The sequence below is a fragment of the Alosa alosa genome, chromosome 1 (genome assembly GCF_017589495.1).
Source record: "Alosa alosa isolate M-15738 ecotype Scorff River chromosome 1, AALO_Geno_1.1, whole genome shotgun sequence".
NCBI lineage: Eukaryota > Metazoa > Chordata > Actinopteri > Clupeiformes > Clupeidae > Alosa > Alosa alosa.
In genome coordinates, this window is record NC_063189.1 from 5,471,424 (window position 1) to 5,531,423 (window position 60,000).

At 41.1% G+C, this 60,000-nt stretch overlaps 1 protein-coding gene across 2 annotated transcripts; it reads right to left on the reverse strand.

The window, feature by feature from the left end:
• Positions 1–35,924: 35,924 nt before the first annotated feature.
• On the reverse strand, positions 35,925–43,454 carry LOC125299365. Of its 2 annotated transcripts, none has more exons than XM_048250622.1 (2): positions 43,263–43,454; positions 35,925–37,918 (listed from the first exon to the last, which is right to left on the reverse strand). In XM_048250622.1, the coding sequence occupies exon 2, from the start codon at positions 37,909–37,911 to the stop codon at positions 36,193–36,195; it is 1,719 nt and encodes a 572-aa protein (XP_048106579.1). In that variant the 5' UTR covers positions 37,912–37,918; positions 43,263–43,454; the 3' UTR covers positions 35,925–36,192. The 2 variants fall into 2 exon arrangements, with proteins under 2 accessions (XP_048106579.1, XP_048106571.1); XM_048250614.1 differs by lacking the exon at positions 43,263–43,454 and adding an exon at positions 41,896–41,962.
• Between the last annotated feature and the right edge of the window lie 16,546 nt (positions 43,455–60,000).

Below are 60,000 nucleotides of genomic sequence, written 5' to 3' on the forward strand. Positions count from 1 at the left end.
TCACACAAGAATCTGTAGGCTATTTGTGGCTGGTTACCAGCAAACAATGTTTAATGCATTAACTCAAGACGTCAAACATTTTCTAAACAATACAAACAGAAAGGATGCAGCAGGCAGCAAATGTAGAAGAGTCATTTCCAGTGGAAGAACAAAATGCTGAATGAAGCCCAAAGATATGAAGGCATATCTGGCAAGTTGTTATTTTTGAAGACGAAATGGTTGGGCTATAGGCCTAGTTTGCAAGAAGGAGACATAAAGCGTGAGCATGCCACACTATCCACAGCTGTGGTAGCGGGGGGTAGGAGGATTACTGTTAGCGCAGGATTTATATAAAATTCTTCAACAGAAGGCCTGCCTCGAATGCAGGCATGCCCAAAAAAAGGCCTGTGGTTTACGCAGCCTACAGTAAGTAGGTCTTAGTGAGTTAGGAGTCCTCTAGACTTCTTTTCAGCTGTCTCAGAGGTGGAAAGTTATGCTCGCTGGGGGCAGGGCCGATTAACAATTCATAGACCCTTGGGAACAAATGTCTGATGGCCCCCCCCTGCCAACGTGAATAGGCCTATCGTGAAGATTTGTATTGCCATTTAGGGCACGAGCGCATCTGTGAGGCCAAGTCTCACCAAGTAGCTCGTTTGTTTACAACTAACATTATATTTAATTAAACTGCTTATAGGCTATGCCGAAATAGTTTCAACATTTTGAATATCAGTGTCAGGTGAATTAGGAAATGCCTTATGGCTGAAAGCTGCTTGGGATCCCCCCGTCAAGCAATAACCATACAAAAGTTAAAAAACAGATGACATGATGCGCCGTAAATGACATAATGCACAAATAATATAGCCTAGATATTCCAATATATTCAAATACATGTGTTTATTTAAGAGGGGATATTCGAACGTCATTTTTGAGCAATTTTGACAGCCCTAGTCCACTGTAGGCTACGCCAATCGTCTATTAACACTTTCCACCTAACCCCAGTGAGTGGGGGTCGCTATAATGCGTGTGAAATAGCACCATTGAGTAGCCTATGCGAAATAGCCTTAAAATCGTTCCGGTGTTGTGTGCCTTCTGGTTTCTCCACCTACTGGTTTCCTTTGCTGCATGCGCTGCAGCAGTTGTAAGACATTCACAAACAAGTTGTTTTAGGTGGTTTGAAGTCGCCATTCATACGCCATGAGCCGGGCTACATTACAGCCACTGACAAAAGACATGTAAAAAAATATGTTTTGAAAACTAGCATTAAACTGGATTCGATCCCGCAAAGGCAACACACGCGTGACTCTCTTCATCCTGATTCCCTACTCTTTGAGCCAACTAATATGTTACGCGAATCAATTAACTATTGTAGGCTACCATTAATTAATAATGTAGGCAACACCCAGGGAACATGTTGTCCAGGCTATCTGAAACAAGGGGTTGCCTCATCTACAACAACAACTGTTACCTTGGGCTGCTACAGTCGTCAGTGCACTGTGCACAGTAGGCCTATGCTACTCTTTGTGGTTGATCAACTAAAAATAAAAGATGTATTTGGTGATGACGTTATTGTAGGCCTAGTAGACCTAAATTCTGAGAAATTAAATAGTACGAGAAACGATCTACATAGCGCACCAGACCGCAATGTCTTCAAGGGTTGAATGAAGGGAGTTTGCAAAAATTAGTGTAAATTAGTGTATTTTTCAAGTCAATAAACATTCTTAATTTTCGAATGTCTTTGTCAGGGAACATCTGACTTTTAAAAACCATAGGCCTGGTAGTCGCTCAGACAAGGAGTTATAAGATAAAGGCAATACCATTTGTGTCACCTAATGCAGTTCAGTGAATTAGCAAGATACCATCAGAAGGCAACAATCATAAAGCACAGTGCGCGCGCGCTCTCTCTCCCCTGCGCATAAAGCTGTCTGCGTGTTGTAGGCTAGATTTGCGTGAGTTCTTTCTATCTGCTTTACTTTTGTGAGTTGCGACCACCTAGGCTATGTTATAGACGTTCTATGAGGTACCAGTGTTTAGCTGTGTCACAAAACAATAAGCTTTGTCAGACTACTTTTAAAATGATATTCAGGGCTATATACATTTTAAACATTCGGGGCTGAAGACCCGACAAAGCCTTGCGTTAATTCTTCAGGTGGGAAGTGTCAGGAAATTTCATTTGAGAGACGCTCTCATTGGTGGTTAGTATATGAAGTAGGGAATTGACAGCAACATATCCAATCACATTATGAGAGATGCTGAATTTAACATCAACTGTGATGTTTGATTTTAAATGAATGTAAATTTAGCCCGGGACTGTAAGCTGGCACACGTGGGTGCTCGATGTTTTCAGTGGGTGCCCAAGAGACGGAGCTCCCACGGTATCGGCTATGACAAGCGTATCTCGCGGTTGCATCCATTACAAACAAACATGCAATGTGAACGTTTGGGATTGGGGAGAGCACTAAATGCTCTTCTGAATAAGCACGAAGTCAAGCCTTTAAATGAAAAACACTCTTTAATAATCAAAGAAATAAACGCTAATGAAGTAAACTTGTGACCATCTAAAATAGCTTATCGCCTGTAACTCTGTGATAACAGGAAGGCATTTGGCTGAGCAACGGAGGTTAATATGCTCTATATTTTGTCCAAATGATGTCTGTCTATCATTGTTGCACTCGGAGAAAACCAGAATGTTTAATTTGTCCTGTGTTTCTTCCACGGCTGCAAACGGGATTCACTCGCCATTAACCAAATATTTCTTTATTAGGGCAGGGCAGGCATATTTCTGGCTATTAAATTATTTCTAAACCAGTCTGCTAAAGTCTGTAGTGAAGTCTGTGTAGGGTTTTCCAGCTCCATTTCTTTTACGGTGACACCCTGCTCACTTGAGACCTCTGCCGGTTGTTGCAGCTGCCGTTGCAGCGCCACTGGAAAAATACAAATTAAAGTCGCTGATGGATTCCCAAGGACCATGAGGGAAAGCTGGCCAAGTCAAAGCACTGCCCACTGTATACTCATACACACACACACCTAGATTGATGGATAGATAGATAGATACTTTATTGATCCCCAAGGGGAAATTCAGGAAATACATACACACACACACACACCTATACTCATACACACAAACACACACACACAAACACACACACACACACACTCATACACACACACACACACACCTATTGTCAGGGATGTGCAGGCGGACCCAAGTGCAAGACTTCACCAGGCAGAATTACTGACAAAACACAATTTATTTTTAACACAAACTTAACATTTAAAGACTTACATACATACGGGACTTTGACTAGACAAAACAGAGAGACAATCCGACCAGGAACAGAGAAACAGGAGCAGTGATTCTTAAACTAGGGGTCGCGACCCCAAATGGGGTCGCCAAAAACTTCCGTGGGGTCGCCAATTATTTTCTGTATCCAAGTCCAACGGCCGGTGAGAATAAAAAAAAAACAAACGGCGCGTCGGCTTTATCAGAAAGAATTTCTGAAATATGGATTCACTTGCCAAGTTAAAGATGACCTCGACCACCCACAATGTGTGAATTGCGGCGATGTTCTGGCGAATGAGAGCTTAAAACCTGTCAAAATGAAACGACATCTCAAAATACAGATGTCGGCTCCGTGGAGGAAAATCTCCGTGTCGCCGTATGCAGCATTCCTCCTAGAATTAACTTGCTATGTTCATGGAAGCATGCCCACCCTTCCCATTGAAATTGTTAAAGATAGTAAACCAGAAAAGAGAAATAAAAAAATATTGTTATTGTTATCGCCATAAATATAATTAATGTAACTTTGTAGGCCTAATGCTGCATGTGTATGTGTGTGTGCGTGCTTGTGTGTGCACGCGCTACTGATCTGATATGGCGGCAGCCTACACTTGTTTAATCGTGATTGTTTGGTTTTCTCGGTTCTTGTTCATATGGAGTAAATAAAACAAATGACTTTGCTTTCTAGTTTTTGCTTGATTTAGTTGTTAACGTTTGAGGGGGGTATTTGAGTAAGGACTTAGAATGGGTTTGGGGAAAGTGGGGTCGCCAGACCTCGCCATACTTTTTAGTGGGGTCGCCAGACAAAAAGTTTAAGAACCACTGACCAGGAGGGTAGAAATACACATACCAATTAACAGAAAGACAGAGGACTGGACGAAACCAACGAGACAATAACAGGAAACAGGTGAGGAAGCAGAAATGGAGGGAAAACCAGAGCCATATAAAGGTAGAGTTGCAACAACTCCATTGACGCTAATGTTCCATTTTTTTCCAGCAATGGCGGCTCATGGAAGCCTCAAAGAGTTCCCGGAAGTTAACAATTAATAATAGCAGCAGTGCGGTTACAGCAGTATAGACTGTTTGTAGCCAACTTTCAGACTCAGATTTACATTATTGGCTCATCCGAATAATAATAATAGTAATAACAGTAATAGTAGTGAAGTAATAGTATTAACGACCTAATTATAATAATAAACTATTTATGTATTGACTATGACAGCTTTTCTGCTGCTCAGTTTTTATCAGTTTCTCATCAAATAAATTAAAGGAGGCTAAAAGCCCAATAAATGTGCCACACATAATAGCCTAATATAAGATAAACCTTGCCTATCCCATTTCAATTAGGCAGCACTAGGCTACACTACGAACAAGCTGTCATTAAGTGTAATTTTGCGTTTGTACAACGTTTCTGATGTGACGTTTCTTGGGCATTTAGCTTTACCATCATGTCAACATAGGTATGCGCAATGCTCTAGGCTATGGATTAAAGTGGTTTAATTTTATCACAAAGCTAGCTGGTTCGTTATGGCGAAGCATATTTACAGCCAACTTTGTAGGCCTACTTGCAGCAGTGAAACTGAGTTTGTTGTTAACATTGTTGGTAAACGTTTCTTCAGTTCAGTCAGCAGGACTGTTTTTTTTTTATTATTTTGCATTCATTTTCATTGGCAAAAGCTAGCCTATGCATGGGAGAACCTAGATTTGAGGGAGCTGCAGCTGTTCGCATCAGCACGGTCATATTAACACAGCAGGGCACACTAGCCCAGTGATGAAGGATCGTGTAAAATCCCCATCCCCAGAGAGTTTTAAACCAAGCTTGCGCTGATGATGCATGATCACTGATCAAATTGCTATTTTCTGACACGATGCACAACCATTCCCAGGTGCTCACCTGTCTGAATCTCAAGCTCTTTAGCCTAGCATCTTAATGCTGTTCACAGCATGGTGAATGACAAACGATGACAATATGCTGTTCATGTTTATGAGTTCATAGCCTGGTTATTTATCGAAGGACTTACATGTCACATTTTATTATGATCACTCGCATTACCATGGGGTTACTGAATAGGTAATGCTACGGTTAACTTAGCATGCCCACCATTACACTGGAGATGTTAAAAAACGTTCAAACTTTTTTTATTCTCCCGCGACGATAGGCTAAGCTTGGCTACAGGTAATTCGCTCATTAGTTAAGATCAGTGACTACCAGAGGAAACGCGGGGTAGAAAACTCACACAAGTTAATGTTAGACTAGCTGTGTTACAGTTTCTCGTTGCAAAATCAAAATTTCACAGGAGCTCCATGCTTTGTTTGTAGGCTACGCAGTCTCAAAAACACTGTAGCTTTTCGAAATCACTGTAACGCCATTTATTTTATATAGCGATAATTTAGATACACTTATGGGGTGGGTGAAATTGCGTTTTCTAAAGAATCTCCCGTCTTGATTTTGTACAGAAATTAATATTAAGTGACACATACGTAAAAGGGCGGTAAAAAAGGTCACCTTTTATAGCAGGCTAAGATATAAGGTATGGAATTTAATTTAATATTGTTGTAATGGTAGGATAACTACATAGTTTACACAACAATTAAACTGTGTTATAAATATTGTATATCAATGCATTTATTGACTGTCAATTACTCAAAATCGTGGCTCTGTCTATCATTGAACAGTAGCCTATTTAATGCTTTCTAATCCATTGTCAATCACTTCCGGGAACTATTTGAAGTTTACATGAACCACGTGACCTTAATTTTGAACCACGTGACCTTAATTTTGAACACCCATTGTCGCAACTCTACCTTTATATGGCTCTGGGGAAAACTAACAAGACAGGAAGCACAGACCAAATAAGGAGATGGGGCGGAGACAAAGACAGGTGACAGGCAGGTAACAGCACATGGGGAACAGGCAAAAACAAACACAGGCAATACACAAAAGGGCCACCAGGGTGGCACAAAATCAACAGTCCAGGCCAGATCCTGACACCTATACTCATACACACACACACACACACACACACACACACACACATCGGGGACACCCTGTCCTGGTTGTGTTTGTTGCAGTGGTATCCCTCTGCGTTGGCTGTAATCATGTTATCTATGAGGTGAGTGTGTGTGTAAGTGAGTGTGTGTGTGTGTGTGTGTAAACATATACATATGCACACACACACACACACTCACAGAGGCCTGTTCAATGGCCTCTGGCATTCCTGAGTGAAGAAGCTGGACCCAGAGGCGTGTTCAGGACCCTGGAGAGTTCTCAGGCCGCCAGGCAGAGCTGTGTGCAGTAGCCCTCAGAGCTCCAGCTGACCCTCACACACACACACACAGAGCACACACACACACACACACACACACACACACACACACACACACACACAGCGAGCATGGACACCAGAGACCCTAAGACTGCGGCGAAGAGGGGACCAATCAGGAACAGCGGTCTCCTCTGAGGAGGGGCCAGCCAGTGGCCACCCCACCAGCAGGAAGACCAGTTATCTCTGACCCATGGTTACTGTTACTAAGGACCGGTTGCTTACAGTTGAATACTGTTGACATGTATTAAATGAACTGTGAGTTCTGAATATCAAGCATTTATTTTTATTATGTTTATTAAGCATTTACAAGCATGTGTTATGGTTTGTATATTATAGTATGTATTTATTTTCATTAGGCTATTGATTGAATTGACACTGTTTATTATTGTTAATCTCTTTAATGCAGTCTTACCATCTAAATTGTTTACTGTTAAATTTACTGTAACTTTGTGTAGTTGTTATTTGTATTTGGCTTTGGACAAAAGTGTCTGCTAAATACCATAACCATATTGTGAGGACTGAAGTCTTCAAACAAAAACTAAGATAGTACTCCGTTCTCATCTCTTTCTTACTAATTTCTTCCAAAAGTCAATCATTTCCTCAGGTGTGCTTATTTCAATTGGCAGTGACAAACTCTCAGAGAAGCTACAAAACACATATACACACACACACCCACACACACTTCTCCGTTGTGATCAAAGGTGATGAAAGTGTGTGTATGTGTGTGTACGTGTCTGTGTGAGTGTGTATGTGTGTGAGTGTGTGTACGTGTGTGTGTGTGTTGCTCTTTCCTGTCTTGGTGCAGTGGGCCTTTCTCAGGGGACTTCCCTCTGAGCCCCTCAGAGACACACATGAAAAGAAGAGTGAAAGAATGGACAGATGAGGAGATGAGGAGAAGAGGAGGAGGAGAGGAGTGGGGGAGAGGAAAGGAGTGGGGGGAGAGGAGAGGAGGAGGAGAAGAGGAGAGGAGGAGGAGAGGAGAAGAGGGAGAGAGGAGAGGAGTGGGGGAGAGGAGAGGAGGAGAAGAGGAGGAGAGGAGTGGGGAGAGGAGAAGGGGGGGAGAAGAGAGGAAAGGAGGGGGAGAGGAGGAGACGAGAGGAGGAGAGGAGTGGGGGAGAGGAGGAGGAGAGGGGGAGAGGAGAGGAGGAGTGGGGGTCAGGGTTCTTCTCTTCTTTCACACTCCCTGCTTTGCATTCTTTTCTTCTGTCCTGTCCTTTCTTCAAAGCGAGGCTCTTGACCCGAAGAGCCTTTGAAGAGCCAGGAAGGGAGTGAATTGTTTAGGTTTGGCTGTCATGGGGAGTCACGTCTGTCACACACACACACACACACACACACTGGAACACAACCACAGACACATAATGGAATAAGCATCTGCATGACCTTCAGGCTCTGGCATAAACACACACACACACACACACACACACACACACACACACACACACACACACACACACAAATATATTTTAGACTTGATAGTCATGGTGTTTCATGTGTCATTCTGTCTTTCCACATTCTCACTGGCATGCTGCCATCTCTAAAGCTGCTAACAGACACACACAAGAACATGATTTTAAACATCAAACCTAAATATATAGCACACACACACACACACACAAGAAAATTATTTAAAGATCAAACCTAGCACACACACACATCAAGAAAATGATTTAAAACATCAAACTTAAACGTATAGCACACACACAACAACATGATTTTAAACATCAAACCTAGCACACACACGTCAAGAACATGATTTTAAACATCAAACCTAAACGTATAGCACACACACAACAAGAACATGATTTTAAACATCAAACCTAAACGTATAGCACACACGCATCAAGAATATGATTTTAAACATCAAACCTAAACGTATAGCACACACACAAGAACATGATTTTAAACATCAAAACTAAATATATAGCACTTGTCATTGCTCTCAGTTCATCACATTTAATACCTCATACTAACAGTGAATTCAGTTCTAATGACACCCATGCATATCGAGACTAGGATTTTCACCCAATAATACTGATCAGTTCTAATGACACCCATGCATATCTAGAATTTTCACCCAACATCACTGACTGGACTCTGCATTAATGTGACACTCTGGTGTTGAGCTTTCTGTGTTTGTCTCCACTTGTCTCAACAGTGAGTGTGTGTTTGTCATTCCTCTTGTCTCAGTGAGTTCAGTGAGTGTGTGTTCATCTAAGTCCGCCCCACTTGTCTCAGTGAGTTCAGTGAGTGTGTGTTCATCTAAGTCCGCCCCACTTGTCTCAGTGAGTTCAGTGAGTGTGAGGTGAATGTGTGTGTTTAGGGGCCTTCATTTGCAGTATTCATATATGCAGTATCTATATTTCATTCCAGTCATATGCCTTAAAAATGCCAATGACGAGGGTTGGGACAACAGACAGACAGACAGATAGACAGATAGATAGATAGATAGATAGATAGATAGATAGATAGATACTTTATTGATCCCCAAGGGGATCCCCAACAGGTTCTATATCAACACACAGCCCTGCCTCACCTCCTCCCTGCATCACCTCCTTCCAGCATCACCTCCTCCCTGCATCACCTCCTCCCTTCATCTGTTCATCGTCATTCCAAATATAGATGTCTGTCATTCCGAATATAGATGTCTTATATCAACCTGTCTGTCTCTCTACTTCTCTGTCTTCTCCATGATCTCCCTATCGTCCCTTTGACTCTCCTCGTAGCACAATGTCCTCCCCCAGCCGTGGCCGGCGGAAGGCAATCCTGTGCCCTGGGCCAAATAGGAATATGTTGCCCCCATGTTCACAGGCTGCGTGCCACACTTGGACTGTGTGCTATGTTCCCAGAACCCCCTGACTGCAGCGTGCAGAACGGGCTGGGCTCAATTGTGTGCGGTGGAGCAAAACGTTGCTACTTTCCAGTGCTACTGGACCGCATGGAAAAAGAATACAATGTTGCGGGACAATTGTGACTGGGCCTCACGGAAAAAAAACAGTAGCCTACAATTAAGCAATTAGGCCTTCTAGTAACATAAACATATTGCAACATATGTTATGAGGGTGTGTCTCATCAAAATGATTTTGGAAATGTTATGTTAAGGGTGTCTTTTATATTCTGCGCCTTTATTGTGTTTTTTATAACCTATTAAGGGTGTCTTTATCCTATGTTAGTTGTTATAACCTATTAAGGGTGTCTTTATCCTATGTTAGTTGTTATAACCTATTAAGGGTGTCTTTATCCTATGCTAGTTGTTATAACCTATTAAGGGTGTCTTTATCCTATGCTAGTTGTTATAACCTATTAAGGGTGTCTTTATCCTATGTTAGTTGTTATAACCTATTAAGGGTGTCTTTATCCTATGCTAGTTGTTATAACCTATTAATCAACTACGCCGCTCCATCCGACATCATTTGTCTTGTTATGTGTCTTGTTTGTTGGAGCGCTTTGGGTTGCACTATGTGCATGTTAAATGCGCTTTAAAAATAAAACTGACTTGACTTGACTTGACTTGACTGATGCATCGCTCCATGTCAGAGGCTCTGCTGGTTTAATGTCTCTGGCTCCAGCGGCGTTCCTGGTGTCATTTCCCCTTTGTGTGTCTGAATGGAATGAGGGGAAAACAATCAGCATCTGTGGAGGCCATGATGGCTCTGGCAGACATGGTGGCTCTGGATCTCCTCTAGGCCCTTGGCACAGTTCTATCCCAGACACACATGAACATAGCACAAACACAGACACACACGCAGGGAATGGGCCAATTTATGGAGCACTGGATTGGATAGGATGTACATATATATTTGTGTGTGCTCATCTGCGTATGCATTCACAAGTGTTAGTGTGTGTATGTGTGTGTGTGCATCTGTGTGTGTGAGCAGGCATGTGTGTGTGTGTGTGCCTGTGTGTGAGCAGGTGTGTGTGTGTGTGGTCGTGGCTGTTATTTGATTTGCATGGTTTGCCAGGCCTCCTCTCCTCTCTGCTTCACAGTGGAGCTGTGCTGAGTGGACTGCTGCCTGCTGATAGTTCCACAAATAGAGGGATTTCAGACTCCCATTTTCTGGATGACTCTCCTGTAAACTCACACGACCACTGGGGGTCTTTCCACACTCTCTCCTCAACTAACACACACACACACACACGCACACACACACAGTCTGACAGGCATGCGCAATCATTCACACATAAACACACTGCTGCTTGAAAGATTGTGACCCCTCAGTTGTTTTTTCCAAAAAAAATAATAATGCACATCCAAACCCTATGGCAAAGCTGACCTTCCAAATAATAGACAGAAACAAAAGAAAGTTATATAGTTTCATTATATGTTCAACAAAAGTGGTTTAGTTCACACAAATATGACATTTGCAAAAGAATGTGAGCGCATGTAGTTAATTTCTTGTAGCACCTCCTTTTGCAACCACTTCAACCAAACGTCTTCTGTACCCGACAGTGTCTCACATCTGGCTCTGCGGATTTTTGCCCACTCCTCCTGCAGAACTCAGCCAGTTGAGAGAGGTTCCTCCTCCTTCAGAGCTCAGCCAGTTGAGAAAGGTTCCTCCTCCTGCAGAACTCAGCAAGTTGAGAGAGGTTCTTCCTTGCAGAACTCAGCCAGTTGAGAGAGGTTCCTCCTCCTGCAGAACTCAGCAAGTTGAGAGAGGTTCCTCCTCCTGCAGAACCCAGCCAGTTGAGAGAGGTTGGAGGTTGAACTGGCATGCACTGCCCGCTTCAGATCTAGCCAAAACATTTCTACTGAGTTGAGGTCTGGACTTTGACTAGGCCAATCCAGAGTATGAATTATCTTTATCTTAAGCCATTCATTTTGCTTGAATGCTTATAGGGTCATTGTCCTGTTGTAAAATATATTTCCTCCCTAGCTTCATCTCCCTGATGGACATGAGGTTCTGATCAAGAATTTGTTGATAGGCCTGAGAATCCATGGTTTCCTGTTCATCCAGGATATGGACTAATCCAATTGCAGAGGCAGAAAGCAGCCCCACACCTCCACATTTCCACCGCCATGCTTCACTGTTGAGAGGGGTCTTTTCTTGGTATAGTGTTGGCTTTCCTCCAAACATCATGATTTGGATTGTGACCAGATAATTCTATTTTGGACTCACCTGTCCAGAAAATGGACTTCCAGAAGGCCATTTTGGGGCAGTTGTGTTCTTTCTTGAGAGCAGAGGCTTACGGTACCTCTAGCAACCCTCCCATGAACCTCGTGTCTGGGCCGGCTTAGCACCAGATAGATAGATAGGTAGATAGATAGATAGATACTTTATTGATCCCCAAGGGGAAATTCAAGGTCTCAGTAGCATACAGACATCACACACAACATGCACTTACAGCAGAAAAAGTAATAAACATATAAAAAGACTCCACTGTACAATAGAGACAGTAGAAGATAAACATGATACTAAAATACTAAATACTAAATAAACTATATAAACTAAATCAAATATTAACATAGTGTGCTAAGGATGATCAAGCATGACAAGGCAGGGACTGAGCCTGTAATTCAGTGTGCATTGTAATGTGTGCATTCACGCGTGTCATGGTGATGGTGCAAATAAGTAAGTCCAACAGTGCAACAGTGCAAGAATAACGTCTAGAGACCAGCATAAAATAAATATGGACATATATAAGAGAATAATGTATAATGTAGACAAGGTAATATAAAAAAAAAAACGTATATCAGTACAAGAATAGGTTGAGGTAATAGGGTTACAGCCATTGGTCAAGTATTACACTAAGTATATAAGCACCACAGTGGTTTGGTGGGTTTTGTTACTCAATAAACACTACGTTTATATATAACTTTAACAACTTTATTCCAGTTCAGTACAGAACAACTCCGTAGCTTCCATTATCACCTGCGACTGTTCCAGCGACCTCATATCCCAAAACACCGCACATGCGTTCCCCGGGTCAAAGGTTAAACATAAGGAGGGAAATATAAGTTAACAGATTTCCTCTCTCTTTTAATCATGGCTACTCATAGGAAGTCTGTTTGATTAGTATGCTTAATTGATTATTTCAGCACCCAAATATATTTTACATTAATCAATTACCTACTGTTTGAATGCATCTTTTAAAAATGAGCGTATCACTCTAGAATCTTTGGTTAACACTACGGTATGGTGGTAAGCCGGAACTAGCTTCCGTAAGCTAGGAGGCTAACTGTAGACATTAGTTTGACGGGTGGCACATATATCAGACCGGACACTATCAATGGTTACAACAATGGTATAATCACAAATCACATTTCAACAGATTCAGCAGCCATTACCGATGTCATCCGTCATCTTTGTTTACTTTTCATAGCTGTTTCAGACATTGGCGCAAAGGATTATGGGTGATCGGGAGCATGAAGTGTACATTGATGCTGCCTTAAAAAATGACCATTATTCGGGAAATCTAAGATATCTGACAAGGCAGCAGAATTTTTTTTTCCGTTTCGAACCGCACTTGCTGCCTCGCTCCCCAGTCCGATAGTAGGCAGCAGTTTACCATTTCGAACAGCCGCAATCTCTCCCAGATACATCAGAGTCCATGACCAGCCCAGTGCTCCATTGATTCTCTGTTCTCTGAACCCTGTTGCCCATGCTAAGCAGAAACACACGAGGAAACTCAAAGAGGGGGATAATCGTTTAACATTAGAGTAGGGCCTAATTGAGCTTAGCACTAGCACTTAATGCACACACAGCCTAAGCTTAGCACTAGCGGTTAATGCAGACACAGCCATACCTCTCCCCCTCAGAGTACAGCCGCATAAGAAGCAGGGGCCGGTGGGGGTCAATAGCCTTTAAAGCCAGGCATGCTTGGTGTGTGTGTGTGTGGGGGGGAGAGAGAGGGTCTCCAATGAGCAGGTGGATCAAAGCAGGGTCCATATCTGAAGCAGCTGCCTGTGCCTAGTGCAGCCCTCTTTACCACTTACATGGCCTCTTCTGCCTCTCTGTCTTTCTCTCCCACACACACACACAAACAGACACAAACAAACACAATACCAACCATTAATCCTGTCTCTCCCAGGGTTCTATGTTCCCAGGGTTCTATCAAAGATCCTTGATTACTAGCAAGATAGAGCAACGTAATTCGTTACTATGGGAGCAAAACGGGACAGTTCCGGTCTGCATAAGTGGGAGTGTCACCTTACTTCACTAAATAAACTTTCTCTCTTAATAAGCAATAAGAACAGATAAACATAATTGTGTTCACAGTATTATTGTCTATAATCATGTATGATACCAATGAATCATTCTTTAGGACATGATATGAATAATTTAATTAGTCATGTGAACCGAGCTAGCTAGCTAACGCTAGCTTAAAATGCTATATAAGTGGATGGGAGTAGCTATGGCAATACAGCTATGCGCTAACAAGTGACTAGTAGTTGAAGGACTTCGCTTAAACTTAATATACTGTTCCAAATTCACTTGAGTATAAACTATCCACTTTAACTAATGTCAGTAATGTTATTCAGCTAGTTGTCATTTCAAAGAAATTACACTTCTCCGTTTAAAATGTTACCTTAGCTAAGAGGCTAGCTAGCCTGCTAACTACCGGACAGTAACTGGCAGCAGCATGGTCTGATATTAAGTTATTTTATTACAAATCCGAACACTAAAAAATTACACTTTTAGGCTTGAAATGATCCCAAACACTTACAGATTATGACAAAATTTTCCAAAAAACCCTCAACAAATCCAGAAAGACATAATGACCAATTTATTGGTAAAATTCCACAAGTCTCCATTGACATTAGTGCAACGAGGGTTTACTCTGGTCTGCATAAAGGGGGATTCCCCCCCTCCCCCTTGCAATAATCGGACGCGGAAATTGTCGAACGTTTGCGCCTCTCGCTCCGCTTTGACGCTCTCTGGTTCTATATTCCCAGGGTCCTATGTTCCCAGGGTTCTATATTCCCAGGGTCCTATGTTCTTTGTGTTCCTTTGACTACTGATTTTCACATCAAATCAAAAATAATTAGATCCTTCCTATCAGTCTGATTACAAAGACACATTTCACAAGCACATTTACAGTATATGCCAATGGAATTTTCTTCTTTATTTCTTCAGACAAATAAAGACACACACACGAACACACACACACAAACACACACACACACACACACACACACAAACACACACATACCTATAACACAGTCCTGTGTGTGCTGCTAAACAAAACATGTGATCATAACTGAATATTGGTGTGCGTGCGTGCGTGTCAAACACTGTTGAATGAGTTGTGTAGCCATTGAGCATTACCTGATGACAGAGATGGATTGGCTGGTCCCGAGTCAGTTTACAGTAATACCCATTATGCGTCAAACATCACATAAACACTCATCACTTAAGCCATCACATCAAACATTTCATAAACACTCATCACTTAAGCCATCAAATCAACATCTCATAAACACTCATCACTTAAGCAATCACATCAAACATCTCATAAACACTAATCACTTAAGCCATCACATCAAACATTTCATAAACACTCATCACTTAAGCCATCACATCAAACATCTCATAAACACTAATCATTAAAGTCATCACTCATCGCTCATAAGTAACTACCATAAAGCAATACAACCAGCAGGCCTGTATGAGTGAGACTGGTTAGGAGTCTCTGTGTGTGTGTGTGTGTGTGTGCGTACAGGGGGAGAAACACCCTCAAACCAGTGCACACACACACACACAGCCTGAGGGTGGGTCCTCCTTGCTGTGATTGACAGGTCCCTGTCCTGGAGAGCAGAATTAAAGCCATCAATCATTTGGAACGGCCAATTGGAACAGCAGAATAGCACATAAATCCCACTAAATACCTGAGGGAGGATATAAAAGACAGAGAGAAGAAAGAGAGGGATGGAGAACAGGGGATGGAGAGAGAAAGAAGACAAATGACTAAAAGGACAGTGAAAAGATAAACAGAGAGAAAGAGAGACAGTGAGCTGTGGCTCATGTGGTTTGGGTGCCCATTAGAACATGTGGCTCATGTGGTTTGGGTGCCCATTAGAACACATGTGGTTTGGGTGCCCATTAGAACATGTGGCTCATGTGGTTTGGGTGCCCATTAGAACACATGTGGTTTGGGTGCCCATTAGAACATGTGGCTCATGTGGTTTGGGTGCCCATTAGAACATGTGACTCATGTAGTGCCCATTAGAACATGTCAAGTCAAGTCAAGTCAGTTTTATTTGTATAGCGCATTTAACATGCACAGAGTGCAAACCAAAGCGCTCCACATATAAGACATTGTCATTGACACATACACTAACAAAGACAATAGCCCGGGCCGGAGCGGCGTAGTCGCCAGCGTACCCGTGACACCAAGACATAGAACTACATTTAAGAAATAACAAAACCAAAAAGATGCGGACGGAGCGGCGTAGTCGCCAGCGTACCTGTGACACCAAGACATACAAGACAGACAACAAACAAATTAATAAATAAAATAAGTAAAATATAAAAATAAAATGAGTCCAATTTCCAGCCCGGCTGAAAATGTCCAAGGGCAATGATGACTTCGGCGTGAAAATGCGCACAGCTGTGTCTCCACAACCGATGCAACGCCAACAAAGTTCTTTACACTCACTGGCAGTCTGGAATAACGTGAGCGTTAGGCCTTGTTAGTCTGGAGATTACTGGAAGCAAACCAGTCCGAAGTCGTGAGCGTCGGCAACTTCGGTGGACTTAGCTGCTATAACACAGCGACAGTTTGTTGGTCCGTAATGCAGAGTTCTTCAATGTTAACGTTAACGTTAGTCTGTTCAATCCAGACTCCAGTTGGCATGGCAGCTCACAGGTCAGAAACAGCTCGGCGGCCTCGGTAGATCTTTTGCAGAGTAGCTCCAGCTACTGTCCCGAGAAATCCCCTTGACCAGACAGCGAAGTGCAGCACCGGCTCACAGATGGATTTGAAGAATGTAAGAGGCCCAGGGCAAAAGCTAGCCATAGCAAGCTCCCAATGCACAGACGTTAACAACATCAGCCGACTTGAAAGCAGTAAAAAGGACTAAGAGAATAACACGAAAACTATCAAAATACAAAATATAAACATGACATTACATAAAATTACGAACATTACATAAAAACAAACAAAAACATGATGCCAGACGGAGCGGCGTGTCTCGCCACCGTCCCTGTATCCTAGCAACCGTGACAATGTAGCTCATGTGGTTTGGGTGCCCATTAGAACATGTGGTTTGAGTGCCCATTAGAACATGTGACTCATGTGGTGTGGGTGCCCATTGGAACATGTGCCTTGTGTGATTTGGGTGCCCATTAGAACATGTGGTTTGGGTGCCCATTAGAACATGCGACTTTGGACTTAAAGGCCCCCTAAAAAGTTTTCTTACCTTGAAATACCATTTCGAAAATCATTTTGATGGCACATAAACTCTTTAAAGGGCCGAACAGCTTTTATCGCTTGTAAAAACAAACTTAGGAAGTTGCTGTTCAGGTAGGAACACTGTGTCTCATCCCCGCATCCTCCCCCACACCCCAGATGGGCAAAATACAGAGGACACATTTCCTGCAGGACAAATGAAGTATAACTTAACTTACATAACTAACTTAAAGAAAAGTTCTGCTAGAAACCCAAACCAAGGGAGGGAGAGTGAACAATCAAACACTCAGAGGGCTGGACAGCTGAAACTGATGAGAACCCTAGGACAGAGAGCAAGAGATTGAAATGTGATGAAGGGAGAGAGAGAGAATGAGGAAGAGTGCTGTGTTAGGGCTGTAATAGAGGAAGAGAGGGATAGAGAGACAGTGATGGAAAGGAAGAGAGATGTGTTGGGGAAGTAAAAGAGGGAGGGAGAGGAATAGAAATATAGCTGACCATTACAGAGTGGACAAGCTGGAGAACAAGAGCAGGCAGGATTTAGGGGCAGACAGCTCCATATATCGCCCTGGAACAGTGCTGGCTTAGAGGAGGGAGGACACTACACACACACACACACACTCACGCATACACACACACACTCACTCACACATACACACACACACACACACTGTACATTGAGCCAACAATGTGGTGTGTTGTGAAGACATTGTGCCAACCATGTGTTGCGATCTCGCCACCGGAGCAAGATTGGTGTCGTGAAGCCTTGGGCATGTGCATTTCTACCGAAATAGATGCCCGATAAAGGCCCAAAAAGCATTGCAATATGGCCGCTGAGCGGAGGGACTTGCTTAAAAGGACTTAGTCTATAGTCACAGCCCTCACTAAGACGACTCAGTGTTTATCTGTGTATTCTAAAATGAATCGCGTTCGATGCTGTTGTAAATTCTAGCATAAACATACACCTTGACCGTATTTTGTTTTATAGTAGGCTACTGCGCTACCATAACTTTATACAAAAGTTAAAGTAGCTGCGTCTCGACATTGCTGACGTTGCTGTGGCTTTATTTTATGAATTCTGCCAGATATGTAGTAACCGTTTTAGATAAGCAATAAGCCACTCAATCTGTAGGTTACACTGATTTGAGAACAGCTAAGGGGGATTTTACTCCGCTAGTGCGTCGTGCCTAACAACGCCCCTTAGCTGTTCTAAAATCTCTGGCCCAACACCAAAGTCCGGACTCACAGACTTTGCTGCACGTTCTCGCGAAATTTGTTAGGGCTTAGGGCTGCCCCAATGTCACATTTCAAAGGCCGTGAGGGTTTGAGTACACACTTAATGAGCGCTTTCCGTGAGTCTGCATCAGTGAAGACTTCACCAAAAGGGAATTACCCACAGTTCAAAGCGTTGTGATGTTTACTGCGGACACCTCAGATAGCAAGAGGCTGGCGGACCACTGTCGGCCCATTGGGGGCATAACTGGCGGTCCGCTGGCATTTTGCTCATCGGTTCTCTGGCGGGTTGCAGACAAATTGCCCACTATTTTGCCACTATTGGTCTAAAATCTTTTTTGTTTGTTTAGTTATACTCTATATATCATTTTATTAACTTTTCTTAATATTCAAGACAAGTTCAAATTAAAGCACAAGTGGCACACCACCGGTGGTCGGCTATCTGCCTAATTAAGTGTGCTTGCAAAGCAGCACACTTATTGTTCTTCTTAAGTTTTATTATTATTATTATTAGGGGTCCGAGCAGCGTAGCTGCAGGACCCCTATTGTTTCTGTACCGTTCATTTTTGGCCAAAATTCTGTAAAAGTCATACTGCAGCCTAAACCGTAACTCCAAAACTCTTCAAATTTTCAGGTATGGTTACCAGTACCCCCCTCTACCCATAACCCAAAATTTGGGGCACTGCACCCAAAGGTGAAAAAAAAGTTAATTATGCTAATTTGTCCTTACCAGATTGACCTAGACTCAAAATTCTTTTATAATATTAATCTCTAAACTTAAATGCATCTTTTTGGCCCTGGTCTTATGGTCTAAAAATGTTTACTTTTGACACAATTTCATGGAAAAGCCAAACATTATAAAAAGTTTCACGCTCTTCAAAAATAATCAAATCTTCACCAAAATTCTCACAGACAATGTTTAGACCAAGCCTCACAAAAGTTATCGCTCAGAATTTTGATATTTCGTTCCATTTCAGAGATATAGGCCAATAAAGTTAGACCACTTAGGCCATTTTTCCTAGATCACCTATATTCCTATAAACCGTAAGTCCTAGAAACTTCACATTTTCAAGTATTGTTACCAGTACCCCCCACTACCCATAACCCAAAATTTGGGTACTGCACCCAAAGGTGGCGCTCTTGTCAAAAATGCTTATTTCTCCTTACCAGATTGACCTAGACTCAAAATTCTTTCATCATATTAATCTCTACATTTAGATGCATCTTTTTCACCCTGGTCTAAAAATGTTTACTTTTGCCACAATTTCAGTGAAAAGCCAAACATCATAAAAAGTTTCACAGGCTTCAAAAATTATCAAATCTTCACCAAAATTCTCACAGACAATGTTTAGACAAAGCCTCACAAAATTTATCAAAAGAATTTGGATATGTTGTTCCATTTCAGAGATATAGACCAATAAAGTTCGACCACTCAGCCCATTTCTCCTATATTCCTATATGAGTACATTGTTTTCCTTGGAGAACAACCAAACAACCATCATTATGTGGATACCATTAACAGTGCACATTTTCAGATCTGTACTCCTTTTTATAAAGCCTTAATTCTATTGTCAAATGTATGCTAGGAATTTTCTTGATGTTGTGTGTTTGCCAACACACATTTTCACCATGTGAATGTGACTGCCAAACATGTAGGATTGTCAGTGGCTCAGTGGGATAATGCCTAGTGCTGGTGTTTGTTAGGTTGAGAGTCCGAATCCCCGGTAGTGCTTTAGGCTCTAGCTCGAATACTATTGGTTATTAAAGATTCACACCATTGAACAGCACCTGAATGACATCAGGCAATCAACATACACAGTCATTAGTTGCCAAGAATCAGAATGCCGAGACACTCTGACATTTAGGGGAACTTCTTTGTTTACTATTTTTCCTTCATCATTAAGTCTATCATATTTATATTTCATCCATTAGTGTTCATCTCTACAAATGTCTAATTGCCCCAGAATTTCAAAAAGATTTCAGGTGTACTCTTTCAGGAAAGCCCTTCATTTTATTGTCAAATGTATGCTTGGAGTTTTTCTTGTGTGTTTACCAACACACATTTTCACCATGTGAATGTGACTGGCCAATGTGTATGACTATTAGTGGCTCAGTGGGATAATGCCTTGTACTGGTGTTTCTTAGGTTGGGTGTTCGAATCCCTGTTAGAGCTTTAGGATTTGTCATTTAAGATTCACACCATTGAACAGCACCTGAATGACATCAGCCAATCAACATTCACACTCATCAGTTGCCAAGAATCAGAATGCCGGGACTATCTATTACATTCAGGGGAACTTCTTTGTTTACTATTTTTCCTTCATCATTATGTCTATCATATTTATATTTCTATGTATAAATACGACTTTGAGTTTAGTAGGCTATAATTTTCAGTTCCTGTTTATCTATTGCACGATGGGTAATGATTTAAAGGAATCGTGTTGCAGTCTTGTGAATAGTGACCCTGCAAGATCCCTAGTCATTGCAAAATCATAGTCTGTGACTTAAAACTCTACTACTTGTCTTTAGATGTGAGAGGGTCTGAGACTGTAGTCTTTCAAAAATCTTTGCAAATCTTTCCAAAGTCTGTCAGTGTAAGGAGGGCTTGAGGTGAAAGTGCTGTGGAGAAATTGCAGGATTGTTTGGCTCTGCCACCCAACCCACACCCAGTTTACCTGCTGGGAAACCCTGTAGCTCCAGAGCAGGGGCTCAGACCAGGATAAATTGTTTGCTCGCCCTCAGTTCACTCTTTTGTTCATCTCAACCCAGCACTCCAGTGGGTCCTGCTCTGTGTGCATCTTTGAGTTAACGTAAGTAATCACTTTAATGACCCTCACTATGACTTTTGTGATGTTTATCAGTTTGTAGAGTAGCTCTGCCATCATGTGTAAAGTTAAGGTCTTTGTTTGTTGGTTTGGTGTGTTGGAGTCCCATGTGAGAGATGATTAGGTGATGTTGGTTGACTTGGGATGTCAAGTATTGTTTAGTTGTACCTTATATAGCCATATGATTTCAGTTTATTGTTCAAATGTCAATTGGTTTGTTTGTGAGTTGGGATCTGTACTGATTTACCCCATTTCACTGACTACTCCATTTTCTGTTTGTTTCCTCTTTGATGCAGCACACATACAGTACAAGTAAAGAACAAAAGAACAGATGCACCGAAACCTGCCATCTCCGTGTCATCACTCCATACCATTGAGCCTTCTGACCGAGGCTCTGCCTGCTCGCCACACACTCACTCTACCTCGACCCACATCGCCCCCTACAGTTCCTTCAGTTGGGTTGTGGAGGTTAGCATACTAGAATAGAATACTGTTAAGAATACTGTTGGGTTGTGGAGGTTAGCACACTATAACGTTACAGCTACTTGTCAGGACTTGTCGTGCAAGGCAAGTATAGCTGCATAATTATAGCTGCTGTTCATCTTATTGACTCCAACACAGAACCCACCCCCACCCCCCTTCACCTACTACCACAAATACAATTCCATTCTGTGGGAAACACTGCCTTCCATCAGACCCTTCATCTTATGCATGACAAATGCATAGTCCTGTAGAATAGAGTATTGTTAGAATACTATTGAGTTGTGGAGATTAGTGCACTAGAATACTACTGTTAGAATACTGTTGGGTTGTGGAGGTTAGCACACTAGAATAGGGTATTGTTAGAATACTATTAGGTTGTGGAGGTTAGCACCAGGGTGCGATTTGTAGGGGGTGGTGGTGAGGATTTCCCCCCCCTCTGGTTTTCCTATCCCTACCTCTGCTAAATTATTTTTATCCCCAGTGGGGACAACATTTATCCCCCTCTGCCCTGCATATTGATTAATGCTACTTCATATAAGTAAAGCGCTGCAACGTGAGAACAGTCTAGTAGGCTAGCCTACATAATAATCTGACATCAGAAACGCATCGTCACCGTCAGCACTCATGCTGCTGTGCTGACACAGTGGCTGCGTGATAACTTAATTTGGCCTTGATCGTGCAGGACATTTCAGAATGTCGAGTGTGTAATCCATCATAAATGGCTAGTTTCAATGGAAAAGTTAGCTGGACAAATAAAAATACGAGAAGGATTCAGTGAAGCATATAGTCATATTTTAGAACCTTCAAAATTAGAAAACTGATGCAACTGAGATGGAGGACAACGGTACCTAGAGTAGAACGTATAGGCCTATTGTCCGAAGGAACTTACATTAAATGAGGAGATATTTGCTGAATGTCACAAAAAGTGTTACAGAAATTGCTTGGCATCACTTATTCAATGGCTCTCTATCGAAACACCTGTAGTTTGCGGAGGACGAACGAGAAAGCACTCGTTTGATAAATCAGCCAGTAGCCTAGGCTAGGCCTAGTAGACAAATAACTTTCTGAAAATAATCTGTACTGCAAAAACGAATGTTGGTGGGTATTTTAACAGCTGCAAGAAATAGAAGCTTCATGGTCTTTATGTTCTGGTTCGTAAATTATTTTCATAAAACTTCAAGTTGCCCTATAACTTTACGGCTCCCACACACAGCTGCGTTCCGTCAACGCATTCCAGTGGGTGTTCCCGACGGTAGCTATGCAAATGACTTGAAGTAAAACCGTAATGTGATTGGTTGGTGCCGTCCGTAGATTGGCTTGATTGGCCGGTGCCGTCTGTCGGTGCAGCAACAGCTGAACTCCTCAACGCGAGCAGCGGGAGAAACGCGACGGGACGGACCCACAATTCAGTTCGGCAACGGATCACGTGAGCCCATTTAAAGTGAATGGGATGCGTCTCCAGCAACGCGATGCACGCAGCTGTGTGTGGGAGCCGTTACTCTCCAAACTCTTCACTGCACTGTAGCCAATTAACTGACAGTATGATAGTAGGCTATTTATTTTCTGTAGGCTACAATAAACACATTTATTTTTTCAACTTTTGCAATAGCTGAATTCTTTTCAGCAGGAGAGAGAATGCACGTAGCCTACGCAACTAACACTGTTAGCCAATTCACTAACTTAAGACTTCAGTGCAATCATATAGAACGTTTTTTTGCACAACAAATACAGAAAGGATGGAGGCAGCAAAAGTAGAGGAGTAATTTCAGATGGGGCAAGAACAAGGTGAATTTGTATGCTTGTCAAAACGTAGTCCTACCCTGCATTAGAGGAGCTGATCATCATACCAAACACACTCGCTGTTTAAAGTCATACACCACAGTAAACTAAAACTAAAATGTTACAAAGGTTTTTTTTTGGGGGGGGGGTTACAAACTTATTCAAAATCATCCCCCACTCTGGTTTTTACACCCTGGTTAGCACACTATAACGTTACAGCACAGGGTAATCCTAATTTTATGCATCAAATTTATTCCAATCCAACTCAAAAGTTTTGAACAACACAAAGTGAAGGTTTTATCCAGATCAAAACCAAGAATAGATTATGTGATCTAATCCAATTTCAGGATCCTTGTTTCCCTTTGAACAAGCCATTTTCAAGATTTGATCCAATCCGATAGCCGAAATCCGGTAACTGAAATCCAATAACCGAAATCCGATCACGTTTCTTTTGAACAATTGGGCCCAAACAATCAAAGCATATGTAAAACTAAAAAGCTATGCTACCTCATGTTCGTTTTGCTCGGACCCCGTAAATCACCGCTTGCGGTTATATTTATTATTATTATTCCCGTCTCCCTAATTTTATGACGTCAGGTGGGCGTGTCGTTTGTCCGCCATATTGGATTGAATAGAAAGCGAAACTAAATTTTCACAGGTCACAAATTTGGTCTGAACGCCACGAAACTTGACGTACATTATCCTTGAACCAAGCCTCACAAAAGTTACCGGAAGGATTTTGATTTTTCGGCGTTTGCCCGTCACAGCCAAACGAAATCGGGCAGCTCGAAGTCTCGAAACAGGAAGTCGCCCATATCTCAGGAACACTGTCACATATCGATACTAAATTTTGTATATGAACTGGGGACTCCAATGTGAGGGTGCATAAGCTAAAAAAAAAAAGAAATATTCCAAAAGTTTCCATCATTTTGTAAACCACCCACAGGTATTTGGTAACTCTCACCATTCACCTCCTTCCAAATATGATCAATGCCTCTGGGGAAGCCACAATGTCTCCGTTCCAACCTTTCCCACTCATGAAATCCTTGCTCTGCCATGGGATAGTATGGACTTACTAACTGAAATAGCAAGGAGAACAGTAGCTATATATAGCTTACATAATAGAGTTGTTTTCACATTGACGGTATTCAAATTAAATTTTTCATTATTGTTAAATATCATGATGGGAGAGTATTATTAAAAATGTTACAAGTATGCAAATGCATATGTTTACGGGCATTTAGGTTTTACTGTGTTGTTTTGTTGTAAAGACATGCAAGGCATTCTGGGCCGTAATGAACAGTGGTCGGCAGCACTCCATAGGCTAACGATTAATATGAATAGGTGTTTCTGTAAACCTAGGGACAATAAACAGCTATCTCTGTTACAAAAACGAGCTGGTAATCACTCATTGAAGAGGGTACTATGATAAAAAGATTGTTTTCCTAAAAGCATGGAGTTGACGAAAGAATAAGCAAGCAATCGTTAATGTTAAATAGACTATGGACCCTTTCATCAATAAAAACAAAAACAATGCTTGAACGTTCTATTTGGGCCCCAATCTACTTCCTCTGCATTAAGATAACATATGGAATGTTAAAAAGGAAGTCTTGTGGGGCCAACTATGATGCTGATAATGGAACTCTCTTGAAAGGGTCCACATGTGAACGCTAGGTGGCAACGTTGTATTACATTTCACTAGTGTACTTGTACGGTGTGAGCTTCACAAGTAAGGAAGGTGCAAATATTATGTCATTTATCATGGGAAATTATTAAGTGTGCTTGCAAAGCAGCACACTTATTGTTCTTAAGTTTTATTATTATTTTTCCCGTCTCCCTAATTTTTTGTCAGCCCTAGCGCCTAGGCCCTTTGAGACAGAGACACCGTTCCAACTTTAAAACGTCCGGTCAGTACCGGTGTAAGTTGGTCGCGAAGATGACGTCAGGTGGGCGTGCCGTTCGTCCGCCATATTGGATTGAACAGAAAGCGAAAACTAAATTTTCACAGGTCACAATTTGGTCCGAACGCCCGCCGAAACTTGACGTACATTATCCTTGGACCAAGCCTCACAAATGTTAGCGGAAGGATTTTTGATTTTCAGCGTTTGCCCGTCACAGCCAAACGAAATCGGCGCGTAAGTCTCGAAACAGGAAGTCGCCCATATCTCAGGAACACTGTCACATATCGATACCAAATTTTGTATATGAACTGGGGACTCCAGTGTGAGGGTGCATAGGCAAAAAAAAAAAAAGAAATATTCCAAAAGTTTCCATCATTTGGCAAACCACCCACGGGCATTTGGTAACTCACACCATTCACCTTTTCACCATTCACAATGCCTTCCATGTATGCACAATGTCTCAGAGCAGACACAATGTCTCCAGGCAACCTTGCCCAATCATGAAATCCTTGCTCTGCCATGGGATAGTATGGACTTGCAAACTGAAACATCAAAGAGAACAGTAGTTATATATAGCTTACATAATAGAGTTGTTTTCACATTGACGGTATTCAAATTAAATTTTTCATTATTGTTACATATCATGATGGGAGAGTATTATTAAAAATGTTACAAGTATGCAAATGCATATGTTTACGGGCATTTAGGTTTTACTGTGTTGTTTTGTTGTAAAGACATGCAAGGCATTCTGGGCCGTAATGAACAGTGGTCGGCAGCACTCCATAGGCTACGTATTAATATGAATAGGTGTTTCTGTAAACCTAGGGATAATAAACAGCTATCTCTGTTACAAAAAAACGAGCTGGTAATCGCTCATTGAAGAGGGTACTATGATAAAAGATTGTTTTCCTAAAAGCATGGAGTTGACGAAAGAATAAAACAATCAATGTCACGTGTTAAATAGCCTAGAACTATCTGAACGCTAGGTGGCAACGTTGTATTACATTTCACTAGTGTAGCCTACTTAAAATACGGTGTGAGATTCCCAAGTAAGGAAGGTGCAAATATTATGTAATTTATCATGGGAAATTATTGGAAATGTTATTTCTTGTTTATTCTAATTGCAAACCACACACATCCATTCGAATCACACGCATTACACATTTAATACTGAAAGACTATCATTTTCGTTTATTTGATGTTGCCTTAGCAACACAGCCTTCAGAGCAAAGATTCTAGAACAGGGCGCAGAGAGACACGCTTTGAGTTTGTGGCCAAGAACCTAAAATATCGGTTTCCATGTGCTGGATGGTGTCGTCCCTTATGAAAGTAAGTGTTTTATACAGTTAACTTACAGACATAATGAGTCATGTTGTAGTGGTCAACATAAATGTGCCCCTTCTGTTATTAGAATGCTAAGCGGAGAAGCATGCTAAGCAGATATTTAGTATCATTAATTTCTTGTGTGGCTAGCTATAGGGAGGAGGAGATGTAGTGCTATGTTGCTAATTGGGATTTATGTTGTTTAGCGTAATGCCATGGTCATTTGATATGAGATGCTTGCACTCGTAACTTCATCAATGTAACTTTAGGACTGCTATTTTTTTTTTACTAACAGTAATTCCACGAAGCACTTTAGCCCTAAAAGTAGCACCTACGTCTGTGGCGGCTTAAAAAAAAGTGGCAAGGACTCCTAACGCGATGTTTTGAAATCGTCTACTATTGTCTACAGGAGCTTCCAATCGCGGGAACTTGCATTGTAGGCATAACTAAGGGATGCAATAACACCACCAACAACCAAAAAACTAGCCTACTCATTGTCAACATGTACATGAAATGTAACGTTTCATGTGGATCAAATTAAAATGTTTTTTTTGGTAACGTAAGCATAGGCATATGGTGACAGATTAATTTATTAATGCTGCTGTGTGAATCACGGTGGCCCGAATGAAGTGGCCACTTCTTAATGGGACCCACTGTATGGAAGTGGGATAAGCAAAATAAAGATGTTTTAAATAAGATAAGGTTAATCAGAATTCTACGATATGCCCCGCTTGACAACGGCAGAGATAGAACTGGCCTTTGGCCATAGCAACCATCCATTTAGAAAGACTGGCCTTCATAGCAACCAAAGATCTGAGCTGTGTTGCAATGTGAGGCAAAAGCATAGAAAGGTGATGAAACATACAGAGACAGGTCAAGAAATATAGTGCAATGTAGACAGTAGTATACAGTTGATTTACAGACGGTGGTTTAGAGTAATATGAAGTATTCCTTTATTCTGAGATAGGCTACATCAATAGGCTCTCAAAACAACCCCAGGCTCACAAAACAATCCCAAACAGACATACGGTCTTTATAGAGCAAATCCATATAGATTATTTGTCAAATAAACCAGTAAAACATAATTTGTGGGATGGAATATATAACATTCACACTCATAGCTCATATATTTTTAAATAAATCAGTGAAAAAAGTATCCTGACAAACAAGTAGCTTTTTTAATGCCTTGGTCATATTTCATAATTTCAATTCCTCTGTAGGTTACCTGATAGCCCAGTTTGAGAGGCGCAAGACACGCGTGACATTATTTATTTTTTTGCAGCCAATCACTGCTGTCATTTTATTTTATTGATTTGATCTCAGTCATAGAAGCTAAATTCGAAGGCAGGCCAAAGGTAAAATCCAACGAATCACATTCAACCCGCAAGCCAATAGTTGAATAGACCTCTCCTAGAGCTTTTGGGATATTGCCACTGCTCCAACACTGAAAGGCACCGTTACAATGCCTGGATCAAGCCAGGTTCAGCATAGCGTATGCCACTGTCTGCTCACGTTGCTGACCGGACCAGGGCAAGCACACTTTCGCAGTTCCCGCCGGAAATGCAGTCTAGTTGGAAATGTTATTTCTTGTTTATTCTAATTGCAAACCACACATCCATTCGTAATCACACGTACACTTTTAATACCTTGAAAAGACTCTCATTTTGTTTATTTGATGTTGCCTAGCAACACAGCATTCAGAGCAAAGATTCTAGAACAGAGCTTCAGAGAGACACTTTTGAGTTCGTGGTCAAGTACCTAAAATATCGGTTTCCATGGATGGTGTGCTTCCTTTATGAAAGTAAGTGTTTTATAGAGTTACAGACATAATGAGTCATGTTGTAGTGGTCCACATAAATGTGCCCCTTCTGTTATTAAAATGCTAAACGGAGATTTAACATCATTCTTTCTTGTGTGGCTAGAAGCTGGCTAGCTATGTCAGAGGGAGGAGATGTTGCTGTAACGTTATGGGATTTATGTTGTTTAGCGTAATGCCATGGTCATTTGAAATGAGATGCTTGTACTCGTAACTTCGTCACTCGTAACTTTAGGACTCCTATTTTTTTTACTAAGAGTAATTCAGGAAGCATTTTAGCCCTAAAAGTAAAGTTTTTCTGAGTCTGTGACAGCTTAAGCGAGGACTCCTAATAAGACCGATCCACAAACAATGTTTTGTGGTGGCATTTCACGTCGCGATGTTTTGAAATGCGTCTAACAATCACGAGGGAACAATTTTGCATTGTAGGCATAACTAAGGGATGCAGTAACACCACCAACAACAACCAAAACTAGCCTACTCATTGTTTACATGTACATTAAATGTAACGTTTCATTGTGAATCAAATTAAAAGATTCTCCTCTTTGCAAACGTTGGCATAGGCATATGGTGACAGATTAATTTAATAATGTTGCTGCGTGAATCACGGTAAGCGCGAATGAAGTGGCCACTTCTTAATGGGAGTCACTGTATGGAAGTAGGCCAAGTAAAATAGAGATGTTTAAAATAAGATAAAGTTAGGATATGCCCGCTTGACAACGGCAGAGATAACTGGCCTTTGGCCATAGCAACCATCCATTTAGAACGACTGGCCTTCATAGCAACCAAGGATCTTAGCTGTGATTCATGTAGCTACAGTATGCATGCCATAGACTGTATATATAGAACTGGACAGTGTGCCGTCTGTTAAGAGTGATGCGAGCGTTAGTCCAGAGCCCCCTGGTGGCTGGCTGCAGTACAATGTGTAACTCCGCCCATCCCCATGTATTTCAATGGTCAAGTAGCCAACTTTCTGTGTCACTTTTCTCACCTAAAACTATTTTTGTATCAACAACTTTTTATTAGAAAAAAAGTTTTCAAGATGCTTCAATACACACAATTTTTCTTTTCTCGCTGAAATATTTTTTTTTTAATATTATATTAACAAATCTAAAAAGGGCGTGTTTACACCTATGATTGACAGCTGCCTGGCTGCAGACACAACGCTTTGTCCATTATGTTTTACCGTCTAGGCTGCAGACACTACCACGTCATCGCTCACTTATTTTAACGACACCTGATTTCGACACATCATCTAACCTAAATAAGTGTTGCTGTTATTATCATTAGGCTATATCTTATCACAGTCTGACTAAATACATATTGATAGTCATACATTGTGTAGTTGTTTGTAAGAGACATCGTTGTTAGTTGTGACCGATTCTTTGTGAAAAAAGATATGTGCTGTTCTTTCGTAGATGCTAAGTATATTAGCTCATAGCATGCTACATCATGCTAGCATTAGCCAGTTGATAGGTAAAGTAAAAGGGCTCTGCTATATTGATCCGAAGTGACATTAGCCATAGTCACCATAATTTACAGTCCTACTTGTTTCAAATGGTTTAACGTAACCAGTGATTGCCGCCATCATCGTTGCAACTTCATTTGAATACACTTTGTCACTGGAGAAGGCGATGTTAAGTTTCATTAACGTTAACTCTTGCTTAGTTTTGCGAATGGCAATAAACGCCACCTAGCCTGCTAGGTCGACAACCTTGGAATGCCCATTCATGAATCAGCCCGACAAATAACGTTACTTGTGTTTTAGTGAACACATTATTGGACCATAGCTTAACGTGAGGAGGGATTCAAAGTTACAAATGGCCAATTTGCTTAGTATGCTCAGAACAGCGGTATCTGAAAATGCGTTAAGGTATCATTGTTACCTGCGATTGCACTGCTGGAGAAGCATTTTGCATTGGTATGATTTGATCAGGTCTTGCCAGTGATGTGTAAATCCTCCCCGTGAGACGCACATCATTTCAAAATAATACGTCTAAATTGAAAACTGTGACAACTCATTTATAGGCTCTCTCAATATGTCTGTAATCGTATGCCTCTACCACATGCTTGCTAGTCTTTCACCAGAGATCGGGTGCTCCATTATAAATCAAAAATGTAATACTGCAGCCTTCATGTTAGCTGTAAAAATATGAGAACATGGACCTACTACATCAGGATACTCTGTAAACATTTTACACATTATCAGGAAGCTACTTTGCTGTTCAGTGTGTGATGTGTTTAAAGTGGTACTACGTTTAAAGAAACATTTTTATTCTTTGTTTCAAGTGCATAAGAAAATACCACATTATGATGATGATGGTTATGGTTACCCTTAACAAATACAAAACAATATAATACTTAAAACAGGGATCAATCAATAGCCTAATGAAATAAACAATGAAAATGAGGGGGGAAAGCAATAATAAATGATAATGCCCATTAAATCAATAATATAATAACAAAAACATGGTAAGACTACATTAAGGAGAATATCAATAATAAACAATGTAATATATTTTTTTTTATAAAATATATAATGAAAATAAAACAGTACTACTGCATACAAACCATAATGTATAAGAAGTGCTTAAAAGACCAAAACCTATCAGAAGAACGAAGAGCACTGGGCAACTCATTCCACCAACATGGAACCACTGAGAAAAAGAGTCTTGAATTTGACCTAAGACTGGTCGACACAACAGACGCTCATCAGAAGACCGCAGTGGGCGGTTGGGGATGTATATCTTGATCATTGAATTAAAATAACAAGGAGCAGATCCAGTCAGTGTCCTATAGGCCAAAGTGAGAGATTAATTCTGGCTACTGTAGGGAGCCAATGGAGAGTAACTAGGAGAGGAGTTACGATGCGTCCTCTTTGGCTGATTGAAGACCAGTCATGTTGGAGCATTCTGAATGTTATATCACACAAAAGAAATAAAAAAAAAACATTTAATATTGATTTTGTATCAACCAATAATTATTCTGATATTAATATTCTTGTAATGTCTACATCTTTGTGTAGGCTACAGTTAAATACTAAGCAATGGCCTCTGACTTAAATACCAAGGCAGTTAAATGACCGTGGTATGGTATAGTCTCCACGGATACACAGGACTACACAGTAAACCCATTTAAAAAGCATCATCATCTCAGTATACCCATTTAAAATAGGCAAGGATACGTATTTAATAACATTTGGGGTTGCTCACAGTATACCCACCACTACAACTAACTAACTAGACTACACCACTGGTTAAATGGCGCATTGCAATTTACAATTTGTGTGAGTTCAGGGGCATACAGAAAGTTGAAGTTTGGGTGACATCAATAAAGAAAATAGAAACAAAGGGATGTGTACAGCTTCAAGTATGAATGATGTCACATTAACAGAAGGTTCAGAGCAGCGGCAGACCTTTCTTGGTGCCACGCAAGTTATTGAAAGTCATGTGTTTTCAGAACGTAGTGGTGCTGTTCCATGTCCCATATATAAGGGGCTTCAGGTTGATCCAGTGACGGTGGGTGATGATGTCAGGGAGATGGATGTCAGGGGACTTGGAGAAAGGGGGAGGACATGCCACCTCAGACCACCCCAGCCAAACCACTTCACGTAGGCATTCCCTTGCTTGCAGACTAATGTAGACCATGGAGACCACTCTGTGGCGGTAGTGGGGTAGCGTAACGGTTGGGCGCCAGGTGGATTTATCCACCACCACTCAGACAGAGTGAAGATAAACTAAAGTTAAGAAATAATAACTAAATGGCTTTATAAAGCACCACAAAACATTAAATGGTTTTAACTCTAACTAAAAGACTTCAAGAAATGCAAACAGGTGTGTTCAAAAATGGAATATATTGTTCAGGACACACATGAACACCACACAAGCAAACAAATCACCACAACAGGCAGCAGCAGTCCATTCAGCCTATTTTTAGGTCAGGTCACTAGGAGGCGGTAGGCGGTAGCCTCGACAAAAATGCAAAAAGGCAAGACGCAAAAAGGTCCAAAAACGAGAGGGAAAGTATCTTCGGTCAAAAAAGACCTCTTCGGCCTAAGGCCACAATAAATTCAAACACTATGTAGCAGGTTAAACAAATTATGCTGCTATTACAAGCTACTCAAGTGCAGCACAAACAAGACCTTTTATTTAGGCTATAACTAATTGGCTACTACAACATAGCCGACTGCTTCAAAGCTCCCAGTGTGGATAAACCAATAAACAAAATAACATTAAATAGCAAAATCACTTAACAAAAGAAGAGCTCTCCAAAACTAGAGCACAAACGTGATTGCTTTCAGTTTACAGTTTAGATTAGATTACAATAAAGGCAGGCCGGCGCCGGAGGAAAGGAAAATGTAGAAATAAAAATATAATATCCCCAAAAGACAAAATAATAATCCCCAGGAAAACCCCTAAGGAAACCCTCCCCAGTAGCCTATGTAATCTATATTCAACTTAAAGTCGCGCCGCTCACAACTAAACAACAAGAGCGCTTTTAAAGAGCACAGGACAACACAGAGAAGTGGGCCAGCTGCTACAACCTCGCTACTGTCGTGTGTCTCCTGCAAACAATGGTAAAACAGTTCTAATGCAAGGAGATCACGGAGCGAATGGAGTGCACACCAAAGGACCAAACAACTCGCACAAAACTACTAGCTTACCCGACGCTATGCGACTCCTGCAAACAATGATAAGACAGTTACAGCGCAAGGAGATCACGGAACGAATGGGGCAAGACAGGCCGACAGGCCAGGAACAACAACTTTGCTGCCATGATCGCTTGCTGAACAATGATAAAACAGTTCGTTCACAAAGTGATCACGGAGCTCGGTTTGGACTAGACCAAACACGCACAAAACTCTGAACTACTCGGTGGAGTTATCAAACTGCCGAACAATGGAAAGACAGTTCTTTGAGGCTAGGCAATACTCAATGGAGCGTCGAGACAAGGACCAACCAGGCCGCTCACAAGGCAAAACACTCTACCTGTCGTCCACGTTCAGCCTCACGCAGGGCAACACCAGCCAGAACCAAACACACAGCAGACGAAACACCGTAGAGGGAAACGAGAGAGGCGGAGACAGCGCTACCTGGGCTGTTATTTATAGACGCTGACCATCTTCCGTACGTAGCTGCCATGTTTTCATTACATTACTTTATTATAGGGGGTCAGGTTTGATCGCCACAACCTTGCCACCACCTCCAGTACATTCAGCAATCACACATATCTTACCTGCAAAAAGGAAAGTTACAATAAAGTTAGTCAGACAATTTTACAACATTACAAAGCATCTAATCAGGCACTCAACACCACTAGTAATACCAATTAATTAAATATATGTGTGCAATAAACTTCACAGCCTACCTAATGTTAACTAGGCCTACACATTTAAATATGCGGTGTGAATGTTATTAACTTGCGTCAGCTTGAAAAATAACGTTATCAGTATGACTGATCATGGACGTTAGATGACAAACTAAGGTCTTTCTCAAATGTTCACCGATGTCCCTGGGAAGTGACTGGTTTTTGGCGTAGTGTTTAATGCAGGCGTTTCATTTATCGATCATTCACTTATGCGGTCTACAACTACAGACCTACCGATCTATTTTTTACAGTCTATCTATGCTACCGACCTAGAAGTAGCTCTAACAGAGGTGTCTGTCGTTAACGTTAGAAAAAAATGCAACGCTGGCAAACTGGCTAGAAGTTACATTAACATGAGTTTGATGAGGTCCATGCTTCACATTACGTTAATTTGCGTTGCTTTATCACATCATACCGTTGCTTTATCACATTATATACTGTACTGACTGTCTAGCTGCTAGTGTTATTAATCCCCATGTACAGTCAATGGTTACTCCATGTTGAGATGGCATACATTGAGATATTTGAAAACAGCAACAACTAATAAAACCAAGTATATCATGCATCGACTGTTACGGGAGCTGTGTGCTAATCTTCACTTCAACGACTAACTTAGCCTCCCGTTAACGGTAACGTTAATGTTGCTGCTAACGTTAGCATGTAATTTGCTGTCCGTATTTCTGTTGTTAGCTCATTAGTATTCACCATACTAACTTGTCACAGTCTATAATCAACATAATAAGCTCTCTTAGACGTATTTAAGAACACCAATAGACAAAAAAAACTTTTCAGTTGATACGGAACACTTACCAGACAAGAACAAACCGCTTGTTGTTTGTACTGTTTAGCTAACTCACAGACACAAAATTCATCCAGCCAGCTAGCCTTCGGCGCCGAGTCGACCTGCGTTGTGGAAAGGAGAAGGGGGCGGGTTTCACTTGACAAGGGGCGTGTTTAACTCGCTGAGTGGCAACTGAGTGGGTGTGCCTGACCGCGACTCCTCTTCACTGGCGATGCTTCAACTTTTGCTGCGCAGCCGCACTTCAAATTGGCTCCAAATTTTCCAAGATGGCGTCGCCTCGGCGGCTTCAATTCCATAGAACACTGCAGAATGCAGCCACACTGTCCAGTTCTATATATACAGTCTATGATGCATGCAATGTGATGCAAAGTATAGAAAGGTGATGAAATATACAGAGACAGGTCAAGAAATATAGAGCAATGTAGACAGTAGTATACAGTTGATTACAGAAGGTGGTTTAGAGTAATATGAATTAAATATAAATATGTGCAGTGTATTAGCAGTTATCTCATACAATAAGTAGAATAATGTATGTAGATGTAGTAGTAACATTATAATAGTAGAAATAATAATATAGATATATGCAGTGTATTAACAGAATATAATAAAACAGAATAAATATGGATATTCAATATGACAAATATATAACAGATATGTACATAACATACAGCTATGTGCAGTGTGGAAACAGTGTCATTGTAGTACAGAAACAACATTATAAGAGTAGTAAGAATAAGTTTATGTGCAGGATGAATAGTATAAAGATCAGTAGAATAACTATGTATAAATGTAATTACAGTAGGCCTATGTACATTTGTAAATAAATAGAAAACTATGGGTGAGAGGGATAAATTAATTTTATTTAATCGTAAAGTAAATTGCATTCAATTAAATTGCAATTAAAAAATCTTTCCAGTAGGCTTTAATGTCACACAAAAGTACAACCAAAGCTGAGCTTGATCAACTAGAACGTCTAAAGAACCAGAACTTGAGTGTAGTTTTTTGCTGGGTCCCAGGCCATGTTGGTCTGAGGGGAAATGAGAAACCGGACAGTGCTGCTAAGCAATCCCTCAATGAAGAAGTCACAGAATGTCAAATCCCTGCCCCAGACCGTAAACCTATACTGAATGAACGCTTACATCTCAGATAAGTGGCAATCTGGGATTAAGGTACCAACAATAAGCAAGGAATGTGAATTTTGGCACATTTTCATGATCCACTGGGTCGTTGTGGGCCATACAAAATACGGTGTTGCTAAAATTACTCCTATTGTGGCTATTAGAGCCATGCGTTCATGAATATCCAGCTACATTCAATGAGTTAAGTAAAATACATTCACACACACAAAAAAAAACATCACTAATGTTGTGGACATTCCTTTATTCTGAGATACATCAATAGTTAGTGGGCAGCCGTGGCCCACTGGTTAGCACTCTGGACTTGTAACCGGAGGGTTGCCGGTTCGAGCCCCGACCAAGGCACCTAACCCCTCACTGCTCCCCGAGCACCGCCATTGTAGCAGGCAGCTCACTGCGCCGGGATTAGTTCTCCCCTAGATCTCCCCAACATTTTCTGTAGTAGTGTAAGTTAAGTGTGTGTTAAACAGAAGTTGCAAAAATGAGAGGAGCAGAATCTGAAGCAAAGATAACTGACCCCTTGGGTGGATGAGTTATCCTACCCCAATGTGGCCTGCAACACAGCCTATGCATGGTCACTGCTACTATGCTACTTTCTAAGTTAACCTAAACTACACGCGTAGATAAGTCGCTGGTTCACATCAAGTACAGCCTGGCCTATCCTACTGGAATAATCCCTACTCAAGAAGAAGCGTGCCTCCACCCCATGGTCGACAGTCATGCTAGATGTGTAATCGTAAGCCATGTACTCCTCTGTGCACTTTTCGTCATTCCTCACAAAGCTGGTGACCCACTGATATGTTGTGTAGCTGGAGCTACAGTCAGAGCTACTCTTATAGAACCCCACCCATGAGTTGGTCAATGTATTCTTCCAGTCAGTGAAGTCTCTTTTGATGTAGAGGCGGGCAAGGGCTTTACAGCTATCATCATCAGATCCAGCAGTCAGCTGCAGACTGGCACCATATTCCCCCACGTTGTTCTGAATCTTTCTGATGGCCTCCTCCCCCCAGGGCACTGTGTGGGCCCGAACACTGAGGACGGGCTTTTGGTGAAAGAGCCGAGCCTGGAAACCCTGCTGCACAGCTAATCCAGAGTCATACTCATATATCAAATATGTGTGTTCTTCTTCTTCTGTTTGTTTCTGGGTATTTTCATTGAATTTGGTGGCCCATTGATATGTTTCATAGCTGCTGTGTCCATCATTGCTACTCTTGTAGAACCCCACCCATGCTTTGTAAAATGAGTCCCTCCAATCAGTAAAGGCCTTGTTGATGTAGAGGCGGGCACAGGCTTTGCCCTTTTTTACAAACAGCTGCAGACTGGCGTCATATCCAACCACTTCAGCTGGAAACTTCCTATTGGCATCATCAAATTCAGAGCTCCTCCAGATGACACTTTCAGACCAACAAAAATAATTGTTGCATTCACTCAGTCGGGCCTGCAGCCTGTTGTCCAGAGGCACGCTGGTGTCTATGGATCCAGACTGCTGTCCTACACTGAAGCTGTAAAGGGGTTTGGTGCTGTCCATGTCAGCAAAGAGCCTCACAAAAAGGTTTTTCCTCAGAGTGGTGCTGGGGATGTTGCTCCACGTGATCTTGGCGTTAGCCGTGGCACTGGATCTCACCTCTAGCATCACAACTTCGCGTGTACACTCAGGATCCGAGCGGCGACGACGTTTTCCTTGATTTCCTCTCCTTGAGCATTCAGGCCTTGTTTCAAAGTTATAGCCTGCCTTCAAGAGGAAGTCATCCAAATTTTGGAATTTCCGAATCTCTTCCAGAAGCTGGGGACTTATCTCGTAGATGTTTTCATTATAGTGTTCAGTGATGAAAACTCTTAGTATAGTTCTCGGGTTGTTACGGTGTGTCTGGAGAATAAGTCTGTCCAAGTTACTTTCAGCAAATGGTCGGTTGTTAAAGTCAACTGTGACATAATTAGGAAAATAAGTCACGCCACTGTAAGTTCTTTGATTGATGTTTCCCACAGTCAAATACCTATATTCAGAGTCAGAGGGGATGGGAAAATTTTCATAATTGTTGAAGCGATGAAGGCCATAATCCCTCATATAAATGTTGATGTTTCTCTGCTCTCCATTTGATGTACATGTATCTATCAGCTGTATGGCATTGTTGTTCTGATTAAACACTAGTGCATGTGTCAGCCAGTAGAGCAGAAATAAGCCATGTCGGGCGTATGTCTTTCCAAACCCAATGTTGTTGTCTGCTAGATCTTCTATTGTATTGAGTTTCCTGATGTCAGAGGTGTTCAGACCAGAGAGAGAGAGTAGATACAAAATCCAGAGAATCCTCATCCTGCCCATGATGATCCTGAGAGATGGATATAAAAAAGAGAAGGGGATAGATACATGGAGGAAGGGTAAGAGAGAGAGAGAGAGATTTAAATTGACCATGAACAAAAATATAATTTGTTAGTTTTTGCACCTTTTCCTCTGGCTTATCAGAACAGAAAATTAAAATGGTTGGCTGTTGGTCCTCGGATGCTTATCAGTCCTACATTCGCTCCAACCTGCAACCTGCGCTCCAATGGGATCTATGACTCGCCCACCAAGCCCTGGCTAGGAGATTTAAACAGGCCTCCACATCCATGCGTCATGCTCCCCAGCATTGTGAATCATCCCACTTCCTCAAAACATAATCTGCCTGCACTCTCATGCCTCCACCCATGATCACAGAACCAGACTGATGACTGAAAAGAACATTACAGAGATCTACAGAGGTCTAAAGTGAACAGTAGAGTCTTGTCTAAGGCCCCAACACTGTCAGGAATGCCAATCTAAGGCAAGTTTATAATATGATCTTGGGTGTGCTGTGGCTAAGGCATGTTTATTATATGATCTAAGCATGTTTACTTTTACTCACAACATGCTATCTGGCAACAAAGGATTCCATTCACTATGCTAAGCTAAGCTAGCGGGGGCGCTGCCGGACTAAGACAATGCATGTGTAACGCAGGCGAAATGAGCTAGCATGCTAGTTGTGTGTGTAAATCCTCTAACCTTAAGAACTCTTCCAACCGCTGAGTTGGAAGCCTGGGCTTTTAGCTCAGTGGTTAGAGGGTTCGACTCCCATGCCGGTGTGTGTTAAAATGGCGAGTTCGAGGGCCGTGAGCGGCGGAAGAACTACGACCTTGTTACAGTGGTGCCGTGAACCCGGATCATGGGAGTGAGGATTTAGGGAGGTGAGTGTAACAGAGGCGAACTGAGCTAGCATGCTAGTTGCGCGTGTAAATCCTCACACCCCTAACCTTAAGAACGCTTCTAACCGCTGGAAGTTGGAAGCCTGGGCTTTTAGCTCAGTGGTTAGAGCGTTCAACTCCCATGCTGGTATGTGTTGAGGTGGCAGGTTCGAGGGCCGTGAGCGGCGGACGAATTACGACCTTGGTTACACATGCATAGGGGTCGACCAATTATCGGCCTGGCCAATTAGTAGGGCCGATATTTAGCATTTTTATAATAATCGGTATCGGTCATTTTTTTCACCGATAAGCCGATATGGAAATGGATATAGAATGAAATGCCCTACTTTGTCTGTAAAGTGTCTCTCACTCCCTGCATTTGCTACTCTGTGGTCAAGAGCATTGTCCCGCCCACTACACCGTCTGATTTGTTAGCACGAATGCAGCCAATCAGGATCAAAGACAACACAGAGAAAGTTTAGGATTCTCACTGAGGCAGACTGTAGACTGGGCTTCAGCAGTACGGAGCTATTTTTTGAAGGTAAGGAAGGTAGCCTACATTGCTGAAGCTGCAATGAATCACAATCATCTACACTGAAGTTACAAAACACCACTTTGTAAGCTATTGTCTCTTTGATCAATAAGTAAAGCACCCACTTCCTTTATTTAGCGAATTCCCGATTGATGCACGTTACTGATGCTGTTTACTAGTTAGCCTACAAACTCGGGTGCTGCGCGTCGGGAGTTCTCTGCCTCCGACTCGTCCGTTAATTGTGAATAACGGGACACCTCGGCGGACATAGTACAGACAAGTCCTAAATTATGTGATAGCGAACGTCAAAAAGTCTAATTGCTCCTTTTTGAAACGGACTGTCAGAAAAGACTACATGCACCCAGGGCCAGCCGTAATTTAATCCGACCTGAACTAAATCGCGTCCTGAGCTGGCTATTAATGTGCCTTTTAGGCTCTCAAAAGTGTAGCTTATAGCATATGGACACAAATTGCATGCTTAAATAGCCTAAGAACTATTTTAAAACGGTTTTGTTAAACTATTCAACCGTAACACTTGCCATCACACATGCACCTCTTCCTCTCCCTCTCGTGCACTCACACACACGATGGCAAAGCATCCTCTTTGTGACAGGTCCCTTAACAAGCACAAAGCCCATTGTGTAGGCCTACTCTATGAAAATAATTGCTATCACTCAGCTCTTGGATTAACATGATAGGCCTACACAGGATATACACTTGCAAGTGATTCAAGTTGATAGACAATTGTGTATCAAAAGAAGAAAGAAAAGTTTGCATAATTAAATGCTTTTGAATTAAATTTTTGCAGCATATCGCCTTTACTATCTACCCCCCTTTCTGACAACTGACATATCGGTTTTATCGGTTATCGGCCTCCTGTTTTGGTAATAATTGATATCGGTATCGGCCCTGAAAAAAACATATCGGTCGATCCCTACACATGCACGGAGACAAAAATATTTTTGCTCACTTCTTACTCTAGGGCAGATGGTGAATAACCCAATTTCATAAAACGGTGGCGTGTTCCTTTAAACTCTGCTCCAGTGGATGACCTGTTAGTCAACACGCATCTACAAGGAGAATGGATAAAAATAACTCATTAACCATGGATGGGCCCATTGATGGTTTACTTGAGTAATTATCTCCCCTTTCAATATTGTGAATAGTAAATGTGTAGCCTAGGCTACAATAATTTTGGCAATGATAGACTGTTTAACACGGAGCCTGGCTTATTTTAATTAGGCTACTACTCTGGATAGTCTATCTTACTATTCTTAAATACTTGGTTGACCCACCTCCTGACATGACAATGTTACAATGTTTATTCTTTGCCTACAAGACATAGCGTGCAGAGTGAGAAGCGAACTACAGGCATACGTTAGTTGGGAGAAAATGTCTTGGTGAACAACTCTAAAGAAGGAAGTTTTACCATGAAAGTAGAGCCTATAAAAAGGAATCATCTTTCCCGGTTTCAAAGATGCAAAGCCTGTGTGTCTCACTGCATGAAAAGTGTGATTTTCGTCAGTATGCGCCACTGTAGATTGTCGTGGAAGTTCAGGTTAGTGGCTGTTCATGGCAGTTTGCAGGCAATGCAGAAAACTGCCATGAATTGTCAGAAATTGACGTGGGTCTTGCTTGGCAGTCGCCCCCCCATGACCCCCCCCTCCTCCTAATTCTAGGGAAGCTTTAACATGTAAATGAAATGCTGTGAGCTATACAAATGCTAATCAGGGTAGCAGGGGGAGTGAACTGTGCATGCTGGCATGACTGTGGCCTTTGGTCTTGCTTAAACAGTGGATGTGTTAACCACACAACTCCCAGCAATACGCTCAACATGCAGAAATGATGCTGGGTATGACATGTCTGTTCCCTGCAAGCTCCAATAATGTAACCTGACTTAAAACAGTCAATAGACTCAAGTTTAGATTCAGATTTTTCCTTAACACCAACACAATGAGAATTTCAGAGGCAAATATATAAATGATTGTCTTTATCACTATCTTTATTCAACAAAAATAGATGCAGAACTGCATATATTTTTGTTGAATTAGAATATATATATATATATATATATATATATATATATATATATATATATATATATATATATATATATATATATATATATATATAGGCTATTTCCCCGGTAGTAGACTATTTACACAGTCCAAAACATTCTCAGTCTATACACAGGGGTGTGATTGGCAAAGGTAAAAAAACTAACACTAAAACACTAGTTTTACAAGCGCACACACTAAATGGAGAGCTAGGGTTAAAATGCGGACTGCGCCTTTAAATTGGCGACTTTTTATCTATTGGCACAATGCTACAGTAGGCTATTTCCACTAAATATTCAGCTGAACATTATGTGCGAGACGTTTACTAAGTCTGCCAAAGCTTTGATCTCGCACCGTCACCATAACTTTACGTTTTCTCATGGTGAGATGGCATCCTAAAACATGTTTTAGACAAGGGGCGCAGAAATTAAAATTCAATATCAGCATCACGAGATTCATTATCGGAAAATCCTGAAACTTCATACATGATGTCTTTTTAAATCAATTTGTTGATCGTTACCGTTTCATGGCTTCTGCTGAGAAGCTAGTGCGCCACACACACTGAACTTGAATCAAGCATTCTTCAGAACGCAGCTGATCAACCCGTCTACTTTCACTTTCAATGAAATAAAATGAAAAAAATATTTTTGCCATGACGAGATTAAACTCAACATGTCGACTTTAAAGTCGCCATGTCAACATTAAACTCGACATTTCGAGAATAAAGTTGAAATGTAATATCGACTTTAATCTTGACGTATCGACTTTAATGTCGCCATGTCGACATTAAACTCAACATTTCGAGAATAAAGTTGAAATATCATGTCGAATTTAATCTCGACGTGTCGACATTAAACTCAACATTTTGAGAATAAAGTTAGTTTGGAGAGAGAACGACCGCTCGGGACGATTGAAAGGGAGGACGAATGAAACAATGCAACAAGTGCAACAATGATTCAGAGTGTTCGAGTGCAACAATGATTAGACATAGGCCTATATCATGTGGACAAAACATAGAACATATTAACCTACGTTGCTCAGCCAAATACTTTGCTGTTAGGTCCTTATCACGGAGTTACAGGCGATAAATGCGATGGTCAAAAGTAGCCTAAACGTCATAGCGGTTTATTTATTTATAGGCCTATTATTAAAGTGTTGTTCTAAACATTTAGTTGCATCTAAATGTTCAACTTCATGCTTATGCACTAGAGGCATACTAGGCGCTCTCCCCAATCCTAGACTTTCACGTTGCTTGTTTGTAATGGATGCAAAACAGCCCATTGCTGAATGTCTATGGAGGGACGAATGAAGCTGTCCTCCCGACCACCCCATGTAGGCTAGCCTACTTGCACACATATGCACACAAAGTGCATAAATGAAGCGCATGCACACATATTCTCTCACGGGATCAAAATAGTATATATGCTTAGGCTATACCTGTGTTTCTAGCCTCCTATAGGCTACGTATTGCAGGTGAGACATGGAAAAGCAGTTTTAGAAAAATGAGTTTTGCCATGTTATCCTATGGAGAGTGACGCCCGTGGGTCATGAAGGGCAGTTATTTGGATGTGCAGTAGCTTTAACCACGTAAAACAGAGTGAAATAACATTTTGTATAGAAACATTATATCATTGGATACATATATTTTTCTAGCTATTTAGCCTAAACGGACACTAAACGGAGTTTAATGTCGACATGTCGACTTTAAAGTCAACATGTCGAGTTTAATCTCGCCATGGCAAAAATATTTTTTCTCTTCATGTGTGGCCCTAATACTCCGTCGTAGAATACACTAGCCTACTTGCGGCGTAATATTCGGAAAGATGTGAATTTGAATTTCATAAAACTTGATGATGATAGTTCGTTTGTTATACATCACAAACTCACCTTTTCAGACAACGTTGAGTCGTCTCACCCGACAACCGCGACAATCTCCTTTTAGGCCGCTCGTGCAGGCTCAGCTCAGATACTGGTCGCGTGCAGCGCTGCAGCCACGTAAACAGAGTTTGCCCTTCCCCTACTGACTTTCACTTTCGGTGCCCGAATGGAAGTGAATGAGGCTTTGTGATTTTTTTTATCTAGGCCTACGTGCAATTCTGCATCCATTGTACGATTTATTTATTTATTTTCCCCCTCGGAAGGGCAACGTGAGTCGAGAAGGGGGAGTGGTGGACACCGAAACCGAAACACCACTAACCACTCGGTGAGTTGCACAGTTTTGAAAACGAACGTTAAGGGTTGTTTTAGGACATGTTTGAGTAGCCTACTAGGCTACTGTATGCCCATTGCCAGCCACCCTGAGAAGTCAAAGGCTATTCAAAACGAGTCAGAAAAGTCGAGACAGGACCAATCGTCAAAATGTCGGTGTCCACCACTCTAGTTCATCCAAAACAAACCAGAAAAGGGCCTTAAAGTGCTAAAAACCGGAATTTTCCTTTAAGTATTTGAATTGGCACAATGCTGGATCACTTGAATTTTACTGAAATATAGATACTCTACACTACAGCAACAGAGGCTTACAGGAAGGGTTACAGCAATATTGCACAGTCTAAAGAGCTCAAAGAAAACTTCCCTATTGCTCAATAAAACAAACCCGTTCAACTGGGTCATTTGGTGTGCTAAAATGTCTACATGCATTGCAATATGTAGAGTCCGTCATGACAGAATACTCAATCCATGGGATGAAGATTATACTATATATTCCAGTTAGGCTGTAGGCCTACTCTTGGAGTTGCTGATATCTGTAGAAAGATGTACACTAAACATAGGGCACAACTACAACATTTATTTACTTATGCATAATGCATGTACATCTGCATGCATTTCAAAATGTAGGCCAAGTATTTACTTAAAAAAAAAAGAAACGTTAGAGCCATATTAACACAAAAAAGAATGTCCCTTCCTTGCAGGGGGGAAAAACGTAGGGGCATGCATTTCGTTGACTAACCATTCCTCAGATACTGTTGATCACTACTTCACTCAAATGTATTTGTTATCGCAATGCAACTGCCAAGACAGGTGAATTGTTACGTGGTTAACATCACAACATTGTGTAGAGCAAGGATACTGACATTTGGATATTTGTTTCTGCTTCAATGAGTTTGCTATATGATTAAGTAAGTTTCTAATAGTGCTGTCAGTTAAACGCGTTATTAACGGCGTTAACGTAAACCTATTTTAACGGCGTCAATTTTTTTATCGCGAGATTAACATTCTTTTTGGTGTAACAAACTTTGTAGTTTTTTCACAAGCTGTTGCAACAACTAGTAATGTTATAACAACCACAACACCACACTGGACCTAGCTAGACCGTGCTGCATGTACACGCCCCCTTTTAGGGGAAAGGGAGCTGTTTTGATAATGGAAACCTATGCTGCATAGAAGTGGGGAGCGAAAAGGGGTCATACTTAATACATCTGTGAATAAAAGGCACAAAATAAGGTTGGTGTAAGAGTTATCTGTGTGTTTATGGGATTAATGTGACCATTATGTTCGTATTTTTTGCTCTTTCCAGTTTAGCCTACTAACAGGAGTGTCACGAATGTACAGTCAAACTGCCTGTGGCTGACTATAACTAAGTTCGGCAAGCTTAACTTTACATGTCATAACAGCAACTAAACATAAGTCACACATTCATTCTATCACTTGTAATATGAACGTAGCCTTTTTCCTACAACTAGGTGAGATAATTGGCTATGCCTGTTCCACAATTAGCTAGCTAGCAAGCTAACCGATTTACATGGGGTAAGTGTAGCTAGTAGGCTACGTGCTGAATGGGTTGTAATGTAGCCTACATCGTTTCCACATGAGTAGCCTAAGTAACATACACATAATTCTTTAACTGCTGTGTTAGTAAAATTATTGAATGGCCTGTAAATTAATAACTAGATGTAACGTCAAGGTGTGTATAGGCTATCTGTCTTTCCCATTAGAATCAATGATATATGTATGTTAACTTGTTTTCTGCTAAAATGGGGCGTGATGCAGATTAAATGTAGGCTAGCCTATCTTTATGATGATGCGCCTTTAGTAGGCTACAGTACGTAAAGGCATGCTGCACACACTTGTATGGGCTTACGAGCCGGCCAAAGAGTAGATTCGTACAATAAACACCAACGCAGTTCTGAACTCCCGGTCAGCTGAATGGTTTTAAATTGCTATGGACACCGATGCCGACATGAGTGAGATGCACTCTGCTTTCGACATTCATTTACTGTACATTAGATTCCATTTTTTTTTCAATACAACTCTGCACACCAGCATCGCACTTTTCCGCCGTGTAAATCACGATCCAGTTATATTTGGTCGACGCCGCTCCAAAAATCCATTGTTCATCCAGTGTTTGCGTATTAAAAACTTCGGCGCTGATGTGTGTGGCAAGTGACAGCGCACCATAGACGGTAGGCCTATAAAATGACAGTGTAGGCCTACTCATGTCGAAAAGTTCCTTATTTTCAACTGAACTCAAAGATAATGAATATAGCATTTTATATTTGTTATGCCCTTTATTAGCTATATTTCTGAAGAATATATTGTGTTGCCTCAGGTCTGCTGCACATCTTTTGAAATTTGATTTGAAATAATCAAATAGACCACCGTCTTAAAGTTAAGTTAATGAAGTAACTTGCTTTGCTTTCATTTGAATCCTAATCAAGATAGTATACACAATAATTGCTTTATATTGTTAACATGGACTCCTGGAAAGTTCAGAAATGCAAAATAATAGAATTGTAATCATGCAATAAAATATGTGATTAATCGTGATTAACTATAGGAATTCAGCGATTAATCGTGATTAAAATTTTTAATAGTTTGACAGCACTAGTTTCTAAACATGTTTTGAGACCAGACATTTACACACTTGATTTAATTATCAGTGTGAGAAACAACAGTAGGCTAACACAGTTATGTGCAAAAACAACAAATCACTTACGAGATGAAATCGTTTTGCTTACCTTCGACTGTTACAACAGGAGAAATCATACCTCCTCTCTCCAAGAGTAGTGTTTCTAAGCTCTCATCTCACCGCAAGTGCGCCGCTCTAATTTACCCATGTAGAATGTTGGGTCGGATTAGTTCCTTTGGCGCTCGTGTGTAAAATAAATTCATGTTTTTAATTATTATTATTTGGTCAGCATGGGGGGGGCACAAGGGTGGCCAGGGAAATGTCTACAGAGGCACGGGCCTCCCTAGGCCTCTGTGTAGAACCGCCACTGAGAGGCACGAAAGCTCAACATGCGCTGGCAGAGGATCAGGGATCAAAGGACCGGATCAAAGTGCGTCTGGTGTTCGTTCTCATATTTGTTGAAGCACTGGTGGTCTCATTGATGAGTAGACAATTTGTAAATGATTTTAAAAAATCAATCGCACACAAGAATAATCTGATAAAATAATATTGCTGGCATGCCAGCTTTGGCCCGCGGGCCACCTGTTGCCGACCCATGGCCTAGAGCAGTGTTTCTCAAAGTATGGTCCGGGGACCACTGGTTGTCCGCAAGCTATCCCAAGTGGTCCGCAAACAGACGTGGTAAAATATTATATAGAGTTGTTTGCAATATTGAACCATTTTATATGTTAATCCAAACACTTAAAGTAAACTATGCCAGTTTAAATCATATGAACCCTTACAAAAAATCCACACAATAAGCAAGGTCCAAAGGCAATAAGCAGGTGGTTCAGTAGACCTTTTGTGTACACTGTTGAAGTAGGTCTACTCTTTTTTTTTTTTAACTAAGTGGTCCGTGAATTTTTGTTTAATTATAGTGGATGGAATCAACTATCTTGAAATCTCCTGGCTTCTTCTTATTATAACCTTTTCTTTTTACCTTTTCAAGAATGAATGCAACTTTAACCGCTTAACGTACAGACATGTTGAAATAACCGTTGTGTAGGACTGGAGTTGGACAAGGTAGTTATTATTATTTTAGATGGAGGCTGTGATGTCATAATGGCCTAAAGCCAGCTGCGGTCATTAGGCTCCCAGAGTAGTTCCCGAGCTAATTCATTCATTCAACCTTTATTTATTCTCGGAGGGTCATTGAAGGAAGCCCTCATTTTCAATGAAGCTGAGATTACAAAAAAATAAATAAATAAATAAAAAAAAAACAAGACACATAACAACAAGACAAAAATGCCGGATGGAGCGGGCGAGTAAAGCGTGCCCATGACATCAAGACATGACAAATATATTTAAAAAATAACAAATACAAAAATGCCGGACGGAGCGGGCGTCATCCAGCGCACCATGACAAAAAGACATACAAGACAGACAACAAAACAAATAAAAAGTAAAAAAATATATATATACTGTACTAGAGATGCACCGATAGATCGGCTGGTACCCGGAATCGGCCGATTTTCACGTGATTTTATGCCGGTCAAATACACTCATGCGCCGCAATTGTAACAACACCCAGCTGAGTCTGCAAAGTTTGAAGAAGCTAGCAACCAGGCCAACACTCAGGGCTGGATGTAGGGCTACAAAGAAAGCGCCAATAGGCTACTGAGTTTTTTCTATGCAGCAAACGCTGTGCTTTACCATTGGCCTACTGCGCGGAATTTACTAAGCTGTCACTTCATTAGGCTATGTAAACATCGCTCATCACCGCCCGTCACTGCCGCTAATTGCGTGCCCACAGCTGAACCACAAGCCTGCTGAACGGAGATAAGTTTACTGCGACATTAAAATAATCAAAGATGTCAACAAAAGCAGCGACATACAGTAGCCCTAGTAGTTCTTGAAAAAAAAATACTCTAGCTATTTACTGCACGTAGACTAGGGCTATGCCTTAAAATACCCTAGTATAGCAGATTGAGAAGTGGATGTTGTAAAAGTGAACAAACGATAGCCTATTAGAAAGGCAAACAAACGTTAAAGTTGCTTTTGACATAGTAGCCTACAATGAAGAAAACTGATGCTCTGAATACTGAATCAGTCGTCTCTGAAAGTTTCTATAGCCTAATTGATGCATTTAACCGGAATTTGGATTTAATTTTTTCACCGCAAAACAGACGTGCACTGTTTTCATATGGTGGAGCACCTAATCGCTATTAGCACTTCTCCCCTGTGTTTGCGTGATAGCCTAGGCTGCTACCACTTTTCCCTCGCCCTCCCATAAATTCATCAATGCATATGAAAATATGTTACATGGTAGTATGTTCAAATGTATTATGAAAGTTGTTCTTAAATCTTTAGTTGGATATTGGATGTGAGAAGCATAAAATGGGTGTTCCATAACTTAACTTAATCCCTAATTTGATACTGCATCTGAAGTTAGACTTGAAAAAGAATTTTCCACTGAATTATTTTTGGAATCTGATCCCTTATCATCAGTGTTGTGCCAGTTCACAGCTTTTCTGAACTAGTTCAAGTTCAGTTCATACATGCTCAAAGTGAACAGTTCACGTTCAAAGTTCACAATTTTAATTCTGAACTAGTTCAAAGTTCAGTTCATTTTACTTTTTTCGTGAGATATTTAAATAAATATACTTTTTTTCACACTACAAGCTAGAAATCACAATACGTTCTTTGAAGCTGCTCATTAGACATTTGCTCATGACACTGCAATTGTGGGTTTCTTACCAGGTGATGAAACTTGCAGCAGTACAGACAAGGTAGACCAGTTCTATACTTAGTGCAATGAAATCCAGCCCTCCGGCCTCGCCGCTGCCTGCTACGCGGTGTTGCTATGCCTACCCGGCTCTGCTGCAATTCATCACGGGTAACGCAGCGGAAGCAAGTATGCTATTCAACTATTCTCAGCCGGACACTACGCTGTCGCAATGCATTGCGCACACCACACTGGTGATACATGATTTAAGCGGCACCAGCGAGAATACAGGAGGGAGGAACTTTCTCTCGCTTGCTTCAAAAGAGAAAACAGATGTCACTCAGTTTTCAATGGAAAACAAATTCCAACGCTCATTTACAGTGATGTCTGCCGTTCATGACACATAATGTGAACTAATTCACGCTCAAGTTCTTTGTTAAAAAATGTGTTGCGCTCAGTTCAACGTTCACGAAAAAAATGGCGTGTTCAATGAACGCTGTTCTTTTGAACTCGCTCCGCGCACAACACTGCTTATCATACCTGTTCATTCTTACTTTCCGCCGACTTATCGCGGACTAAATTCAAGATGGCTGCAAACGCTAAACTGGCGCGGAAGATACTGTCTGTATAAATCGTCTTACTACCAGTGCTTTTTCAAAGTTCTCAATGTCTCGTTTTAAATGTCAGGGCCCTCAGAAGTCTACCAATGAAGTGTGGAGATACATTGAGCCTCGTAAATGGTGTAAACCAGTGATTTATTTGCATGGCTAGCCCGATGCAGCTTCCACCATTGAAAAAGCTGTTGGTAGCATCGGCTAACTAAGCAGATTTTGGAGTGCAGGGGACAAGTCGAGATGGGCTATGAGACATACGTTCACACTCGGTATCATGTTTCAACACACTTTAGGTCAATATCACACTGGAATTCTCCTTTAAATACAACTTTCGGTTTTTAAGGCCTAAAAAAGTCTTAAATTGTCTGGAATGTCTTGAATTTTCGAAAAGGAGGTATTAAATTTGTGTAGGCTATGGGACCGCCAGCGAGTGCAATAGAGTGAGTGAAATGGGACCTCCAGCAAGTGAAATGTCTCCACCCGGTTTTGTGTATTTTTTAAACGCAACTGTAGTGACTATAAGGCAACTGGAGGAAGTGTAGTGGAGGATTGAAGATGTTTTTCACGGGTGTCATTAACCCTCTAGGCGCCACAGTCGACTTTAGTCGACAAGATGCGGTACTGAATAAAACGGCCGATTTAGTCAAATAGGGTGTCATATTTCGTTCGACTTCCACTCCACTAGATGGCAGACATGTCATACGTCATCCCTGAGTCGAAAAAAAGTCATGCTTTAAACAAAACTTTCGCGCTACAGCTGCAGTGAATCAGTGCGTGCAATACCGGAGCTAGTGTGCGTGTGAGCTACTTTATCAGAGCGATATTGTCAACGTCAGCGAGTATTTGCATTAGATTATCGTCTAATGGCATCAAAAAAGTTTACCTGAAATGAAGTGTTGGGTCTTCTATTCGCGGACCCTGATTCTGAAGGGGAATATCTGCCTTCAGAAAATGACGGTGATTCGTTTAGTGAGGCTTCAGATGCGTCCCTGCCTTGCAATGATGCAGCTGGACAAAGTGAGAGTTTACTCCATAGTTTAGCTTACACCAAGCACAAACGTTGAATCGTTTGCCCAATGTCACTGGTGGGAATAATGTTTCACGGGTTCGGAGTGTTCATCGGGAAGTTAGCAGGGTGTTAGTGGTGTGGCTTAACGAGGCTGGTGGTAGCCTAATATCCATAGCGCCAGCTTCTGTCTTCTGAACGTGTGCCTCTCCCACAATCGCGCGACGGTAACGTGGGGAGCCTTTGTCTAATGCCACTGGGTATGTTAGGCGAGGTCGAAGTGCTCATAGGACAGTTAGGGGGGGGTAGTGGTGGCAGTGTGGGGAGTCGCAATGAGAATGACAGTAGGCCTAGTCCGAGCTGCGCAAAATTCTCTCTCCACTCGGCCAGGCAGATCTGGCCATGCTGCTCGCATGGTGGAGGTGGTGACACGCCTCTCCCTCTCTCTCCCCCACACACACACATTAGGTCATGCATAGTCTATCACAAGATGATGGGAATGCCGGCCCTGTATGGATAGGGATAGGGAGTCATTATCTCTACAGCAAAAGGCCTGCTACATAAAAAAAAAAATGTCAGCCATTTATTAGTAATGATTTACACTGTTGATTTGCTATCTATTTCCCTGATCATTTAGGACATACACTATGTGTTCCTTTTTGTGTGTTCATGTCCTTGTGATGTGTGTGTCTTTGTCAGCTAAGAAAAAAAACAAAAAAACATCAACAAAAACAACAAAAAGAAAAACAAATACTAACATTGTCTCTTGTCTTGTCTCTCGTCATCTCACTCCTGATCTGTGCCTTGCGTGGCAAATGAGCTTTTGAACTAAACAGGTCTTGTCTACTTGTGTTTGTGTGTCATCTGAATAATATATATGTGCCCCATACATGGAATCAGAGTGCCTACTGTAAGTAGTAAATGGAAAATCTCTACAGCAAAAGGCCAGTCTACCGCTACATGCATTTGGTTTGTTTCTGCCATTTATTAGTAATGATTTACACAGTTTGTTCACTACTTACTATTTACCTGAGCATTCAGTATTGTGCAATATAGCATACAGAAGGTGAGGGACATTTTGGGGGGGAAGAAGTGGTGCATTTTATCATTCAAACATGCGACTTTTCATGAAAATTCTATAATCCAAGATGGCCGCCACCATATGATGTCATAATATATATAAACATTTAATCTCTACATAAACTTTGGGTCATCCTTAATATTTCTCTAATTTACAGAAAGTCTCTATCTCTTATCACTTTTAAGATATAGCCTTTTGAAATGAAGATGTCAAAATTGATAATTTCGGAAAAAAAACTCTGGCGCCTAAAGGGTTAAAGGTGTGAAAACGGTAAGAATATGTAAAAATATGCATGACATTTTCGGGGTGTAGCCGAGGCCTGAGAGATACGCAAGTAGCCGTGAGCGGTAGAGTGTGAGGGAGAAAAGACTTAGTAGGCCAGGGCCCAGTTCCCCGAGAGCATCTTAAGCCTAAGCGCGTCGTCAAGTCCCTCTTACGAACGTCTTAAGATTTGCCGACTGTTTCCCGAAACCATCGGTAGCTTAAGGCGTCGTGAAAACACTCATTAGATCTCACGAGTGCTCCAGAGTACTCGTTACCGGCTAAGAGCATCTTAACAGTACTTCTCACTGAGGTCACCAACAGGACATACAGAGGAATTACAACTTAGAATACATCCAACTTACGTTCCCATTCTTTATTGTGTTTACCTGTGATTAATCAGATTTTTTCGTGCAAAATAGCATAGCCTACATTAAATGGTCATAATAATGTGATGACAAGCGGACAAAAATGCAATCAAACGAGACGTTGCCAGAATAGTTTGACATTGTCTTTGCTAAGTGATGGCTATATTTTATTAGGCCTATGAGGTAAAAAGCAGAGAAAGCAACATGTGGTTTAGTCTGTGCATCAAAATCTAAGCCTACACATTTCCTCACTTTCTTACTCGACTTCTTTCTCATCTTCAAACGTGTTCTTAAGCGACACCGTGAAAAATTATTGCATGGTGCAACAATCTAATCTTAAAATAATTAAAATTATTTATGTCTGTGTGTGGTATATAACCTACTTGGGATGCTTACATGCAGATGTCAAAGTGTTTCTATTTTCGTATTGATGTGAATTAATGTGTAGATCCGAAGTTTAAATGCTAGGCCTATAGCTGTGATGTGCAGTCACCTGACATCACCGTCAAATTAGAGGATGATTCAGAACTATTAACGTGGACAGCTCCCCTTAAGAGCATCTTAGGAGCAGTGCACGCGCGTTCACGCTAAGAGCATGTTTGGGAATCAGTCGGAAAAACCAAATGAACAATCGTAAGATGAATCGTAGAAAACCCTCTTATGAGCGTGTCTCCGTCGTTATCGGGAAACTGGGCCCAGGCCAGTTAGCGCTAGGGTGGCCATACGTTCGGATTTAGGCCGGACATATGGATTTTAAAAGCCCTGTCCGGCGCAGCCTCAAGCCGGACGCTCATTTGTCCTCCTTTTTGGAGGTGCGTGTGGTTCTTAGAATCTGCTCGGACGCAGCATCGTTTCACAAACTATGGACACGAAGACTGCTGGTCAAATTATGCGCGGACCGGTGCTTCTGTCACTTGTCTGATAATTTGCTGCGCAATTTATGAAGGAACCACGGACCAACAGAAAAAGAAAACAAACGTTTTCGCAATCAGGAGGAAATTACGTGAAGTTGATCTGTTTGCATCTCTCCAGCGTGTGTTGCTGGCCTAGCCTAAGTAAATATCTGTCTATAGCAGGGGTCTCAAACTCAAATGAGCTGGGGGCCACTTCTGCCAACGTCATCTGATTGGAGGGCCGGCTATTTCTGAAAATGCAATGTTCTTTTTTTCAAATACTACACAAAACTGCAAACAGAAAGTGCAAGTGTTTTTATCTAGTTTTGGACACCTGTGCTAGCAACCTCAGCTTATAAATAAAATAATGATAAAATAAATATTAATACAAATTATAAAACAAACAAAAAGCATAAAAACGGGCATGTGTGTGTTTCACACCAAATAAAAATATTTTCCTCTCATAACTTTTTTAAACCTGGCAAACTAGGCGTCAGGGTTAAGAAAGCAACACCATTGGATTTTTATATCAAAATTTCAAAAGGCCATGGCTTGAAAGTGGTCAGAGATAAAGTCCTACTGTAAATATAAAAATCTTTGAGTATAAACAAAAGTTTATGAAGGGGGTAAATGTACCCATCACTGGATGGCAAGCACCTCAAATTATGCACCTTTCAGTAAATACTGGATGAACATATTTGAGCAGGTTTACTTTCCTTTTTTTCATATTACCCACATAACAAATGAACAGGACAACACCAATGAAGTATATGGTTTAGTGATGTATTACTAAACCACAAGGCCTACAATAAAGTATTCTGGTCAAATCAGTTCCTATCGCGGGTAATCTGAGTACCCAGAAGTTCGCATCATATTGCGGGTGACTTTGTAGTTCTTTAGAGCCCTGTTTTTACTAGACCTGCTGTCTGTACCAGGTCCATTACGGACACGATTACCACTGCAACCTCCAAGCTATGTTGGGCAGAGGGTCGAAATAAGCATGGTATGCTTAGTGGACACCGTCATTATACAACAAAGACGCACCTCCATTCACAGACGCACTGTGACTATCACTGTCAATAGACGATCGATCATAATCTCCAAAAGGATATTCTCCTTCAGAATCAGAATAGGTGAATAACATAGCCTACCTAAGACTTCATCACACGTGAACGTTTTTCAACATTAGGTGTAGGCCTATTTCTGCTTCAATTTGTGCAAAACAATGGCCTGCATCGCTTCCGCGTCATTACAAATGCACGTCTTTGTGTTTCTCACGTGTAATACAAGTATTTCCTGAAAACTTTGCGCAGCGATTTTGGGTTTTAATCAAGCTCTGGATGTCTAGCACATCGTGGAGCAGAGTAGGCTACAAATGAGATGTCACCATACTTGGATCTATCGTCTACTTTAATCAGTATCGTTGTTTGTCACAATTAAAAATAGCCTCAAGGGCCGGATAACATTATTATTTTGACATACGTCGCGGGCCGGAATTGGGCTGGACGCGGGCCGGATTTGGCCCGCGGGCCGAGTGTTTGAGACCCCTGGTCTATAGCCTACCTGTAATATCTGTCTGCAGCTTGCTTGCCAGCCTTTCCCAGTAGGCTACTTCGCAAGAGTTGTGAAATATAACCACATTTTTTTAATGTTGGCGACTACATAAAATGTTGGCTACATAAAAAAACGCATAATACATGCATGCTTGAGATGAAACCAGCAGTTTTTCATCAGGAACATGGATGCGAGGAGGACCTGTCTCTTAATTAATGGGGTGGTTTCACTTTGTGGTTGTGGTGGTTTTACAATGTTTCAGTCAAGCTTTGGTTGGTTTAAATACAACTGGTGTGCAAAATTTAAAGTAGTGGATCAACTTTGATTTGCTGTGCTGCATATGGGATAATAGATGCACACAGTAAATTATATAAAGTAGGCCTATTAAAGTATTTAAATAGCTTAGTCTACCTTAGAAAAAAAAGATTGACGGGAATCCAGTCTAGTACACATGTTTGGTAAGTAGCCTAGGCTACTACAGATACAGGTGTAGAACAGTCAGTCTTAGCCAGTAGCACAACCAGATATGTATAACCAGCTTCAAAAGCAAGCAGCCCAGACCCTAAAATTGGGTATTTATAGCTGTGAAGGTAATTCATACACAATTATTGTCTTTCGCCAAAATATATCTGGTAACTTCTGTAGACATCTAAAATGGGGTGGGTGTTCAAATAGAAAAAAAATATTGCATAAAACAGTTTTAAGTTGTTGTATGTATCTTTTTTGCCGTGGTATAGTCTTAATTTTTCCATTTAGATGTCTTAAAAAGGTCTTAAAAGTCTTTAAATTTGGACTTGGTGCAGATACCCTGTATACATAAGCCTAACATGTAAGGTAAGCTACTTTTCTATGCTGATTGCTGGCAGTTAGGCCTTTACTGTTGTTACTACTAGGCTGTAACGTATGGAACAGGGACATGTTTAAGAGGGAGGGAGAAAGAGAGGCGCTTACTTTAGGTTACATTGGCAACATTTTCGCTAGCATATCAAGATTACATTTATACAAAAAAAATGTTTCACTTTGCCATTTCACACATTTTAACCTAATATGGCGTTAACTAAAAAGCACAATAGATTCAAAGCCAACTCTTAACATGCCTCAAATTTGACATTAGGTTTCTAACACGACTAATTTCTGATGGATGAAAATCAACGTGGTGGTGGTTATGTCGCTAATTTGCGCACTTGCAGACTGCTGTTCATTTCTCCTTTGAGTTGTCCGATACATAATCTGTGAAGCCAAACAGTATTATGTTTTGGTATAAATGTAGAGCCTTCCATATTTGCAAGTTAGCCTACCTCAGTCTGTCTCATTTGATCTGGCACTTGCTGTTGGTCTGTCGCGTCACTTGGTAACAATGACAGTTCGCTTGCGTGACGCATGCAACAGCACCTAAGCAGATTTTCTAAAATCGTAAAAAAAGTTAACTCCTTAATATCTATGAAAAAATAAAGTCATTTCATTTCACTCGAGTCCCCCATGTCTGGCAAACAGACATAATAGTGTGTAAGTAAAGTGGTGGATTAGTGTTAATTTCGTCAGACGAGACGAGAGGAAATATGTTCGTCAACGACCTTTTTTTTCATGACTAAGACGAGACGATGACGAGACGGCAGTATTGTCCTGAAACACTGACTAAGACTATCTTAAGATGCATTATTGTTGACGAAAAAAGACGAGACTAAAATGTTTTGCATGAAATAAAAACTAAGATAACATCTCTCTTCATTTTCGTCTACAAAATGAGAAGACAGAACATCTAGCTGTTATGTTTTCAAAATATTCCGAATGAGTTCATACGCAACAGCTTTCCTGTAGGCTAGTCTACGTGCTGTTGCTGCAACCCTGTGGCTGCAACACGAAACTACATGGAACAAGAACACTGGAGATTTCTGCAAGAGTTAGCAAGCTAACTACCTAAGCTTTATGCCACAATGCTACATACCCAAAAGTTGAAGCTTCTCTCATACAAATTAACATCCCCCAGAATGTCCATCCGAAAATGTTCATCATGTATTGTCAATTATTTAACTAGTTAGACTGATGATGCAAAGTTTGCTAGCAAGTAAGCTAATATGGAAAGTTCGCTAGCAGGTTAGCTATGGCTAAGATGGAGAGTCTGATTGGGGAATGTGTTGTGTTTGGGCGCATATCGCCATCTAGCGAGGCGGAGTAAAACATTAATACTTTGGCCTATGACAGTGTTTCTCAAACTTTTTCAGTTTCAGGACCACTAAACTAACCCTAGCTAAAGAAAAAAAAAGATTAGACCTACTTCAACAGTAGCCTATAATTAGTCTACACAATAGGCCTACTCACTGAACCACTTTGCTTATTGTGTGGATTCAAACTGTATGATTTAAACTGGCATATCTTACATAGACAGTGTTGCAGAACTGTTTTTACATACAAGTTGGTTCAATATTGCAAACAACTCATCTATATTATATTTTACCACGCCTGCTCATGGACTACTTGGGATAGCTTATGACCACCAGTGATCCTCGGACAACACTTTGAGAAACACTGGTCTCACTTAATATGACAGTGGTCCAATCAAATCTTTTACTGTCTATGGTCAAATCCCAGCCGAGCTATAACTGTATAAATCAGAATGAGTAATTATAACAGACGAGTAGCCCTGTGGACACACAATATTATTGGAAAATTAAGATGTGTGAAACACTATTTGACTCAAATTGTAATCAGAAATAATTTGTTATAAAAAAAGACTAAAATGTGTTGACTAAAACTGACTAAGACTAAGATACCTTTAGTTTTCTTTTGACTAAAACTAGACTAAAATGACGAGACTTTTAGACGACTAAAAACTTGACTATCAAAAAAATGATATTTGAATGACTAAATATGACAAAGACTAAAAAGGACATTTCGTCACAAGACTAAGACTAAGACTAAATTAAAAATAGGTGACAAAATTAACACTATGGTGGATTAGCATTTTTGCCAAAGAGGTTCATTGTTGCATTTTCCAACTTTGGGACTTGCACTACAGTTAATCTCCACAACACTATCCTATGTAAAGAAAATAAGCTAGACATAAAATGCATTGGTAAGATAACTTTATTGCTACGTTTATGCAGACTAGCTGTAGTTAAAGATCTGTAAACATCCTCAGAACTAGCATCCCTTTTTACACCTATAACCTGCATGAAACTATACAACCATATGAAAGGTCATGCCAAGAGTAAAGAACATAACTTCATTAAAAAGTTGATCATACCTGCAGTCCAAATGAAAGGAGGTCTGTGGTGATGCAGGAATCTGTATCAAGCTTTTATAGGTTACCACTGCCCTGGCTAGTTCCATCCACATTGCCAAAGGTCATGTTATATAAAAAATAATAGCTCGGGTATAGGAAGTCTCAAAGCCTCATCAATTCATTTCTTACTCACTGTAAAACCTAACAGCTATCCTTACTTTTAAATGTGTAGTTGGTATAACTCAGTTTTGGTCTTTTGTTGATTTTGTTGATTTCGTCTTTTGATGCACCTAAAATGAGTGTAATTTAATGTTGAGGTGGAAAAGTAAACATGATCATTTAAATTAAGTACACCATACTTGAATTGCTAAAGTTGTGCTACACTGTGAAGTTAGTTAGTTAACCTTACTTTTAAAAAGCATGAAAAACGATTGCCTTGAAATTACAGACTAATTTGGAATAGTAATTGCAAGTTGTGCAAACGAATGCTTACTTACTGTAGTTTAGTGCACTTATACTACTGAGAATTCCTATTTCACCAAACTAGGTCATTACAAGTAAAGTATTAGCAAACTAACTTTACAGTGTAGTACAAACTTCAGCAATTCAAGTGGGTAGCCTGACGAGCCAGACCCACATTAAAATGTAGGGTCTGGGCACTCACCGTTCGCAGTGCTCAGTCCGAGGGGCGGGATAATCGGTTGTCTTTCAAATTCCCTCTGCACGCAATAGTAGCCTACAGCGCTATGAGTCCCATGCGTTTCCCACCAGCGGAGCTAGTTGGCTAGTTCAAACTTTTGCCAACTTAATAAAAGCTTAACTCGTGTCACACTGTTCGCCAACAGCAACAACCATCTTATTTGTTTTCAAGTAGCAGGGAATTCAAGCCAAACAGTTGCAACTCTGCCATCACTCATTATGTTAAGCCCACCTAACGACTCTATACACGATTTGATTGGCCTGATAGAAGTTGAATGTTTTGAGCTCACACGCCAACGGAGAGTTGCTAGACTAGCCCTGGCAGCAAATGCCGCTAGGGTGCGTCTAGATTTCTAGGCTAGCAGATGGGGGTAGGGCTGCCACATGCACTGGATTTCCCGGGATTGTTCTCTTTTTTGAATGACTGTTCCGGATAATTACATTATTACCTACTGTAGCAACTGCCGCGCAACCACAGACCCAGACCCCCCACTTTGTATGACACGCGCCTGTTCTAGTTGCTCTGTAGGCTAATATAACAGCAGCAGGGAAAGGAGTCCAAAGCGAGTGCGTGTGTCTACGAGTGCATCAGGGGAAATATATAGGTTAGAAACTATATGAAATATTTTAACATTGTATTCACCACGTCCACGCGCAAGGGCACCAAGGGACAGAGGGGGTACCAAAATGTAGCCAATAAATAGCTTTACTGCTAACTGCTTTTCTCTTTTTGAGTTACATGTCAGGATGATCATGCAGCAGCATCTAACTTGAACGTTACTTACTCTAATTAATTGGGAAACACTTCTTGAGTGCGCACTAGAGAGAGAGAGTGATAGACTGGCAGGTTCCAGCTGTCATTGTTGATATCCCCTTTTAATATATGAAACTTATAACTGCTTGTAACAACTTAATATTATGCAGTATTAGTATTGTTAATATTGTGTTATCAATGTAGCACAAACAAACAAGGCTAGAGTTTATGGATTAGCCTTATATCTTACAAGAGCTGGTGAAAGGGCTTTATGAGGAAGCTTAGAGTTAGACTGAGCGACCTTAAAGTGACGATGCACCATATTATTCTTAATATTTCTAACTTTATGATATATATATATTTTTTTTTTTTTTTTTGGGGGTCCCAGATTTTCACAAATCAAAGGGGTTGATGCTCACCTGGTCTCCTGGATCACAGACTACCTGACAGAGACCACAGTTGGTCAGGCTGAAGGACTGCTTCTCAGAGACTGTGATCAGCAGCCCCGGAGTGCCTCAGGGGGACTGTGCTTTCACCAGTGCTGTCCACCCTGTACACTTCTGAGTTCAGCTACAACTCTGTCAAGTCATGCCACATGCAGAAGTTTTTGGACGACACTGTA